The 57,779-nt window shown below is 38.0% G+C and overlaps 1 protein-coding gene across 1 annotated transcript; it reads right to left on the bottom strand.

Annotated features, from left to right (window-relative positions):
• Positions 1-13,209: 13,209 nt before the first annotated feature.
• Positions 13,210-50,074, bottom strand: LOC127625951 (junction plakoglobin-like). Its single transcript, XM_052101450.1, has 16 exons — positions 49,928-50,074; positions 33,035-33,089; positions 31,829-31,996; positions 31,077-31,330; positions 30,456-30,694; positions 29,789-29,990; positions 29,554-29,698; positions 29,058-29,161; positions 25,291-25,629; positions 24,656-24,808; positions 24,436-24,555; positions 16,818-16,968; positions 16,591-16,712; positions 14,929-14,968; positions 14,659-14,810; positions 13,210-14,225 (listed from the first exon to the last, which is right to left on the bottom strand). The coding sequence occupies exons 2-15, from the start codon at positions 33,045-33,047 to the stop codon at positions 14,662-14,664; spliced, it is 2,199 nt and encodes a 732-aa protein (XP_051957410.1). The 5' UTR covers positions 33,048-33,089; positions 49,928-50,074; the 3' UTR covers positions 13,210-14,225; positions 14,659-14,661.
• Positions 50,075-57,779: the final 7,705 nt, after the last annotated feature.

The raw sequence follows: 57,779 nt of genomic DNA on the forward strand, positions 1-57,779 counted from the left end.
CAAACGCCGTTTTAACGGCAACACACAGAAATCACAAAAGAGTCATTTTCTGCCTGTGTCACTAAGGGTCACGTGTCCACACTAAAGTCGCGATTCCCACGTATCAATACTGTCCAAACAGTGCCGAATACTTCCCCAGATCCAGCTGGGCGCACCATATATGTAGATCGTGTGCCTATTGTCATGTATGCACCACTACACGCTAAGCAGTGTTCCCACAGTTATAAACACTTCCCCAGTAAAAGCGGAAATACTATAAAGGTAGCGGCGTGCCTGCTGTCCTGCATGCACCCCTACACACAAACACTGTATGCATAGCCAAAACCCCCGCCCATGGCGGAGGCTTTATGAAAGTGGCGGCGTGCCTACTACGGTATATGCACCCCCACCCATAAGCACTGCCCATACAGTTTCAAACAGTTCTCTGTCTCATGCCGCAAGCATCACAGATGCGACGCGCGAGCCAAGAAACTCCCCGCTAAGAGCGGGAAGCTTTATGAAAGTGGCGTGCGTGCCTATTACAATGTATGCACCCCCACCCGAAAATACTGTCCATACAGTTTCAAACATTTCTCCAGCTCATGCTGCGAGCATTTCGGAAATAGCGCGCGTGCCTGTAATCTCACACGCACCCCTGCACTCGGCACTCAACAAGGCTGCTCAGCGCGTGCCCGCGCCTCTGACAGCTGTAAGCTCAGTGTTAGCACAAGGCAATTTGCCGGTGGGGCCCATACGTCACTGCGACGCCCCCAGCCAGCATTCAGTCCATATCTGTGCGAGCAAAAGCCTGGGAAAAAATCCCCGACATGCCGAAATGGGTTTTGAACATAATAAAACACGGTTACTCGCTTCAATTCTCTGCGAGACCACCCCGCTTTTCAGCGGTGGTCGAGACGAAAGTGAGGAGAGATGTGTCACATGTTCTCACGCGCGAGGTGCTCAAACTAATAGAGAAGGGCTATAGAAACTGTTCCTCCCTCTATGAGCGAGGCAGGTTTTTACAGCCGCTATTTTCTCGTCCTGAAAAGGACGGTGGCCTCCGCCCCATCCTAGATCTCAGACATCTGAACAAAGCTTTAATGATTCAGCTCGTTCAGAATGTTAACGACCAAACATATCCTCGCGCAAGTTCAGCCCGGAGATTGGTTTCTATCAGTGGATTTGAAAGATGCTTACTTTCACATTCCGATAGCGCCTCATCACAGGCCTTTTCTGAGATTCGCTTTCGAGGGACAGTCATACCAGTACACAGTACTACCATTCGGCCAATTTGGCCCCCTGTACATTCACGAAATGTATGGACGCAGCACTTTCCCCCCTGAGACAACGGGGAGTGCGAATACTGAATTACCTCGACGATTGGCTAATCATAGCACAATCAGATAGTCAGTTAACGACGCACAGATCTTGGATTATCAGCCATCTAGAATGCCTGGGTCTGAGAATCAATTTTGCAAAGAGCATGCTATCCCCCAGCCAGAATATCTCCTTTCTGGGAATAGTGCTAGACTCAGTGCAGATGACAGCGCGCCTCTCATCAGAGCGCGCGCTCTCTATTCGACGCCTTGCAACATCATTCAGAGCGGTAGCGCTACGTCAAACGATTTCAAAGGATGCTCGGTCTCATGGCCTCGGCATCAGCTGTACTCCAGCTAGGATTGTTGCACATGCGTCCTCTCCAACGCTGGCTCAAGAGCCGTGTCCCCACTCCGCAGCGTGGCGCTCGGGCCACTTTTTAATCAGAGCAAATCACGGCTGTATAAAAGCCCTGACGCCCTGGAAAGCCGTCGACTGGTATCGAACCGGCGTGAGTCTGGGCGTGAACACACGGAGAAAAATGATCACGACAGATGCCTCCAAAATAGGATGGGGGGCCCTTTACGAGGGCAGGCCTGTCTCCGGCTTTTGGTCAAACCCGGAAAAGCGCCTACATATAAACTGTCTGGAAATGAAAGCGGTCGCCTTGGCTCTCAGAGCCCTGCTTCCGTACCTGAAAAACGAACACGTCCTGGTCCGAACGGACAACATGACGGTAGTATCATATATAAATCGCCAGGGTGCACCTGCACTCTATGGCCAGGGAGCTCATCTCATGGTCACAGCACCACTTGCGCTCGCTGAGAGCAGCGCATGTGCCAGGCGTCCTGAACCAGGGAGCGGACATGCTGTCCAGAGACAAGGTTCTCCCAGGAGAATGGTCTCTCCACCCCCTGACGGTTCAGTGGTTATGGCAAACCTTTGGCAAGGCGGAGGTCGACCTCTTCGTCTCCAGGGAAAATGAGCACTGCCCCCTTTTGTTCTCAAAGAGCACGGACGCGCTCGCCCAATTCTGGCCGAGCTGCCCCTTGTATGCTTTTCCCCCGATCGCGATGCTACCTCAGGTCATCAGTCGGATCAGGGAAGTGAAATGTGCAGTGCTCCTGGTAGCCCCTCTCTGGAAAAACCAGACGTGGTTTCCAGAACTGATGCAGATGATGCAATCTGCCCCATGGCCGATTCCGCTGAGGCAAGACCTCCTCAGGCAGGCCAACGGGATGATTCTTCATCCCCGCCCCGATCTGTGGGCCCTCCATGCATGGCCCCTCAACGGGTTTCCCAAGAACCTCCCCAGTGGAGTTTTGAGAACCATCACGGAGGCGTGAGCGCCCTCTACGAGACGCTTATATGCCCAAAAGTGGAAAGTGTTCAGTGACTGGTGTGATACCAAGAGCTTGAACCCCAAATCGTGCAAGATACCAAGTGTACTCGCCTGGAGCTGCTGGAGGCGGGCCGCACACCCTCCATGCTCAAAGTCTATGTCGCGACCTGCACGCGCTGTCATCAATTTGGACCTAACGACTGCAGAGTTGTCCTTAGGCCAAAGCACGGGTATATTCCTAAAGTGCTCTCCACACCCTTCAGAGTACAGGTGATATCTCTGGCAGCGCTATCGTCCCCACCGGACTAAAGCGACGCTTAATTTACTCTGCCCGGTCAGGGCTCAGAGTATATGTGGAACGTTCTGCCCCGTTCAGACAGACGGAACAATTATTCGTATGCTTTGGCGGCGCACTAAAGGTCTCGCAGTTTCAAAGCAAAGAATATCGCGCTGGATAGTGGATGCTATAGCGCTGGTTTATGAAGCCAAGGGCCTTCAATGCCCCTTAGGCGTCAGAGCTCACTCTACGAGGAGCATGGCCTCCTCGTGGGCGTGGTCGAGTGGGATACCCATTGAAGATATTTGTGCGGCGGCAGGCTGGGACATTTATCAGGTTTTATAACCTACAGGTCCCCTCATTGCATTCCAACATTCTATCAGCCTGACTGTAGAATGGACTGGAGTATGTATATGCTGAGCATTATCTCCTCCCTTATAGGTCCGTCTCTAACTGACTTAGAGGATTTTTTATGCATATCAATACATAGAAAAATCAGTACATAAGTTATGTGCTTGTGTTTTTACAATGAGCGCCCCACCATGGACCTCCTTGGGGCAAAGGCTCTGTATTTTCCCATTATATAGCTTCGCCGTTGGCGGCTTGTTGGATAATCACTTTGCTTTAAGGCTCAGGCATCCGCCTCTGGCTTTATAGAGCGAAGTCAGCACGCCTGGCGTTTTGCATGGTGTTCCCATAGCGTAAGCTACTTACGCAATAGGAGAGACCTCTCGAGAGGAGCGACTTCGGTTACTAACGTAACCTCGGTTCCCTGAGAGGAGGGAGCGAGTATTGCGTAAACTGCCGTGCTTGTGCTTGGTCAGTTCAGCTTCGGTCGATTGAACCTAAAGAACTCTCATGGCCGGAGCCTAATATATAGCCCTAGCCATGCCCATCTTGGCGTGCTCTGAGCCTGTAGCGCCGCTGCCATTGGTCGCGCTGTTCAGAGTCGCCCGTCATTGGTTCGAGCAAGTTGCGCAGCACAGCCAATGACCGAGCTGCCTCAGCTCATTGCTGTATGCTGTGCAGCTGCAATGCGTTTTACATAAAGACTTCAATATTTCTCGAGAAACTGAGTTTTCCCATAGCGTAAGCTACTTACGCAATACTCGTTCCCTCCTCTCAGGGAACCGAAGTTACGTTAGTAACCGAGTCGTTTTGCTGCTAGTTTGACAGCCTACGAGAAACCTGCTACTTGTGTTTACAACGATAATCAATAAAAAATAAACACCAAACAAACTAGTTTAAGTTAGGTAAGTCAGGTAATACATCAAATAGTCTCATAATATTCATATTTTTAGGAAGTTGTCGGGCAGTGTCGTTAGAAGGAGGTTGTTTTTATTCAGTGTTGTTCTTATCTTTTCCAGGGGTGGTAAGAAATAGCTGATAGGAAGTAGTTAATTTCTATGCTCTACCTGTCACTACTCGATCCATACCGGAAACACGATTGGTACTGCGCATGTGCGAAAATATGAGTTTTCGCACATGCGCAGTACCAATCGTGTTTCCGGTACGGATCGAGTAGTGACACTACCAAATTATGTCATGACAAGATATATGGGAGGAGAGAAACTTCCTTTGACTTTCATTCATTGATTGATAAATTCCATATGGTATCTTTCCAAAACCTCTATAAACTAGTCTTAAGGTTACTGATTTAATACAAGTAAACTTAACGTACATTCAAACTAGTCGGGTTTTGTGAATTGTATAATTCCGCAATAACACATAGGAAAAGTAGCTTCATGTATTACAGCGATCCTTTTTATTATCATTATTATAGAAATACAAAAACAGTACTGTCAATACAGACGATAAAAATGGAAGGCTCTGTATAAGATAAATCGGGTTTTTTTATATAATGATACAGAAGGGGTATCTCCAGAGTTTTTACAACAAACAAACTTTTTAGATATGTAGCCTATTTATTTTTGTAAATCTTTTACACTCAATCGTCCAATAAGCTAAGCTAAACCTTCTTTACCAACATATCAAATTACACAGGCAGCAAAAGTGCGCACTGAAATGCAGGTAGCGAAAATAATGAGCATGGTGTGTAGCCTAATTGTAAGACGTCTCCGATTTGGGAGATGTCTCAAGAAATGCTGTTAGACACACAGACACGTGCTTGAAAAATCACATTATTATATTTTTAAGAACAGAAGACCGAAAAGCCGTCTGCGCATGTCTGATGTGCTGTTTGCAATTTGAATTTAGAAATGTCTTTGGTTTAAATTTTCATATTTTTTTTAAATAAGTGAATTTAACTTTCAATGCAAAATCATTAAAGCTTGATGATGTTGTGATATTCTTTTTTTTTTTTTCATATTGTGAACATATTTCTTGCATATCACCCAGCCCTAGGATGGAACAAAATGAATTTATTCAAACACATTCAAAGTCATTACCCTTCCGAACAGCTAAACTGGGTCCTGGGATGAAAGGTAATAAAACATAAACATTAAACCCGCAACAACCCACAATAAGTGATGTATTTGCCTGGACAACGAAATACCCGACCGGTAGCCCATGATGGAGAGAATGCACAAATGAGGTAGGTTAGTTGCCAAAGATATGTTGCCCTTCACAACTGTTGAAACACCATGTTTCAAAAAGTTTAATTTGCATAAAAAAAAATAATAAAAAAATCTGTTTCATTAGAATTTTTTGTTAAAATAAATAAAATAAAGTTAAAAGTTTGAAATCAAGCTGCCTCGTGTTATTGTGTAGGCTATTGCTTAACTAAAATTACCCCATAGTACCACTTGGCGTCCAACCAGCAATAATACCAGTGTTGTGCTGCGTTCACATACAACGCAAAGAAAAATTTCGCCTTCATTGCTCGCTTGAGTTTGACTACTGGATTATAAATTTGTGTTTAAACTTGCGTTTGCCTGAGTAACGTGAACCTGTGAGTATTTCCCCTCCTTTTTGGAAAAGGACAGGAGGAGGGGCTTCTACGACTTGGTTCATAGTAAAGTACAACCATTAGCTGGAATCAAGTAGATGTAGTAGACATATTTTCAGAATTTTGTTAGACCAACTTCCTTGCTCACTTTCCTCTTTCTGTCTTTTTTTCGTCTGGTCTCTGTACATGTATGATGTTGTGTCACAATTCCAGGTGCCCACACACATTTGTTGAGCAAACCGTTCAGTCAGTATGTTCAGATGGACACCAAAAAAGCGGGTTATTGTGAGAATATGGCTTACTTTGAGAAAGCTGGGTTCCTGTTTAAATGTACTGGATAGGCTGTGAACACTACTCTTGTATATGTGCAGCTCATCAGAAAGCAATATCCTGTTGCAACGTAATCCCTGCGATGCTTCTGTAAACAACCAACATGGCATCCAAGAAAGACTATTCTAGCTGAGGTAAGGGACATTCCAAGATATATACTGGTGTGCATAAATGAGTATAGTTTACTGAGCACGTGGATATGCTTGTTTTTTTTCATCAAAAACATGACATGAGATACAATATAAACATGATAACTATTATATGCCGCATATTTATACTCAACCTGTATGTTACTGCATCAGTCTACTTCATTAGCGGTTTCTTTTTCTTAGCTTTGCACAAGTTTAAATGCTTTCATTCATTAAATATATATTTAAAAAAACTTAAGACATGATATAATCTTTTTTATTATAATAAGAAGCTTGTTTTTATTTAATGATGATACAATCTTTGACTAAAACATATTTTACAATGTCTCTTTCTCATTAATTGCCTTCATTTAAATAATAGAATATTAGAATATTCTATTTTTATGAGCTTAAATATTCGAATACCAAATTATTGGTGAATGCCCATCTCTAGCCCTGACTGACCAGTTGATAGCCTCCCACTGGTCCAATAGTAGAAAACCGGCTAAGGTTGTGTGCAGACCTTAAACACGTAAGCATGCATTAAATGTTTTCATTATTGGCCTTGATAACAGTGGATTTTTATTCTCTAGTTGTGTGAAACTTACAGTAAGCTGTGTAAACAGAGGCAAGTGGGTGGAGTCGGGCAGACAGAGTGTTTGTCTCTCTGCAGTCTGCTGGAGAGTAGATGAATCTTCACTCTCAAATAGGCCAAGGATGCTCAAATGACTAAAGTAAGAGATTTTATGGGCTTTTGTAAATATTTAGTCTGCTTTTACCAGCATGGGTTTAATACTATACCAGTTGATACTTGATGCTAATTCAGTACAATTCAATTAAAGGTCTAAAATAAAAAATTTGACCTTTTCTAGATCTCCCTGAAGATTGAAGAGAGAGATGTGGAGACTTCTCTGAAGGATCAAACTCTCTTGGTTAGCACATTAGGATGGTCCGCCATGATGCTGCCAACACTTATTCATTCATTGTTCCACCTGACATGTTCTGGGAAAGATATTTATTATTATTATTATTATTTAATTTATGTCTGCTCCAAAGTTTTACTACTCCACTATAAAAGTAATTTTTATGAGATAATGTGCTAGTTTGGAGAGGGATGAATTGATCCAAAAGGGTTAATGTAATTATATTGTTCGTGTGAAACATTTTGCCTGCCTTTTAATTGCAATTTTTTTTTTCTTTTAATTTGTATTAATTCTTTGATGCTTCAAAGCAAAATAAAGTGCCTCATTTTTTTTTGTAATTGAGTTGTTTATGGGGTACATTTTAATAAAAAGCAGAATGTGCACATGTTCTGTTCTCTCTTTTTTTCACCTTCAAAGGGCTGTTTTCCCCCCTGAAAGTCTATAAAAAAAGGGCAAATGTTTACTCAACGCAATACCCAAAATAAGTTATGACCATTCTCCACCTTTCTTACCCTAAATTGGTTGTTTTTTGTTTAGTTTTTTTTACTAATATAGCTTCTGTATAAGACTGTGTAATGAGTAATACCAATGGTTTGCAGTCAGATTTAGTATGGTTGTTAATGTCCCATCTTTCAATAACTTCCTCTTTGCAAAGCCTGTGTTAAATTTGTACAAAAACATTGCAAAGTTTGGTGACAGATTTTCTCTGACTCACATTAGTTTACCAAATAAAATAATATTTTCTAGTGTTAAGTAGGGCTGCCCCTGATAGTCGACCAAACGTTAGTCGATGAGAAGAGTCTTGGTCGATCAAGTTTTGATTGGTCGGTTGGTCACAGAAAAAAAAGACTGCACAGGAAACGAGACATATCCAGCTGCAGACCCGCAGCACCACCAGTTTCAGAACCCCAGTTTCAGAACCCCAGCCAGAACCTGAATTGAGGGGCGGAGTTATTGACAATGAGACAAGCATGGCGGAGAGCATGGTGAGTTGTGTAACGTTTTTGACATCATGTTGTGAAAAATTATCGCATATATTAAGTTCAGCGTTTATCTGCTAAAAATGTAATTTGTGCATAACTTTATCATCTTAATGAAGCTTGAATATGTTGTCATACTTTACTGTATTAAAAAAAAAATTCTACGGATGGTTCGATACATTTTTGCGTGTTGTAAATGAGCCTTGCGGTGACGTTTTGAAGACATCTTGTTAAGGTGTTAAAGTGTTTGTTCCACGTTCGTCTGTTATATGCATTGTTTGTGAGTTAATGTTACCTAGTTGAGGGGTTTTTTTTACGTTGAGATTATTGTGTGGTGCTTTCATCTCTTGTAGAGACATTTCGAATGAATGAAGACCACAAGGAAAAGGCCCGCAACAATCTCCTGGAACAGTCAGAAGCTTCCAGAGAGCCCTTTCTATTTCATTTTGTGTTCAGGGATGACATGGAGTTATTTAACAAGAATGTAAGGACAAAATGGGCCTGAGAGTGAATTCCTCATTTGATACATTTTAAGTTTAATTTATACAGGATTGTCATGATAAAATGGGCCTAGGGGTGAATTGGTCATTTGTTGTATATATTTTTATTGTTTCTTTAAAATTATGCTGAATTTTCTCTCTTTTTTAGTTTTTTGACATGTTTTATTTTACATAAAGAAAAATGCATGCTGCACATGTTCTTGTGAAATAAAGTATATTTTATATAAAATGCCCATAAGTTTCAAGCATTTTTTTTCACCATCATGATCAGGAAGTAACTCTCATAATACAATGAAACGGATAACTATGTACAATTATAATACACAAGATCAATGTTTTAAGATGCTTATTGTACTGTACCTTAAAGAATCATTATAACATACGTATAAAGTATGATGTTTCGTTTGTAATAAAAGCAAAGTACTCTCCAAAACGTTAGGTGGCGCTACTCGGTTTCGAACGTAAGCTCCGCCCCTCACTTCAGGTTCTGGCGCTGGGGTTCTGAAACTGGTGGTGCTGCGGGTCTGCAGCTGGATACTATTGCAGGAAACCGATGATCAACGGTATTACCGCTGGTTGGACTAGATGGTACTATGGGGTCATTTTCGTTAAGCAGGGTAATGGTTAAGCCTATACAATAAAGCAAGACACATTGATTTCAAAATTTTTTATTTATTTTAACTAAAATTTAACAAATACCTTTCCATTTACCGTCAGCCAAGTATCCATCTAAACATACAGGCAGAAACATTTCTTACAGACATAAGACATGATATGATAATAATCACTGAAATATAAATCATGGTTAGAGGTGAAAGTTTTTTTTAATTATTTATATAGTTTTAATCACAGATGTATGGGCTGCAGAGTTGTGGTCACAATTAACTGCTCAGTGGAAATAAAGCAAACTGAACTCAAAGCACCTCCTGAGCTGAGATGTCTGAAGTCATTTGCAGCACTCAGATTCATAGTCCGGGAACTTGCAAGTGCCTTGGTGGAAGCAGAGCCATATAGAGAGAGAGAGTTGCGACAACTCCATTGACTCTAATGGAATGTTTTTTTTACAGCAATGGCGGCTCGTGGAGCCTCTCAATAGTTCCCGGAAGTAGCAGCAAACACATGCCGCGCCGTTGAGATGCAGCAGAACAAACCGTTTGCGACGCACTTTTAAAAGGTGAGACGTTTAAAGAATAATATTAACTTATTCTGTATATTATCAGTACATCTAAATAAAAATAACTTGTAAATTAAAACCTTATAGTTGAGTATTACTCATTAAATTAGGAGATAAGGGATGTTATCGGATAACTAACAGATTAGGCAAGGATTGGAGCTGGATAAAGTTAGTAACGAACACCCTATTAATTGTAAAATCTGTCCTCTTAATTCAGTTTCATCCATCGTTTAAAAAAAAAAAAAGTAATATTGTAATATATTATTACAATTTAAAATAACTGTTTTCTATTTTAATGTATTTTAAAATGTAATTTACTCCTATGATGCCAAGCTAAATTTTCAGCCTCATTACTTTTGAACGGCAGTTTATATACGAGTATGCTTAAGTTGTTTTAAAGCTGAATATATTGTGTATATGAATAAGTATTGTAAGAATTATACATTAGATATATATTATTTATAATACATAAATAATTATATTACTATATATAGAATTGTAAACAATAAGCTTCATTTCACTAAATTTTACATTTCCGTAACTGCTGCTAATAGTTAATAGTTCATTGACCCATTGTGCGGTGCGAGCTGGAAATCACCTGTCACCAGCCTGTCTCTGTACTATCTGAAAAGTCATAAATATGACATTAGTTACCATGAGATTAGTGAAAACAATGAACGTGAGGTAACAAAAAGGCAACAGAAACCCTAGCCTGAAATAAGTTGAGGCAAATAACGGTAGCTGAACACTAATCCTCAAATATTAGCTGATTTGATCTTTAAAAAACAACATCGCTGTAACAACATACTCATGCTACATACATATGTCGGTGTGTTACATATATATATAAAATAAATGCATTTATTGACTACTAATTACCAGAAATCGCAGTTCTGTCACTCTACTCTAACAGTTTGAAATGCCCGCCAAAGCACTTCCTGGAACTATCTTAAGTCTACGTGAATCACGTGACGATCAAGCATTTAGAACTTCCGTTGTCGCAACTCTCTCTCTGTATGGCTCTGGGTGGACGGGGTAACATCTCACAGCAAGAACTGGAAAATCTGATGCAGTCCATGAGGAGGAGATGCATTACAGTACTTAATGCAGCTGGTGGCCACACCAGATACTGACTGTCACTTTGAATGTTGAGTTTGAGCCCAAGGGAATGAATAGTTCACGTGTGCATTCACGTGAATGAAGCGAACGGCCAATCGCTTGCGAGAAAGCGCGAGTCCCATCTCGCGAGATAGTCAGCGAGATTTACAGTTTTAAACAGAATTTAAACAGCACAAGAGAACGTTAAATAAATATGATAAAATCACATTTACACAACACGAATGATGATGAAATCATAAATAATTAGAATATATTCACACAGCACAGAAGATCACTAGTTAATGATAAATAATTTAAAGGCATTTACACAGGAAGAAGAAACATTGCTGCTGCTGGAGCACGAAAAAACCCCAAAAACGAATGTGATACAAATATTAAAATAGATAATATATTGATGTGAAAGTAACTTTATATAGGTCCACAACAAGATCATTCATGCTTGTAATTGTAAAAGTTAAAAAAATAAATAAATTACATTTAAAGGTTTAGTATTAATTTAACTTACTAAATATAATTTAATACTATTAGACTCCCAAGGATGAGACTTGTGGATGTCATCTGCGTCAATTCGGTGACATTCCGGCTTTTGAACTTTTGAAAAAGAAAACAAACGTTTACATGTTTCATCATTACAGGGACATATTAAAGATTGAATTAGTCATACTGGTCAAGCTAAATAAAAAAAATAAATAAAAAAAAAAAAAAAAAATGGGCAGCATCAGGGTATGTAGGAAACATATTTGTAAAGTAATATTTACAATAAATACATTTCTGTTAACATAAATTCTGTATATTGACATTTTAAATTACATTAATTTCCCATATATATTCCCATAACAGGGTGGACATGTTTGACCACATATGACTAACACCACAAAATAAAGGAAAAATAAATAAAACAATAGAGTTATAAACTTCAAATACTGTAACTCAAAATCATTGTGCAGAATGGCTTATTTACACCTCCAGTGTGTGTGTGAGATATCATTTCCTAATAAACAGGATATTTTCAATGAAAGGTCATGGTATCATAACAGTATGTGCAATAAATCAAAAGACACACACACACACACACACACAAAAAAAACTCCACAGTGTTAAAATTACACATTTACCAAAAATTAATATATGTTAGTGAAAGAATGTAGTACTGAACTCTTAATTTGTTTGCGGGGAAAAAACAGCAATCCAATGATTTAGCACTTTTTTTTGTCAAAGATGTTTGACGTGCAGTTTGCTACATGACACAGTCGAATAGAAAAGTCTTTCAAATATTTAAGCCCACAGAAGTGTGTAACATTATAAAAATCCTTTATTCTTTTTAATAAGCCTATCAAAATTGTAATCGGGTGAAATTAAACAATGTAAATACCACACACACTTGTAATGGGGACTTAAATGTCACATAATTTTAGGATGACCCATATTTACAGGCGTTCCTGCATAAGACGCTACTTTACATTGAAAAACAGTGCAGGCGGATGCAAAAACACGTTCAGTGTGAACATCCCCAACTAAACTTAAAATGAAAAACACGAAAACAATGACCAGGAAGAAGAGAGAAAGGGAGACAACAGGCAAAACATGAAAATACTGTATTTCTCCTTGGATTAGTGTTGTTGTTTTGGCAGAAAATTGTGTTTATCATAAAGGAAAAGTAACAAAAAATCATGTTAAGTGTTTTAACTAAATCTGCAACACTATACTGTTATTTTGAATTAATGCAATTTGTCTGATATGTGTGTGTGTCGTTTTATATTTATTAGTTTGATCTGTAAAGCACTTTGGGTCAACTTCTATTTTTAAATGTGCTCTATAAATAAAGGTTGACGTGACTAGTCCCCCCATAAGTGGCAACCAGTATTGTTGCTTAATATGCTTTATTAACAGTAAATGTGTTGATTACAATATAAAAAATTAATGCGTAATTTTTCTTTATTAATTGCACGCGTTTACGCGTTAATTTTGAAAGCTATAATTTTTAATGATGAAATTTGGTGCAAAATTATTTAAATTGAAATACATGCAGCATAAATATTCAACCATATGAAATTGCATCCTCCAAAAATACAAGCACTGTTAATGTAAAGTGTTTATTTTTCAATTAATGCAATTTTGCGTGCTTATTTCAAGACATTTGTCATTAAAATACTTCCATATGAAAGTTAAACATGTCTACATGGTATCAAACCGGTCCACAAACCTTGTTGAAATGAATAACATCACAGAGCATTAGATATAAGACTTTATTTGTTGGACAAAGTAAAAAAAAAAAACACTACAAAGATGGTAATCCCTTTGTTCATCTTGAGTTAATATTTTTTTAACACAAATGTAATGCATATTTTTTGACTATTAAGGGTTAATTGTTTAGTTACATGTTAATCCCTTTTAATCAGCACATCATTTATTAAGTAAATAAAAACACTCCATACACTTACTTGCAGGAAAAATAAAATCAGTATTCCTTTATCTATATTAAGACAATTTCAGCATAACAAAAGGACAGATATGGAGTGATTATAAAGAGTGAAAAACACTTACACATGAAAAAACACTTCCATGAAAGTCTCTGTAAAAGAAGAGCTATGGAGCTGCATTTACATTTAGCAATTACCTTTCACAATATTTGTTATCGCCAAGGATTTTTTGTTTTGTTTTTGTTCAGAGATCAAAAATATCACTGTAGTGAGTTCTGTTGCGCTTATAGGAAATCAACATGGCAGACATTTCCATTCACTAAAACTGATTACATATCAGCTCTGATCAACCTTGTCTGACTAAAACCATTATGAACAAAGTTATAAAGCTGACCTTTAGTCCGTAATTGTGAGAACACAATAACCAATATCTTTGATAGCATTTGTAAAAATCTTAAAACTATAAAAATGAATGTGATTATCATTATAAAATATTATAATAAAATCTCTTTGGCTTAGTTAACCAGTCCTTTTACCAACAATGTATTAATGCACCCATAATAAAAGCTAAAATATAACATTTTCTAAAAAAAAAAAAAAAAAAAAAAAAAGGTGTAAAATTCAGCATACGGTCATCCTTGTATAGTTAGTGTAAAGCTAAATTCTGCCTCACCCAGCACAGTGGAAAAATTGCATATATTACAGAAGTGTCAGTGTGTATGCTTTCAGAAAAAGAGACCACAGCCATCCAGCGATGAAAAACTAGGATTTTTTCCCTTTTCTGTATTTTCATATTCCTCTTCCAGTGGAGCTCAATTCATCATCAAGCTATGAAATAAAAAAAATTAAAAAATTCACTGACTATATTAACATTTTGAAAAATTGATGACCTGATGCAAATCAATCTTAAACAGCTTTTTGCAACAATTCTTTAAAACACATTATCCATTAAGCTTTTATGTCTCCTAAAGAGACTGCATGATACCTTTTGTGCTTTTAAAAATTAATTAGTCACACCTCAGGACCATTTAAAATTAACTAGTGAAGGCAAAAAGGTGATATAAATTTGTGAAAAGCAAAAGACATGATGACCAGAGACCCTACATAAGATATACACTTTTCTTCAAATATTTATATCAGTTTTAACCTACGATGTTGATAAAAAAAAAAAAAAAAAAAAGAGACATTGGACACAGACTACCCCAGTACAGATAAGGTGTCAGATCTTCTTCAAATGTTTAAGTATTTCAGTTGCAGTAACCTGTTAGTAGTGTTCAGGATAGTTTCTGGACATGGAATCGTAAGGCATGCCTGGCCCATAATCTTCTTGCATGTCTTGATCTAGAGGCATGTTTTCCAAATGCATGCCATCATTATATCCTTGATATGCTCCTGGACCATAGCCATCAAGCTCTGTAAGAGACAAGACACATAAGGAAGAAACTCTAATGGCTTCCATGAGTCGTTTATAACATTAGTAACGGTCATCATGTATGGTTGCAAACCAGGACAAGAAATAGGATATATTTACCATCACCAGGTAATTGCTCCATCATGATACTATCGTGTGCCTGAAAAAAATATAACAAGACTAAAATCAAAACCTGATGTCTAGTGTATAAACATTGTAATAAACTTGTAATCCACTTCATCATATTATAATTAGATCGGTCAAAATTAATGAGTTAGCACATGCGATTCATGAAAAAAAAAAAAAAAAAAAAAATCATGCAGGGCCTGGGTAGCTCCGTGAGTAAAGACGCTGACTACCACCTCTGGAGCCACGAGTTCGAATCCAGGGTGTGCTGAGTGACTCTGGCCAGGTCTCCTAAGAAACCAAATTGGCCCAGTTGTTAGGGACGGTAGAGTCACCTGGGGTAACCTCCTTGTGTTCGTTATAATGTGATTCGCTCTCAGTGGGGTGAGTTATGCATGGATGCCGCGGAGAATAGCGTGAAGCCTCCACACGCGCTATTTCTCTGCGGTAACGCGCTAAGCAAGCCACGTGATCAGATGCGCGGATTGACGTCTCAGATGCGGCGGCAGCTGCGATTCGTCCTCCGCCACCCAGATTCAGGTGAGTCACTACACCACCACGAGGAGGCAATGGGAATTGGGTACTCATAATTTTAATGTGAAAAAGTTTAATGTGTAAATGTTTCTTAATCATAAGTAAAACATTTATTGTAAATACAGTATAAATCAGCATAAACACTTGTTGGAAGGGTGGAACCTTTGTGATATCTTCACATTACACTGACGCACACACCACTAACATGCACACAACAGCGATTCCGTGTCAGTGATAAAATAATGTGGAAAGGACCTCTTAATGCGATTTGAGGTATATAAAAAATAAAAAAAAAAAGAGATGGGACTTGATAGGAATAGTGTTTTTCAGCCTATGTGAGGCACATTTTAATAGAAACACGTACAGTCTTAACTCTCACCAAAACGCAGAATGAGATGTTTGTGTCTACAAGCGCTTTTCATGTGGAGTTCAAAGCATGAAGCTGGTGCTGACTTCCTGACACGAATCATGAACACGGCTTCACGATTGCTGTAACAAAGTTGATAGCCACCGTCTACCAGCAGATTAATATTGTGGAGGATGAGAATTTTAGAGAATTGATGCCCATTGCAATGAATATGCAACCTAATTGGGTACTAGTTCTTTCAATTACTCAAACTCCCACTTAGACTTTGGGAAGCGTTTAGCATTACTTGATTTACTGCTATTTTAGTGCATTTCTATCTTTATACTGTGGAAGGCTTTGTTTAGAAAATGTTTTATAAAGCATTAGAATACATATATGTTTGTTTGTTTTTCCTAAGAAGGAAATAAATGCAATGTTTGTCTTTGTAACTTGTTCCGCCAATGTTGTTTAAGTTTTAACCAATGGGTGACGATGGTGTTTCAGGAGGAGAGTCCTCTAAAATTGACTGCAAATTCTGATATGGAACACCCACTATTCACAATCTAATAAATTCCCAATGGATAAAAACAAGTTCCACCCTACATTTGTTACTTGTTGAATATCCCAATTCCCTTGAAAATACGCCACAATATGAAAGTAAAATGGGTTGCGAACACCATGTCATGTTGACATTTAACCAATGTCATGTTTAAATAGGCCGCAGAAATGTGATGGCTTTTCTATGGCACATCCTCACATCCAGGGGGCAAACTCACCATCTCCCATGCAGCAGGGTCGTGTTTGAAGAGCGAGTGTGTGAGTTCCACTGATACTCGCTTCTTATAGTCAGGGTTTTTGTCCTCAGAAATTCGGAAGAGTACAGCGGCAGCATAGGTGGCTGACGAAGAGAAAACACCAAAATTACACTCACATACCTAGCTCATATTCTTCTGTTCTTGAATATTCTGTTCTTGCTTGCGGTATCCATCTCTCTCTTACTCACCGATCCCTTCATTGCTGGAGTGAAGGAGCTCCATGAGAGGAGCACAGGCGCCCTCTGCATCAATGATCTCAGCTGACTGTTTATCAAGAGCCAGTTCACACAGAAGACCAGCTGCCACACGCTTGACATTATCCAATGGAGAATACAACAACTGCAAGAAGAGAAAACGGACTTAAATTAAACAAAGCTTAAAAAAAAAAAAAAAAAAAGTTTTGGGAGGGAGGAAAAAACCACAAAACTTTCAAACATGTTCCATATAAGAGAGAAAATGTGAAATTCACCAAATTTAATAATTATATATATATATATTTATTAGATTTTTTTTACATAAAATAAAACTATGAAGATATTTTGCATTGTAAGATTTTAATGATAACAATGGTGATACTTATTAAATTCTCATTACTGTAATACATAAAAAAATATATATATAATAAATACTGTAATAGTTATTTTTATTAGTAATTTCAGTAAAAACAAATACTGTAATATAATAATTTTTTTACTTTAAACCAACATAAATTTAGGGCAGTACAAAAAAACTACATTTATGTATAAATACTTAATTCACACATAATTTTTTTTTGGTATTACTGTACCGAGAACTGGGAGGGAAATATGCTGAAAGGAATATTCCAGATTCAATACAAGTTACTAAACTAAACTTATTAAAAAAAAATTACAATTCTTGTTGCACTTAAATCTGTTTTGTATACTATTCTGATGCATTTTCGTACCACTGTCTCCTTAAGATGATTCGCTTATGGTTTCCTCTTTTGTAAGTTGCTTTGGATAAAAGCGTCTGCCAAAGGAATAAATGTAAATGTAAAGTTAAGCTCAATCGACAGCATTTGTGGCACAATGTTGATAACTCCAAAAACTAATTTCAACTCGTCCCTGCTTTTTTTTTTTTAAAAAAAAAAAAAAGGTTACAGTGAGGCACTTAAAATGGAGGTGAATTGAGACAATTTTTTTAGGGTTTAAAAAGGATAAAAGCAGACAAATTTTTCTGTTAAAACACATGTACTATTTGAGCTGTAAAGTTGTTTAAATCATAATTTGTACAGTCATTTTAGGGTTTGTTGACATTTGTAATCGACCGATGTGTTTTTTTTTTTTTTTTTAAATGGCAGATGCCAATATTCAAAAAAACAGTGTGGCTAATACAATGCCGATACAGATCACACAATTTAATATAGTAAATAACATGAATATAAAAATGCTAAAAAATTAATTAACTCTTATTTAGCACTATATTGACTCAATTTCACACTAAACTTTAACATTGTAAAAGAAAAAAATCTAAAAAACATTATTGTATTTTAAAATGGTAGATATCAGTTTCTTCTAATTTCTGTTTAGTCATCAAATTTCAGTCATTTATTTGCACAAGAAGAAATTGTTAATATATTAGGAAGGAAATAACAGTACACGCAGTAGTCCAGCAACCATGGATGAAAGGTCCACGTAAGCAATCGCTTTTTAAAAAAAAAAATACAGAATCAAACCAATTGTACATACAGTATATATTTAAGCACTTTGAAGTTGCACTCACGTGCGCACATGCGTTTTATTTATATTCATTTATTATTATTGTTGTTATTGTGTATTGTTGTCACTGTAACTAGTTGTGGACATTGTCTATTGTGATTTGAGTTACTGTGGTGTGTATTTTCTGTGTGTTTTATCCCTCTTTTTCCTCTGAGACTTGTACTCCACCACCCGGATTGAGGTGAGTAACCGTGCCACCATGAGGACCTACTAAGTAGTGGGAATTGGGCATTCTGAATTGGGGAGAAAAGGGGATAAAAAAAAAAAAAAAAAAAAAAGAATAAAGAGAATGTTTTTGCTCAGTCGTCAGATTAGGAAGTTCTAATGGTTTCACAAAGTTTATAATATCCTCTTCAGTAGGCGAAGATGTGGATCTATAAAGATCAAGATAGAATTCTTTAAAAGCATTAATATCAATGGCAGAGGTAAATATTTCACCACCAGCAGATTTCACTGTGGGAATGGTAGAAAAAGACTATCCCTGTTTTATATATATATAGCCAGATGTTTTCCTGTTTAAAGTCTCCTCCCAATATTATATCATGAGGGGTGCCAGTGGCTTGCAACATCCCTTCAAGATCTATAAAAAAAAATCTTCATCAATGTCAGGTGAATAAATATTATAAAATAAGACTTAGTCCCTGAATTTGAGCTAAAACATAATCTGTTTGAGACATTTGAATGTTAGATGTTTACTTATCAGCGTAATGACTCTTACTCAAGCCAGCAGTATAAAAAAAAAAAAAATGCCAACCCCATATCTTTCCAAAATTTTCAGCTTCTTGTGGAAAAGATGCATTTCTTGAAGAAATACTATATCATATTTCTTATGCGTAAGAAGAGAAATAACCTTCCTTCTTTTTATGGGGTGCTCCAACCGATTCACATTCCACGTGGAGAGACGATCCACTCATATTAACATTTGACATTTTGACATAAGAGAAAATAGGTAGTGTGTCAAAAACAAGATTATAAAGACCACATTCCAACATTAGTGCAACAATCAAAACCGGAACATCCCCAGAACCAAAAGAAAAAAAACGTGCATTAACCCTGTGCACGACAGCGCCAACTGGTGTCTATCCCTCCAAACTCAAACAGTTCATGTACGCCTTACGAGAACTCCCGCAACAATTTTGCTGTCAGATTGCTAAAGTCCTGTGTTTCTATAAAAATTGAGGGACAGAATTACGCAGCAAGAGATAATCTATAAAACAAACTCCAGCCAATAGACGGAATAAGCACAAAGAGCATGTAGCTTCATCCATAAAACTGTCCTGAAGGTGTGACACTCAACAAAATAAACTCCAGCCACTAGGAGGAACCAGCACAAAAAACAAAAACACACACACACACACACACACACACACACACACACACACACACACACACACACACACACACACACACACACACACACACACACACACACACACACACACACACACACACACACACACACACACACACACACACACACACACACACACACGCACACACACGCACACACACGCACACACACGCGAATGTTCAGTGAGCCGGTCCACTCGGCTGCAACGCAAGTACAATGAGATGACTTGCTCACTCCATTGACTTTATGAAGGACAACTGTTGCTGAGGGCATGTGAATGTTTAACGGCCATTCTTAGCATCTATTCTCAATTTGTCTGGGAATATCAGTGCAAAAGCAACCTTCCGTTGGTGTAAATGTTTCTTGCATTCCTTAAATCGATCACGCTTGTCAAATTCGCAAAGTCTGCGAATAAGAAAATGCTGTGGTTCTTCCACGAAAGCCTTTCTTTACTCCTCGCCTCGTGTAATACAAGATCTTGAACAGATGACCTCAGAAATTTGGCCAGAACTGATCAGGCCCGTCTCCCTCTGCGTATCGACAAGGAACCCTGTGATCTTGCTATGTCGAGCAGATTCGGAAAGAGCCCATCCAGGAATGTCACCATATTCTATCCCTCTGCTCCCTCAGGGATTCCAACTATACTGAGTTTTTCCGCTGGATACGGTGCTCCATGTCCTCCAACTTCTCCCAGACACACTCCAAATCCACCTTGGTCGCTAGCGAATTAGCTGATAATTCCCTCTCCAATGACTCCAGGTAATCAATCCGTTCCTCGACGTCCCCCACTCTTGTAACCACATCAGTGAACTTCGCCTCTATGGCAGTGATAAATTGACATATCACAGCAAGGTCCTCCAAGACAGCAACGACCTTTGTCAGCATTGCCAACATGTTCAGTATCTCTCGCCACATTTCCAGCACTTTTCCAACTAAATCGACTCCCAGGCTTATGGCCTGCTCAGGGGCATCAGCTTGAATACGAAAGTGTCTTTCAATGTCTCCAGTGCCTGAGGACTTCTAAATTCTTTGACATCTTGTTCTCCTAGAACAGTTACGGAACAGAGTGTTTCGAATCTCACCAGTTTATATCATAAAAAGTATTAAAATTAAAAAGTGTAAAAAGCTCGCCATTCATCAGTCCAAGCCTCATATGGTATCATGTGACCGGGTTCTGAGTTCTTAAGCAGCTGTGATGTGATCAACAAGGGGTCTGAGACCACATTAATTGTGAAGGACCAAAAAAAAGAAACTGTCCACTTAGATTGTGAACACCAAAAGCACTGAGGTCATTTGCGGCTGGGCTGGGTTTGGTTAACTTAAAAACGTACTATATGTGAAACCACCCTAATACTTTTTTCTTTTCTTCCATTTTTCTCCTAATTTGGAATATCCAATTCCCTATTTTTGCTCCAAGTCCTCATGGTGGTGTAGTGACTCGCCTCAATCTAGGTAGCGGAGGACAAATCTCAACTGCCTCCATGTCTGAGACAGTCAACCCGGCGCATCTTATCACGTGGCTTGTAGGGCATATTACCACGGAGACATAGCGCATGTGGAGGCCCACGCCATCCACCACGGCATCTACGCACAACACACCACGTGCCCCACTGAGAGGTAACCACATTATAGCGGTCACAAGGAGGTTACCCCATGTGACTCTACCCTCCCTAGCAACCGGGCCTTAGGGACCTGGTGGGAGTCACTCAGCACACCTTGGGAACTCCAGAGGTGGTAGCCAGCATCTTTACCACTGAGCTACCCAGGTCCCCTCACCCTAATACTTTACTTCTATTTTCTGAGACAAATAAAGGTTTATAAATAACTATATTGTCTGTGCTGCTTGGGCAGGGTGCTGATCATTGCTCTTAAAACCACAATCATGTTACTCCTCTAAAACCCCTAGATATAGCGCTGAGGACTTAACAATATATACAGGTGCTGGTCATATAATTAAAATATCATCAAAAAGTTGATTTATTTCATTCAAAAAGTGAAACTTGGATATTATATTCATTCATTACACACAGACTGATATATTTCAAATGTTCATTTCATTTAATTGTGATGATTAAAACTGACAACTAATGAAAATCCCAAATTCAGTATCTAAGAAAATTAGAATATTACTTAAGACCAATACAAAAAAAGGATTTTTAGAAATGTTGGCCAACTGAAAAGTATGAACATGAAAAGTATGAGCATGTACAGCACTCAATACTTAGTTGGGGATCCTTTTGCCTGAATTACTGCAGCAGTGCGGCATGGCATGGAGTCGATCAGTCTGTGGCACTGCTCGGGTGTTATGAGAGCCCAGGTTGCTCTGATAGTGGCCTTCAGCTCTTCTGCATTGTTGGGTCTGGCGTATCGCATCTTCCTCTTCACAATACCCCATAGATTTTCTATAGGGTTAAGGTCAGGCGAGTTTGCTGGCCAATTAAGAACAGGGATACCATGGTCCTTAAACCAGGTACTGGTAGCTTTGGCACTGTGTGCAGGTGCCAAGTCCTGTTGGAAAATGAAATCTGCATCTCCATAAAGTTGGTCAGCAGCAGGAAGCATGAAGTGCTCTAAAACTTCCTGGTAGATGGCTGCATTGACCTTGGACCTCAGAAAACACAGTGGACCAACACCAGCAGATGACATGGCACCCCAAACCATCACTGACTGTGGAAACTTTACACTGGACTTCAAGCAACGTGGATTCTGTGCCTCTCCTCTCATCCTCCAGCCTCTGGGACCTTGATTTCCAAAGGAAATGCAAAATTTACTTTCATCAGAGAACATAACTTTGGACCACTCAGCAGCAGTCCAGTCCTTTTTGTCTTTAGCCCAGGCGAGACGCTTCTGACGCTGTGTCTTGTTCAAGGGTGGCTTGACACAAGGAATGCGACAGCTGAAACCCATGTCTTGCATACGTCTGTGCGTGGTGGTTCTTGAAGCACTGACTCCAGCTGCAGTCCACTCTTTGTGAATCTCCCCCCACATTTTTGAATGGGTTTTGTTTCACAATCCTCTCCAGGGTGCGGTTATCGCTATTGCTTGTACACTTTTTTCTACCACATCTTTTCCTTCCCTTCGCCTCTCTATTAATGTGCTTGGACACAGAGCTCTGTGAACAGCCAGCCTCTTTAGCAATTACCTTTATGTCTTGCCCTCCTAGTGCAAGGTGTCAATGGTCGTCTTTTGGACAGCTGTCAAGTCAGCAGTCTTCCCCATGATTGTGTAGCCTACAGAACTAGACTGAGAGACCATTTAAAGACGTTTGCAGGTGTTTTGAGTTAATTAGCTGATTAGAGTGTGGCACCCGGTGTCTTCAATATTGAACCTTTTCACAATATTCTTATTTTCTGAGATACCGATTTTGGGGTTTTTCATTAGTTGTCAGTTATAATCATCAAAATTAAAAGGAATGAACAAATATATCAGTCTGTGTGGAATGAATGTATACATTATCCAAGTTTCACTTTTTGAATGGAATTATTGAAATAAATAAACTTTTTGATGATCTTCTAATTATATGACCAGCACCTGTATATATTAGTGTGGAATACGTGCTTCAGGAGGAAGATATTAGATGAGCACTTGACGGGAAAAACACTGGATTACATATTTTTAAACTAGATATCTGCATATTTGCAGACAGTATATAATTGAAGTTTTATTAATTAGAGTTTTATTAATTATATACTTTTTTATCATTAGAAAAGTTACATGGAACTGTTGAGGAGAGACTTTTAGACTACGGTACATGCTTCTGAGGAAGGTTTAGGAGTGCTCCACAGGAGGCTGGATCTGCTGAAGTTGTGTGAGATTGGTTTATTACATCTGTTTAAACGAGATATGTGCATATTTGCAGACGGTATACGATTTTAGTTTTATTGATATTAGCCTTTTTATCAAATCGGCCAAAGGGAAAATTTTATCGGCCGATGCAAAAGAACAACAACATTTAAATTCAGAATATCGGTCAATTTATCGGTTGCTGCGATATATCGGTCGACCACTAGTTGACATTACATCATCATGGCAACAAAGTTGTAAAATTAGCTATAACAGAAAAGGTAAGCGGTTTTATCACACTAAAATCATGTTACCGTGCATTGTTTAAGTCTTGTGGCTATATTTTTGAAATAGTGATTATTTTAACATTTACAGACTGGCACCATTCTCTTGAAATCGTAAGTGCCTCACTTTAACACATATTTTCTATTTTTTTAAGAAAAGGTAGTGCAAGACAAAATAAATTTTTGTGGCATTCAATAATATGCCACAAATGCTGTCAATTGAGCTTATCTTATACTGAACCCGGAATATTCCTTTAATTGTTATGATGAAAAAAATATTTTATTTAAAAAATTTCCTTAGACAAAATATGTTTTCTTATTTTTTCTGTTATGTGAAATTTGACCCACACCTGTTCTTAACAGGTTTAATGAGTTTCGCCGAAATCAGATGTAACAAGGTTAAAAATGGGAAAGGAGGAGACAGGAACCGGCAGAATGGTCAAAATAATATTGAATTAAACAAAAAGACAACACAAATGCACACAAGGCAGCTGAATGTGGCCCTCTCTCGCTCGAACTGCTGCATCCCGCTGCACTTATCCCACTCCCCGGCTGATTAGCCCGATTGGGGGCCGGGCGTGCATAGTCATGGCCCGCCCTGCCCTCCTCGTCACAACAGAGTAAACTGATAACATAAGTCAAACATTACCTGCACAAACAAAGGAATGGCGTCCATGTTGGCAATGATGACCTTGTTCATAGGATCTCTGGCCATGATATGCAGAGCTCCAGTGCAGCCCTCCACAATCTCCTCCATTTTCACACCGTCCTGAGAGAGAAGACAATCAAGGGATGTCAAGTTACTAAATTGTAGTTTACAGTTTGTACATTGTGTGTCAGGGTTACAGTGACAGATCAGGAAGTCATACCTGGTATGTTTGCTGAGCAGATGAACCATGTTTCTGTGCATCCTGGTGAGCTTTCAGAAGCAGGTTGACCAGTTTGTGAATAGCTTCAGCATCTCTCAAATGAGCTTGATTGGCTTGACATAGAGCCAGGTTGCGGATCAGACCAACCACAGCCTGTAATAAAGAGAACACATGGGGTCAAGACATTTAATATACAAAAGAAATTTAATTATTTAAAAAAATTATATATTTTTATGTAGAGACACACAATAAAAATGTTTGATAAACACCATTTTTTCCCTTCTTTTTTTTTTACACATTTCCTATTGAAACAGGAAGTTGGTACTGGATATGTCAAAGGGCTTGCCCTTCTTTTAAAAAAATAACTAACAGTCTCCAGTTTGTGTTCCAGCCATGAACTATGCTACTTGCAATTGCCAGCCTGTTTCAGAAAGTATTGGTGAGACTATACATTTTAATTGCATATATCTTCAAAATTTTTAGATTATACAAGCATATTGAAGGGCTCAAAGCTTAGAGTCATGAACAAAAAGCCACAAAAATTTATTTCTTCTGTCGCTGTTAATAAAGTAACCGATTGCTTTCTATCTGCAAGGTACTCTGTTGTCAGTTCTCTCTATTACGTTCTCACTTACCTTAACAACTGGCCAGTAGTAGGGCTGATTGAGCAATTTGACAATAGCAGGGATGCCATAATGGATTCGTACAGCATTCTGTGCGGTTTCAGACTCTGGATGTCGGCTGGTAAGGTGCCGCAGGGCACAGACAGCTGGCTCGACCACGTCCTGTTTCGAACCAGCCCTCAGGATGGCGTGAATCAGTGACTCCACACCATTAATCTGGGTCACCTGCGTTTTGTTGTGCATGTTATTGCAGGTGAGGTTGGACAGGATGCCTGTGGCACAGGTAAGCATGTCGCTGTCATCTGAGGACAGCAGACTGACCAGAACTTGCAGCAGATTTTCCAATCCGTCCTGCAGGGCCAAGAGAGAGCATGAGTTGGCACCAATACATGCAGTATGTGCCCTTAAATTGAAGTCAGAAATATCGTAATTACAAGTTCTGAGCACTTGAATAACCAAGCAAAGTCAGGTTTAACAATGGGAAAATTGAAGGGGGCCCGAGTAGCACAGCGAGTAAAGATACTGACTACCACCCCCTGAGTTGCGAGTCCGAATCCAGGGCAGGCTGAGTGACTCAAGCCAGGTCACCTAAGCAACCAAATTGTCCGGTTGCTAATGAGGGTAGAGTCACATGGGGTAACCTCCTCGTGGTCGCTATAATGTGGTTCCCGCTCTCTGTGGGGTGCGTGGCGAGTTGTGCGTGTATGCCGTGGAGAATAGCGTGAAGCCTCCACATGCGCTATGTCAACAAGCCACGTGATAAAGATGCGCAGATTGAAATCTCAGACGCGGAGGCAGCTGAGATTTGTCCTCTGCCACTCGGATTGAGGCGGGTGACTACACCACCACGAGAACTTCGAGCACATTGGGATTGGGCATTCCAAATTGTGGAGAAAAAGGAGAGGACCGCCCTCCTATGGTAAACTCAGAATTCTAGATGATACCAGAGTTGCCGAGATGTGACGTTGGAAGTGGCATGTTATTTGGTCCCACTTTGGTCCCAGGTGTCTTTAACTACTATGCACTAACATTAAAATACATACAAGACAATGTACTTATTCACAGGATTCATATTTGTTGCTACTGAGGATAGTAGAGCGGCTAAGTGATATAATCGTTCAGTTTATGATACAAGCGTGAAAATTGGCATGAGCAGTCTCCATGGGTCACTTGACAAGAAAATTGTCCGAGCCACTTGAAATTTCAAGATGGCGGCCATTTTTCAAGATGGCCGACACCTGGATCCTCAAAAGATCAATTTTCCGATAGAAATGTATTGTTTTTTTTTCCATTAAGGACGATTTGGTGTCATTTTATTTTATATGTTTTAGATTATTCTAAAGAACAACTTTTAACGCATCAAAATACAGTTGTGTTGATTTGTTGATTATAGATAGATTAGACAAGAGTGAATATCTGCACTACCAAGGCACACTGGTGATATATCACTGCTGTTAAACTCAGAGTGGGGTTCAATGTCAGCTAATTGTAAAGTTAGTATCCCATATGCCGTCTAATCTACCCCAAAACAGTTAGATAGCTGCACCTGAATTGACAGGTTGTGCCAGTGCGGGAGAGCCGAGCCAAGGTTAATGGGGTTTTAGTTAACCGGATGGTGTACAGATCGCACGGCATATAAATGGCATTGGATGAATGATTGGACTAAGTGTAGGGTTAAGGCATGAACTTAGTTGTATCCCATACATCAAAGTGCTTGGTAAAAGGTGGTAAAAGGATAAACCCTCGGCCTCTGCCTAAACATTTGCTGCAGACATGGCAGAAGCCATCATAACAGTTGAGAAAACTAACTGGGACAGATGTTTCATTTGTCAGCAGGACACCAAGGAAAAACTCATTCATCCGAGTTTATTCAACAGAGAGCACGATTGTACTGGTTATGATACCACTGCAAGAAATGTTCCATTATTTCATAAGATCAATGCTCTGCCTATCTTACTTAGTCCAACCCGACTAGATGAAGGTGATGGCATAGAAAACACATTGACAAGAAACAAGCAAAATATAATTCAAGCTGTAAACTTCTGTTCAATAACACAAAGCTGGAAAGGGCCCAAAAGAGAGCATCTACTGCTGCTAAAGACACTGAAGATACCAAAGATATCCATGTCAAGAGGCCAAGAGGATCCCAGCCCTCGAAAGCTTTGTGCTTTATATGTGAAGATGAGAGTGCAATGTCCCCCTTACGAGAAGCAATGACAATGAAACTTAATGAAAGAGTCAATGAATGTGCCCATCAGAGACTGCTCATGCCAATTTTCATGCTTGTATCACCAAATAAACCACTATATCACTTAACTGCTCCACTAAGGTGTCGGCCATCTTGAAAAATGGCAGCCATCTTGAAATTTCAAGTGGCTCGGACAATTTTCTTGTCAAGTGACCCATGGAGACTGCTCATGCCAATTTTCACGCTTGTATCATAAACTGAACGATTCTGCCAAACATAAGCACTTAGCCGCTCCACTAGGATGGTAGGTTTAGGTGTTGGGATAGGGTTAGGGTTTAGGGTAAGGATTTGGGTAAGTTTAACAGTGTAACTACAGATGTAATTAAAATGCAGGAAATTTTAAAGTACAATACAACAACACGTGTACATAAGAAATTGTATCAAATGCTTAATTACGTAGTACTTTAAGACACCAAATATAAAGTGGGTTCAGTTATTTCAATTTCAGTACTTCATTTCAATAATATTAATTTGTTATATATGACAATCATCTTAATGACCCACGCTTCGCAGTTTGTTTGAAGCAAATTAATTCATAATTCCATACATTAATAAATCATATAGGTTGTGTAAAAATAGTGCAGGTATATTCAGTTATACTTATTAAACAGTACAACCGAAAATTAGTTTTTTTTCCATTGTTCATCTTCCGTATTTTGTTTCCCACTTGTATGCGTGTAATGTCGTAATAACGAATGCCCATCTCGGAGGTAGGAGCTTCCCAGGTCCACTTAAAGGCAGCAATATTCCTGATAGTGATCAAGTTCAGTTCAAGTAGCAGGGGAATGATATTTTATTTACGAATACAATTTGTATAAAGGTATTGAAAATTTAAAGTTTAAAGTGATAAGCATAAGATTTCGTTCATGTAAATGTTTGTGTCTAGATAAAAAAAAAAAAATCTACATTGTAGGGACACGATGACAATAGGTATTTATGTTTATTAAATAAATACTAAATGTATTAATGACAATGTAAACATGTGAAAAGGTTTGCATAAGGGTTAGGATTAGTGGTGGAGGTGTAGTGGTCTAAGCACATAACTGGTAATCTGGTTATCAGAAGGACACTGGTTCAAACCCCACAGCCACCACCATTGTGTCCTTGAGCAAGGCACTTAACTCCATGTTGCTCCGGGGGGATTGTCCCTTTAATAAGGGCTCTGTAAGTCGCTTTGGATAAAAGCGTCTGCCAAATGCATAAATGTAAATGTAAATGTAAATGTTGTAGGTTTAGGCGATTGAAAATATCACTCGCATGGTCATAGCAACTGAAGTCAAAGAAAGTTCCCACCATGAAAGAAAAACAATGTTTTTGTATTATTATTATAAAATGCAAATAATAATATTTTGTTTAGGGGAGGGTTTAGGGTGTGGATTAGGGTTAGTCTATAAAGCATTTATAATTAGCTTATGAAACCAATATATAATTAACTTTTGAAAACAAAACAAGTCTATGGTTCGTTATTATTTAGATAGCCAAGTAAATGTGTCTGTGTAAGATGGTATGGTATTAGATGTAAAAAATAGACCTGTTTGGTTGCAGCATCTGACAAGTTTCTCAAGGTCCACAGGCAGTTCTGCGTCAGGCGTTGACTAGAGCCAGTCAGATGTTTACCAAGGGCTTGCATTCCACCTGAGAGAGGGAACATGTGAAGTACAGTTCTTTAAGGATTGGTTAAGCAAATACCATAATAAATACATTTTTACATTTTCTGCAGAAAATGTGTGTGGTGATCGAGCGTGCGAAGTCGTTGTCACAATGCTAGGGTGTTCTAGATGATACTGGCCAAGTCAAATGTGTCCACCCCGAAGTCTCTAGTCATGGTTCAAGTCCCCCCATTTTATCATCTGTTAGGCCAAAATCATGTCCAATTGCTTAGAAATGATGTGAGCCGCATGATGTGAGATAGCATCACATATGTAGTGCAAACAGTGTACGACAAGTAACGCATAAAAAAAGGGTCATAGCAAGTGCAACTAATTAAACAGTTTATAATATATTTTACATCTTCCAATTTGACTTACCAGCATCTACAATAGCAGGCTTGTTACTAGGACAGACAGAGAGCACTTTGAGAACACGACTGGTGGTCCAGAGCAGCTTCTCATAGTTGTAGGTCCTCATGATGCTAACAAGACCCTCAGGACCCCCATTAGCCAAGATAATCAGCTGAGAGAAAGTAAGACTAACATTATCAAACCTTTTTATTTATAAATATTTATTGTATTTATACATAAAAAACAGGCATATTATAAACACCTTGCTCTCCTGGTTGCCATAGGAAAGTAGCTGTAGGCAGTCTGTGGTGATGGCTAGGAACTTGGTGTTGCTCTTTTTTAGCAGAGGCACCATCCTCTGCAACCCATCAGCCAGACGCACTGCCATCTTGGCTCCCTCCTGGTGCAGTAGCAGGTTATGCAGGGTGGTGATGGCATAGAAAAGAACTGAATCCATTGGAGAGCTGAAAAAGAGATGACCGGTTGCATGAACATGAATCAAACTTAGTGCTGAAGTAATTTCCTAACAATCAGGAAGTTCCTAATAATTCCTAAATTATTACTAATTATTAGTAAAAAACCAAAATGATTAAAAATAATAGAAATAAACAATTCTTCCACCAGTTAATATTTTTATTAGCCTAGCTGTGGACTAGCTATGTGGCAATTTAGCACTTATCCAAATAGAATTTAGTGTTAAAACTATGGGTTTACTTTGCAATAAAATGTGTGCTATTGAACGAGATAGCGAAAATGCATTTGTCTAAGTAACGCCTGATGTATCGGTTGTTCCGTGGAATTAATTCATAAATATTTTTATTTTTTTTTAAGGTCCAATCATCAACAAACAATATATGGAGCCTAAATAAATTACGTTTTTATTTTTTATTGAGTATTAAAAGTAGCATTGCACTTTGTCTCTTTCATACCTCAACATGCGCACCAGAGCTGGAATGCCCCCTGATTTGAAGATGGCGAGCAGTCCCTCGCGATGGTGTGAGAGGTTGTGCAGGATGCTGGCTGTGGCACGGGTCGTCTCCATGTCTGACGTGTTCTGCATGGCTCTCACTACTGCTGCCACCATCTGCGGGGACTGCATCAGAGCCCGCCGCGATGCCTCCTTACGGGTCAGCTGGTTCACAATCATAGCGGCTTTATTAACCACAACCTGAGGTCAAGAGAAGAGGGTTAAAGGTCTGGAGAATCATCATCTGTGCTTTAAATAACATTTCTCGTCTTTTGTAATAAACAAATATGGGCCATGTTCCAGGAAATAATGGGGAGAAAACTGAGACATGATTTTTTTCTACACTTCTAATGAAACACTGAAACGTTCCTAATACTCAAAAGGCAAAATAAATAAATATTGAATTTGAACTAAACCAGCTGAGGAAAAGCTTGGCCAGGTTGGGATAACCTGGCCAAGCTTTCTTAAATCAGCTTAGGCTGGTATAAGCTGGCTTTTCAGCAAAGTTGAAGGAGCATAAAATTAAAAGCGTGGAGTTACAGTGTATAATATCATCAGATGATGAATATGAGCAGTGAGGCACCTGGTCATCATCGTTGAGGAGTTTGGTGAGCTCTGGAATGGCACGAGTGGCAAGCTCGGCATCGTCCTGGTAGTTGATAAGGTGAATGATGGCAGCTTTGAGCTGCTGAGAGGGTTCAGCCAGCTTCTGTACGTTGGTCTGCTTGGACTGATCGATCTGTGTGGACAGGATAGATGTTCCCTCTGCCACTGTCTCTGGAAACATGGCAGTCCTCACACGCTGGGCACGGGTCATCGTGTACTGAGATTCCACCTCTACAGGAGAGAGTGAGTGATAAAGAGAAATATTACTAACTACAACATAGTTTATACAACGAACATACAGTGTACCAAGACCTTTTTGTATTTTCTGTGCCGATTTTGAGAAAGTCTGCAGAATTTTTTTTTTTAACATAGCACAATGTGTTTGGTAGAGCTGAAATTACTACAATCTTATTGGTAGCTGAGAGCATAATTAACCAAAACATTTAATAAACAATGTGTAGATCTTTGAATACAGGCGTTCAAACGAAGACCATTCTGTGGAGTTCTGTGTGTGCAGTTTCCATGTACTGCACTAATCTAATTACAGTGATATAACTCACGCATGTAGATCAATCATTGAGCGTGTCAGACATCAGAAAAGCAATTTAATAATACATTGTGTTTCTTGTCGGGCACAAAGCTAGTTTGTGCACAACCAAGGGGGTTGGTAAACTAACATAGGAAAAATGTTACATAATTAATAAATCTTTTATGAATGATGTCGCTCACCTGCAGGGTTCTCTGTAAATGTGCTGGTGTAAGTGAAGTTCTTGGTGTTGTACTCTTTTCCAACATCGTCTGAGCGAACTGTAGTTGCTCCTGACTGGATGCCTGAATCTGTCCCATAATACGACTGTTGCCACTCCGCCACCTTCGTCATCCCTGCGGGCTCTGTCACTGATACGCAGAAACATTATTTTGAGGTCCTGATCTTTCATCATTCAAAAATCCTTTACTATTAACAGTTATATAACAAATAAAAAAAATAAGTTTTTCAAGAAAGAAGTAGTAAAAAAAAATAAAACTACACTTATCTAAAAAATAATTTTAAGTAAATATAGCATAAAAGACTGAGTACTACCTACATCGAAAAGTTCTGGGTTATTTTTAAGTTCACGCTTAAACTATTAAGTAAATTCTAAAATTCTACTAAATTGAAACATGTAAAACTAAATGCTCTAGCCTACAAGTAAATATTATTTATGATTGTTTGTCATCTTTACAATACATCATCATGTATCAATCCTAAAGTAGAAAACCTACCCAAGCAAATTTCATAGGTAAATGAAATAAGTACATTTTTACTAAACTTTTCGAATCTGGTGTGTTTGCAGGTTGATTTACACAGTTTATATTATTGATTTTGTTGTTACGTTTAGGAACTTGATGTTTTGTGAAGTCTGAAGTTCTCCAAAACTCAAAATTAACCGTTTATGACATTATATATATATATATATATATATATATATAAAAACGTGTTTCTTGGTTCTACTGCCATTAATGCAAGGTGATGTTGTCTAATAGACTACATAGCATGCATTAAGCAACCATGTGGAAGGCTTTCATGTGTGGTACATGACTAAGTATGTTAAATAAGCATTGAAATACTAGTAACCCTTTAAAAGCATGACTTAATTCAGTGCTACATTGCTTAAGTAAAAAGAACAAAGAGTGAGTAAACTTTACTTGAGAATTTCTAATGAAAGCCACAATGAATTGGGTGTAGTCTTTACTTGGAAAAATTGTGTGTTAAATTAAAATGGTTCTCTTTAAAAGAGTTTGTCTAGAGTTAAAAACAAAAAAACAAACATTTTATGTACAACAACGATGGGGCTTTTTATTTCTTGTTTTGTTATTGTTTATTAACAATGTCATTTCTTTATTATAATTAGTACTACTAGTATTATGTATTAATTAATAATTCTGTTTACTTACTGTGCATTTCCATTTTGGCCTCCTAGGCTCAAGCCAAATAGTCCAAAAGTAAAACCTGTATAAAAAAAAAAAAAAATAATAAAAACATGCATGGAATACTTGTATACTAAAATGCGGCTTTTTTTCAAAATCTAATGAAGTCCTGTAAAATTTGTTCTAGATCAGTTTAAGAAAAAAGCCCACGAAACAGGGAGGGGGTGCCAGTAACTGACTAATTACTACTCAAACAAGGCGTGAGAGCTAAATGGTCGACTAGAACAAGAACAACCTCAAGAAACCGGCTCTGCATGTTTCGACATTCACACACACCTATAAATGCCAAACCCCTCCTCTTGCTCTCTCTCAAACACACACATAGAGTACATGCTTGTACACTGAAACAAACCAACAAACCAAAAATCAATTCGTAATGCAAAATATTTGAGTACTGGCAACAATAAAACCTCATTCTGAAAACAAGCAGGGAACAGACAAGATGGACCTGTTTTTGGTTATGACTCTCCTTTATCTCTTTTCTTCCCGTTTTATCTGCACCTTGTATAGTGTGGTTTTTCTGTCTCTCTCCTGTCCTAATCGGAATTCTTCCTCTTTCCATCTTCATAAGTTATTAATTATATCTCGCCTGCCTTCATCCAGGTATTTTACATCCTCAATCCTTCTATCTCCCTCCCTCTTTAACACCACATTCTGATTGCAACTTTCCACATTCATTGAATTTCAGGGGACAAGAAAAAGGTTTATCAGAAAATACAGATCAACACATACTATATTGCAAATCAGTGAATAATAAGAAATCTGAGCATCCCAGCACCCGTGAAGCTGTTCTGGTTTTATTCCTAAAAGAGGTGGGACTGAACGGGGATTGCCTCAGGGAATAAGAAGTACATGATTAGTTTATTAGGGTGGCCCATGAAGACTTGCATTTGTGCAAACAATGCAATGGATGAATTCTTTGTAGAACATTAGTACATATCATAGCACCTGAATGCACAGTAAAGTGGTTTGATGGATTTGATCCAATGAAGTTTTCAAAAGGCACTGCAGACAAAGTACTAGTATGTAATCAGAGGGTTGAAAACATGTTCTAACCAGTAGGAATTTGACAGAGGGCTACAATCTTTATAAACCCTAAAAGAAAAAAAGTAACAGAATTCACTTTTTAGATTCAAAAAGATCATATGTTCACTTGAGATGTGCTGCATGTACTTTATAGAAATACTGAACTTAGAACATCATGAGTACAGTTTGAAGACATACTTTGAATGCCTTGCATGTTGACACTTGAAAAAACTGAACACACGCACACACGCATGTGGCGTGTGTGGTTGGGGTGGCGTGACCAATAAAAACAGAGTTTCTTTGCTAACATTATTCTCTAAACAACACATTGGACAAGGCAAAGAAGATGTTTGCAAGATTGTGACTGTTGTGGGTGTTTATTCATGCCAAGGCTTGTGACATGCTGACAAAAAACAGTGATTGTTGCGTGTAGCTGATCGAAACTAGTGGTGTTTTATGAATTTTTAGAGTTAATTTACTAATATAAGTTTGAGTTAATCGATCTAATCTACAAGCTATCGTTAGATTTGCATATTAAGATCCTGTGAGTGGGATCTCCTTTAACCATCACATTATCATCAGAGCATACTTAGCTGGGTGTAGCCAAGCAACAGACATGTAAAAACACGCAACACGCAGGGACTCACGCTGTCAGCCCTGCAGGTGAACGATTGCAAGCGTCTGTGTGAACATTGAGGTGTGGCTATTTTCTCAAGCTCCTAGTCTAGGGAACTAAAGAATTGCATTTACACACCCACTATTTAAACCACTTTAATTTGCAAAAACATTAATAAAACATGGCTAATTATGTCTGATAGGGAAAATTAGGCTACTTCATCATTCAAGATTTCTTTCTGAATTTGATCACAGTCCAAACAGTTTGTAAGTCTTATTACAAGCAACATACTTGCTTGCAATTGTATCAGAGGTCTGATTTAAAAGTTGAGATCAGTGACACACCCAAAAAAAAAAAAAAAATAAGATTGAATATGGACTCCACAATATCCAGAATACAATCTCTATGAGGGGGAGGTGAATCACAGTTTCTTTGCTGTTAGCGATACTGTATGGCATGCACTGCTGTCTCTACTTTGGACTTTACACAAAGCTGTGATGAGGATTAGTTAATGAGTAATAGTTTATTACTGTACATTCAATTTCACACTGAGAAAACTGAGCAATAGAATGTAACATACCCTGCAGAATCATCTCCCACCCCCACCTGAAAAACTCTACCTACCCTTCCCTGCCCCATGGATCTGGGCCCTTTATCAGTGTGGATGTGTCTAAAATGAGGTTTAGATTAGTTTGACTCACAAAAAATAGGCTGTGCACATGACCCATCCCATGGTGTATTCCCAAAACTCTAATCCTGGTGTGACATTCCACACTACACCACGGTGTGCTACCACTCACTCTCCCACCCATTTTTTCTCATGCACACACCCTGTCAATGTCTTTGTCATTTACTGGCATATACACAATAATGTGCTCATACACTCATTTACTCGTAATGAAGCTCAACACTGACTGCTCACTTTTTCAGCATGCTTGGTTTCTAAGTATTTTCCCATTAATTTTATTCATAAGCGTTTCAATTAATTCTTCAGTTAAGAATTCGAAACCATTAACCAAACCAACCATCTCCAATATGAATCACAACATTACAACATTTGATTTAAAAAAATTAACTATTTGAAATTTGAAGGAAAGAAAAGACAAAAAGGTAAAAAAACAATGTACTTAAATTACTTTACAAGTGTTTCACTTTCACATAACAAATCAGGAATGGTGGAACAATATATAATTAATAGCTGCATCTGAAATCGCATACTGTCAGATTATGTATAAACGATACACTTCTTGGCTGGAAAAACACTTCTTTAGGTATGCATGCAATTAGATTTAGGACCTACTTTATCCGGGAACGTGGGCATTGTCCATGACCTCAATTTATGATGTAATAACAACAACCTCTAACATAAATAACTCCGGTTTTGATAAACAAGCATATTTAAGCACAAGCATCCATTTTCTAGGTAAATATACTCACTGTTAAAAAGAGCCATCAGACTTGAGGTTCTCCACCATAACTTTAAAAAAAATAAATCCAGCGTTTTGAATGTGACGTCTCCTGGATAGTAAAGTGATGAGTCGATCCACACTTCTTTTGGTGGAATTTTTGATTCCTTGTTAACAACAAATTCTCGGATTGGTGACCTCTTGTCAGGATAATGCCCAGTACAGTTCTTCACCAAGAATCAAGCAAATAAAACATGATTATTTAAAAATTAAGTTGAAATCACACTGATTTGATTCTACAGAAGCAAACACTGCCAATAGCCTTAAAGCATGACAAGTCAGTCTAGAATGGTTTATATATGAATTGCTAAAAATAGATAAATAAATTAATTGGATTTTTACCAACGGAACCCAACTGTTGCTCTCTACTAATTTTTAAATCGCCTTTTCCTCCCAATTTGGGATGCCCAATCCCACTACATACTTAGGTCCTCATGGTGGCCCGGTTACTCACCTCAACTGGGTGGCAGAGGACAAGTCTCAGTTGCCTCCGATTCAGAGACCATCAATCATGTGTCATGTGGCTTGTTGTGCATGACACCGTGGAGACTCTTAACATGGAGGCTCATGCTACTCTCCGTGATGCACGCACAACATACCCACTGAGAGCGAGAGCCACTATTCGTGACCATAAGGAGGTTACCCAATGTGACTCTACCCTCCCTAGCAACCAGGCCAATTTGGTTGCTTAGGAGGACCTGGCTGGAGTCAATAAAACTATTCTTTTAAAACTAGAATTTCTCTCAATCATTCTCTTTTCCTGTTTCTCAACCTCACGTGACCTGACGGCTAAACAAATGTCTGAATCAGATGTGCTGATGGTGCTAATTTATAGGACAATACTGATCACTGACACCATGTGCAGTCACTATAATAACTGCCGCACACTGCACAGCCCTTTGGGACAGACAGGGAGTGCCACTGATATGACTCAAGTGTAAATTAGTGTGTGTGTGGTCTTACAGTATGCTCCGACACGACCACTTTAAGGTCAAACGCACACTATAAGCCTGAAGCCTGTTGCCTTATGCACATTTAAGAACTCACAGTTTCTTGTTTTCTGTCGTGTTGCACGCTTGACAACTAATCACAGACTATGTAAGTCCATTACAAGATTATTCTCCTTCCCAACTGTAGCTGTGAACCCGAAATTAGTACATACAAACTCATGAACAACTCATGAGTTGATCCTTGACAATTTTCATCAAACAACATAGAAGAGAAAAAAATAGAGCCCAAAAATATGTATAAGTCAGTAGTTGTGAAGACGTGGGCATAAAACTGAGGTTGTTATTTTGGTTCCCTCCTTGGGTTTTTGAGAGAAAAAACTTTTGCTTGCTATGATAAACACATATCATAGAACCTCACATACCATATTCAGGCTGTGGCTTGTCTGCATTTTTACAGCCACCATAATGGGCCATTACACATATACTTCTGAATTGCAAACAAAAAGTAGCGATTTTGATTTCAATCTGTCTCCAGAGATTATACAGCTGCTATGCCTCATAGCTTTCCTTCAGTAGTATGAAATACAAAGACACACACACACACACACACACACACACACACACACACACACACACACACACACACACACACACACACACACACACACACACACACACACACACACACACACACACACACACACACACACACTTAAGAGCCTACTGTGTCTGAGGGCTACCAGACGATCTGCTTGCTTCCACTAGAGACAGCGAGTGGGTGAGTGGTCTGCCCCGATTCGGGTATACAGGTTTCTTTAACCCCAGGCAAAATGCACACAGAGGCCTCTTAACACGGGGATCCATCAATGGCACATCCAATTACAGTTACCACAGTATGACATTGTCATGAGCACTCTGCAAGCTAGACAACATGGCTAACTTGAGGTGCACAGTCCAAGAAAAATGGATTGGTGAAGAGCAGTAACTACCACAGACATTTAGGGGGAAACAACCTCTTCAAAATGCAGATTATTGGTCAACCAGTATGGGTTTTTCAACTTAAACTATTTCATTTTGTTCCCCCAATCCTGAATATGTTATTATGATCTTGTGTAGTTGCCTATGAATTCAGCTGACTACCTGAATGTACTAAATGACCAGGATTTCCCATCAATGTATTTTTTTCCTTCCCTGATGGCACGGGAATGTTGACAATGCCAAGATTCATCAGGCTCAAATTTTGAAAGAGTGGTTCAGGGAGCATGAGGAATCATTTTCACACATGAATTGGCCACCACAGAGTCCTGACTTTAACACTATTGATAGTCTTTGGGATGTGCTGGAGAAGACTTTACAGAGTGGTTTGAGACTCTTGTCATCAATACAAGATCTCAACCAAAACTTAATGGAACTCTGGATGGAAATAAATGTGGTGGCATTGCATAAGGTTGTCGAAACAATGACATGAATGTATGCAACTTTTTTTTGGGCCAAGCAGTGTATAGTACCAGGGTAAATCTTTCATCAGCCCAACAAATGGCTGGTTTACTGTATGCTGGCGGACCAGCATGGCCTCTGATGAAACTGGTTCAACTAGTTTAAAAGCCTTCTGGGGATACCAGCATCCCATGTTGGGGGACCAGCACACCAAAACACAACATAAGTTGGTGAACAGCACTGCTGTTTTTTTCAGCAGGGCAGCAAGATCTCTAGGCATGTACAGAAAGGCTGCGTTATTTCACCCAAACTTAACATTAATACTATTAAATAACAAGTCTAGAAACAGAGCGTGAATAGTCAGAACTGATGACAACATTAGTGCATATAAATAGATGCATATAATGCTTAAAGCAAATGCAAGGACAGCTTGCGCATTTAAACAAAACAATTTTGACACAGATAATCTGTGAATCTGTGTTAAGGACTTATTAGGGTACACGATCCATTGTAATTCACTTAAATGTTTTTTAAAACCTTACTGAAGCAAAGCTATGGGAATTTGGTCATGGGTGTCACTTGCAGGAAGTGCTTAGATGAACAAAGACAGGAATAGACAGAGCATTAGCAAATGTTGTCTGCCTGCTCACCATGTGATAGATTTGCATTTCTGTGATAAGAGAGAGTCCGGACAGTGGGCAAATTCAGTTTTCAGTATCATGTAAATTTTCAAACATTCATCCCATAAACCCTCTTCTTTTTTAGGCCAGTTGAATTGAGAGATGTTGTTTTGTATGAATGGAGCACTTGACTTATGTAGTCAGCTGTGTCTGGCTATGGCTTAATGGACTGTCAGTCACAATTCATGTTGTAGGACATTTCTCGTCATTTGGAAAGCCACTTAATGGTAAGTGGGCGTTATCTGATAGCCCTGTTCCACAGAAACTGCAATGTTCTCATGCCAAGCCTGTGCTCCACTGGTTCAAGGCAAGGTCAATCTTAAACTGGCCATGCTTTTCCATTGACCTGAGAGCACAACATTGACGTAACGCGTTACTGTCTACGTGGTAGTTTCAAATGACATAATAAACAAACAAACATGGAGCATCACAGTGTCTTTGTATACAGCTTTAACTCTTGTTTTTTGAGGATATATTTAAACATACAGACAGAGACACATCTACGCTAAAGACGACAGGTAATTACATTATATTGTATGAACTACGGTTTAACTTGCCAAGTTTTGTAAATGGTTACAATGGAATCATTATTAACATTGGAGTAGCAGATGGTTGTATTTGGATTTTTGCCATAGCATATAATATTATTGATTGAGAATCCCACCATTTTACTTAACAGATAGCCGCAATCTTCCAGACTTTGTGAGTAGCTGGTCCAAAATCCCCTTTTGGAACAAAACAATTCATAAAATAAAGATAACAACAGTGTAAGAAAAGCTAACAAAGTTGGCAAATACAATAACTTCCTGAGATCAGCTGCAGAGGACACCTTCAATTTACTGTTTATCACAAGCATTACTGTCTGAATTCAATGCCCTGGTTAGTTAGCAGGTTGGTCGATGTCGGAGTCAAAAACATCATTGCGCCGTCCACTGCCACTTTTTAATTATGTCTTTCTTATTGTCCCGGTACTTCCCTTAAGTCTTTGTCAGTTTGTTTATGATTTGGTCAATTGAAGGTGGCCTGCATCATTTTGTGCTGTATCTTCATTCTAGTAGAGTATTTTCTTCCTTTGCGATCCCTCTAGTTTATCTCAGATCTTCGTAAATACCATATTGCAATTAGAGCACTCGTTTGGTCGTATTACCCGAATGCTTTTGATGTCTGATAATTTTGTGGTTTTTTTATTGCTGTTATAGAGCGAAGTACTTGCTGCAGACGGTAGATACGGTGTTTGTTTGGAAAAACTTTAACATCGTGACAAAACATTATCCTGCCCTCCGTCCCCTGATATAATCGGTTCCTGCGTTGAAATCAAAAAGCTTTTGAGGCAGGTGCAGGACTAGGTTTTTGGCCCCAGGTTTTTTCTGCGGTGGAAATATGCGGAAGAGTTCAAGAATTTTCACCAGCCCAGGAAAACGCACCCGAACCATGTTGGTGGAAAAGGGTTACAAGACAGATTTTGACATGTTACCAGCATCAATAAGTGTCAATATTTCAGGAAACATGTTTATCATGGATGTCTTGGTCTCTGTGGTGCACATAAATGTCATGAGATTAGTCCACTGTGCCTGGTCGTTTCAAGGAAGCTGCTTCATCATAGGTATGCATGAGTTTGTAGAGAAATACTGAGGCAATGTGACAGTTGTTGAATATTTCATCGGCCTAAAACATCCAGAGGGAAACTTCACTGGCACTGCATAAATCTGAAGGGATATGGAAGAAAACTACACTATTCTAGACCAAGTTCAATTGGAAAAACATTTTGGTTAATGTTTCATAGGAGAAGAGATTGAATTGGGCTTTTGCCGTATGAAGAGCTGGAGTAAAACTGGACCAGGCACTTGAAAGAGTTCATGAAAGGAAACAGAAACTAGATAATATAGTTTAATTTGTTTATGTTACACACTGTAAACAAAATTCTTATGTTCTCTCTTGGTGTTGTGACTCACTGGTACAGTGATATCTGCTGATACTTTATCTACAGAGATCTAGTGAACAAGCATTTGGTTTTGGCCCTGAAAAGCCAGTAGTAGCTTTCATAATGGTTCTTTCTAAAACCTAATAGGGGTTAACAGTGAATAAATCCTCTATGAATTACCAGGATATTTAGAGCAGGGGATCTAAAACTTTCTCAGCCCAGGACCCAAATATGAAATTTTGGGTTTACCCTAGACAAACACTTACATAATCATGCAGTATTCCATGTGTACTATATCTGTTGATTTAAACACTTTATGAATAAACAACTGTGATATAGACAGACTCTTACATAAATCATTTTTATTACGTCACAGACCAAAAAAAAAAAAAAAAACACATTTTTTTTTACTGTAATACATTTTTTTTAACATGCACTCTCTCAATAGAAATAAGCAAAAAAAAAAAAAAAAGTGAAACAAACTCAAAAAATTGGGGGAAAGAAAAAAAAACAAAAACATCTTCCCAATGCATTATTAAATCCTGGAAGGATAGTGTTGAACAGTCAGGTTTGTCATCCATCCATCCATCGTCAACCGCTTATCCTGTGTACAGGGTCGCGGGGGGCTGGAGCCTATCCCAGCTAACATTGGGCAAAAGGCGGGGGACACCCTGGACAGGTCGCCAGTCCATCGCAGGAGTCAGGTTTGCGTTTAGAATTAAAAAAAAAAAAAAAAAAAAATCTTGAATGATCGTGATATCACTAAAAGATCACTAAAATGCTTGAAGTTACGTCATAAACAAAATCGACAGTAGAATTCACAGCTATGTTCAACAGTGAAAGTAAGAGCATTTCCACATGTACAATGAGATGAGAACTTAAAGGATTGGGACTGAACAGAAGTGTGGCCACAAGAAAGCCACTTGTTAGTGAGGCTTATTGGAAAAAATGACTTACATGTTCTAGGGAGCATAAAGTTTGGAATGTGGAACAATGGAGAAAGGTCATGTGGTCTGTAGCTGAGTGCAGTTTTACCCTATTCCAAAGCGATGAACGCATCAGGGTAAGAAGGGAAGTGTACAAAGCGATGTACCCGTCATGCATAGTACCACCGTACAAGCTTCTGGAGGCAGTGTTATGATCTGGGTTTGCTTCAGTTGCTCAGGTCTAAGCTCAGCAATGTTATGTGGCAATAAAATTAAGTTTAATTAAGACTAACTGAATGCTTTTTCATATCAAATTTGATTTTAAAACACTATCGGTTAGGTTTAGAAATAGGTTAAGGGTAAGGATGTCTGTTTTGTTCAGCTCTCATTTATCTTTTAAGAAATTATTGGTTAGGTTTAGGTTCAAGTTTTAGGTTAAGGAGGTATATTTTACTCATTAAAACATCCATCTAATATTCACCTTAATTACAACATTTCACTCGATTTTGGCACCCCCAACTGGACATTTCACTGGAAAACTGCAGCCAAACGTGCAAAAAAGTATTCGAAAATCAGACGTAAAGATTAAGGTACAAGGCTGTGTACTTACCGTCCTTCATGAGGGCAAAAAATACAATTCCACGAATCATTGCCAATGATGTTACTGATTTAAAAACAATGGGAATATATAAAACTATAGATGCCAGGTTGTTGATTATAAGTATAGAAACAAAACATTTCTGTTTATTGCTAAATATATTTGTAAATATCAGAATATAAGGAGTTTAAGTGTGAAAGGAGACCAACTCCATTACGTCATTCACAGTTCGTCATGGGAGTGGGTGATCACTCCGAGGCACGTTTTGCAGGTTTCACAACAGTTGTGAAGGGCAACATCTCTTTGGAAACTAACCTAATTCATCCATGCATTCTCTACCGGTCGGGTATTTTGCGGTCCGAGAAAATACATCATGTGTGTGAATCAATTTGTTTTGATACCTCCATGATTAATCGTGCAGCACTAGTGATATATATATATATATATACACACACATACACACACACACACACACACACACACACATACACACACACTAGTGCTGCACGATAAATCATATCGCAATCGCGATGTCAGCCTGTGTGATTATATGATGGCAAATGCTGCGATTTTATTAAATAAATAAGTGCATGTGTGGACGTGACTGCCCATTCTCTATGAGAGCTGTTTGCCCATTTTATACACCACAAATAAAAAAATGACCAGTCAGTCTCAGTTTAGGGAGTGGCATGTGCGGACCAGAGCCATATAGAGAGAGAGTTGCGACAACGGAAGTTCTAAATGCTTGATCGTCATGTGATTCACGTAGACTTAAGATAGTTCCAGGACGTGCTTTGGCGGGCATTTCAAACTGTTAGAGTAGAGTGACAGAACTGCGATTTCTGGTAATTAGTAGTCAATAAATGCATTTATTTTATATATTTATGTAACACACCGACATATGTATGTAGCATGAGTATGTTGTTACAGCGATGTTGTTTTTTTAAAGATCAAATCAGCTAATATTTGAGGATTAGTGTTCGCTACCGCTATTTGCCTCAACTTATTTCAGGCTAGGGTTTCTGTTGCCTTTTTATGTTACCTCATGTTCATTGTTTTCACTAATCTCATGGTAGCTAATGTCATATTTATGACTTTTCAGATAATACAGAGACAGGCTGGTGACAGGTGATTTCCAGCTCGCACCGCACAATGGGTCAATGAACTATTAACTATTAGCAGCAGTTACGGAAATGTAAAATTTAGTGAAATGAAGCTTATTGTTTACAATTCTATATATAGTAATATAATTATTTATGTATTATAAATATTATATATCTAATGTATAATTCTTACAATACTTATTCATATACGCAATATATTCAGCTCTAAAACAACTTAAGCATACTCGTATATAAACTGCCGTTCAAAAGTAATGAGGCTGAAAATTTAGCTTGGCATCACAGGAGTAAATTACATTTTAAAATACATTAAAATAGAAAACAGTTATTTTAAATTGTAATAATATATTACGATTTACTTTTTTTTTTAAACGATGGATGAAACTGAATCAAGAGAACAGATTTTACAATTAATAGGGTGTTCATTACTAACTTTATCCAGCTCCAATCCTTGCCTAATCTGTTAGTTATCCGATAACATCCCTTATCTCCTAATTTAATGAGTAATACTCAACTATAAGGTTTTAATTTACAATTTATTTTTATTTAGATGTACTGATAATATACAGAATAAGATAATATTATTCTTTAAACGTCTCACCTTTTAAAAGTGCATCGCAAACGGTTTGTTCGGCTGCATCTCTACGGCGCGGCATGTGTTTGCTGCTACTTCCGGGAACTATTGAGAGGCTCCACGAGCCGCCATTGCTGTAAAAAAAACGTTCCATTGGAGTCAATGGAGTTGTCGCAACTCTCTCTCTATATATGGCTCTGGTGCGGACATGTCATGTGAGTTTCCGGTGTTCAGCGTGGAAATCAGGTGAAGATCGATGCAGAGCAGACCGACATTGAACTGTTAAAGTTAATATAATACGGGAGCATGGCATGCAAATAAGCTCAAACTCCAAAACTGTCATTCTCTGTGCGGTCAGAGCTGCTTCAAACAGTCGCGGAAGAGACCCAATCTGAGCAGGAGTCAAAACCAGGAGAGATTTAAAGTTCCACCGGCTGATGCGCACTCTTAACACGGAGACGCTCGTCTCTCACCCCCAAAGTCTGCAGCTCGAGTGTCTGATAGAAACACAGATCACAGCTTTGTGATATATCTTTATTTTATCCTTAATTAAAGTTCATATAATATGGGAGCGTGGCACGTAAATAAACACAAACTCCAAAACTGTCATTCTCGGTGCAGTCAGAGCAACCAGTCGCGGAAGAGACCCAATCTGACCGGGAGTCGAGATTTAAAGTTCCGCCGGCTGATACGCACACCAACAAGGAGACGCTCGTCTCTCACCCCCACTGTCTGCAACTTGCAACGTGTTGCATCATTGATGAGATCATCATAAGACCAATCTTATGTGAAAAATAACATTCAAATTACAACAACAATAAAATGTGTTTGTGTATATATTATATTATATAACGCACACCCCAACAACAACAATTTTAGAGGTTTGAGTGAACCACACTTTTATATCCAGTTTCCTTTTCAAAAGAGTTTATACAAAGTACATGTTACATCCTGCTTAAATGTCCCTGTCTGTTTGGACAATCTTATTTTCTTGAAAATTTGTATGTTCTTATTTATTGTTCGATTTTATTTAGGTGTAATATTGACAAAATAACACGTCTGCAGTAATGCAAAGATATTTAATTTTGTAAAAATATTTAAATGTGAAAACACTGCATTTATAGTTGTTGTTGTTAGTTTGTATGTTTGAGTTGAAAAATACACATTTCAGCATTATCAGTAATCTATTTGTGCAATTTACCTTGATAACCAAGCAAGTTGGCTCAAGTTACCATTTGTTTATTATATTGAAAAACACAATATTAACCCCAATAAATCGCAAAATAACTTTTTTCCCAAATCGTGAAGCCCTAATACACACACAATTACATTGGCAGTGCCCAGGCTGAGGGATCAGCGAATATTCTTGCTTTAGTGATTTTGCTTCGAAATTTTTATTAATTTATTTTAAAAACTAAAAACTTAAAATCAAATACATTTCTACAGCACCTCCTGAACGGAGATGTCCGAGGTCATTTGCAGCATTCATAGACGATACTGTTCTTGAAAAAAACAAAAATAATAATTCAGAAGACCAAAACAAAGAAAAAGTTAGAACCTTTAACATGCACGTGTTCCAGAAGATTGCACGCCTCCGAAAAAATGCGTGTCATACAGGTGCATAGATGGCTTTTCTGTCATCTGTTCTTAATATAATAAAGTGTGTGTTCAAGTGCGTGTCTGTGTCTCTACAGGCAAATTATTTGTAATATTAATTTGATAATAATAATAATAATAATAGCCTAAAAATTATTTAATACATTCATGGGAAAAGGAGCCAAATATCTTCTTGTTAGCAATGTTACTTATAACATTCTTTCTCAGCCCTGGAACTCAAACCATTTTCTGATGCCCCCCAAAATATATATATGTAATTAAATTAATATTATAAATGTTTGACTAATTGACTAATGGCTTAAACTAAGGACTACTAGTAGACTAGGAAAATCTTTGGTCAGGGGCAGCCCTATAAGTTATAGTTGAACATCAATTAATCTACTGGATAAATGAATGGGATTTTTTTTTCCAGAACCAGACTGTTGTGCTATATTTAGGTCAGACGCATAGCTTCAGGAAAACTGATCAAGAGAGATGCTTAAAACAAATGTTTGGTTTTGGACTTGAAAAGCAAGTAGTTAGTTAGTTCAACTAACTCACAGTGGTCAACAGAGAACTATATTACAAATGACAAAGGGAATGTTTTTTGTACCAATAGGATTTAAAAGGAGGCCTCTTTAGAATTATTATTCACTTCCCTGAATAGCCCCTTTATCCACCTCTCTCTGGTTACTCTGCACCTCCCGGTACAGCTGAATTATGGAGTTGAGATGTTCTGTCTTGCCCAAACCCTCCCACAACTTTTGACTCATGTTGTGTGAAGCTGCTCCCTTGGCTGTATCTCAAAGGGACAGTGGTCCTGATAGAGAACCTTACAACACGTATAACACTAATTTTGATATCGCACCTAAAACTTCACCAATATGCTTTGTTAAACAGACTGAAACTAGCAAACCCAATGCTGAAAAAGTCCAAGTCTTCAGACTTCCAAGTCAGAAGTCTGTTGTAGGTGTGTCCGTTTTAGGCAAACTACTCCTTTAAGCTCATTTACAATTTTACATTTAAAGTAATACTGGGGATTGCAACAAAGAATCGTCCCTCTATGGAGCTACTAGCCCACAGAAGTATTGATTCAATTATTCATGTTAAGGGCTGTCAAATTATTTTCACACTTTTCCTCATAGGATATGAGGACTTGAGATTAGTTTTATACTGAAAATGACATTTGAGGAGACAAGGGGGTGGGGGTCTCCATATGGGGATATTCTGTTTTCCTTTGTGATTCCTCTGTGTTAATTCATGGGCAGGTGTTGGAGCTGTTTATTGACACCTGAGGAGGGCTTTGTTAATATTTAATGAGAGCAGAACTGACCAAATGTCGGAAGCACTGACTACGTAAGTAGGTAGGAAAATACACAAGTGTAGAAGAAGATCCAAGATAGGTTAAACTAATTAATAGCGGTCGACCAATATGCATGGCTGATGGCAAGTCAAAAGAAAGACAAGTTATATGCAATATTTACAAAAATGTGCATAAACTTGGAAAGAAAAACCCTTGAAAACAGAAAGTGTTGACTACCAATTGACAAATCTATTTTTGGAACTGACACAAGGGAAAGTTAACATTGTTAATCGGCCCAGTGAACACGGTTACTGGCCAATGCTAAAAAATTGCTAAATGGCCAAATATCGGCCAGTTTATCAGTCTATCAAAACTAATTCAGTTATGTCTACACAGTTAAAGTGATTATTATCTGTTTAGACATAACTTAATTAGTAGTGATAGATTCACCCTACCCCAAGAAACACAAACATGGTTAACACACTTATCTAAAAAAACCCAACAACCATTGGAATTTGGTGTATGGGGGCGCTTGTTTGGGCATAGTGAACAAGCCTTTAGATTTTCATTGGTTCAGGAAGGGTATTACAGGAAGATATTTGTTTCAGGTTTATTAAATGATCTGTAGAAAAGTGAAGCAATTGGATTCACCCTGCACAGATTATGAAGCTATCAGACCATTTTATACTTCTCAGAGCCATCTGGGCTCTCACTATAGATTTAATATACAGTTATGGATCTTATGCCATAGACTATTCATTAAGGACATATGGCACATTTGGAATTCTAGATATGGAATGAGTAGATTAAAGTCAGTGCTGGGACCATCCTTTGTTGGGACACTGTCAACTGAAAGAACTAAAGAAAGAAAGAGAAGCTAACTGATCTTAAAGTTGTAAAATCGCTGTAAGACTGACAGATATTCTGAGCAAATGGTGCTGATGGGTAATCTCCTTTGCCCCCTCTGAAAGTGTATTTATGAAGTGGGGATCACGCTACCCCCTTGCTGTCCAAATGTAGGACAATATCAGGGATTTGTGCCTGTAGGGGGATTAACGGCTATGTGTGAGCCCACATGCAGTAAATCTCAGCCTAAAACAACACCAGTCAGTCGGTAAAGGAACCAGCCGACCCTGACAGCACTACTAATCACAATATGCTCAGGAACTCCCACAAAGAGCAAACAGCACATCCTGTCCGTGTCATTATCTACTGCAACTGACCCATATAAATATAGAAATAGAATGTCATATTGTACTTCAGCTACCCCTATTATATTTTGCAACCAAAAAAAGAGAGCATTTGCTTACAATTATCTGTGTCAAACTCTACGTGCCAGTATGGCATGCTGATGCTGTCCAAAATCTCGCTTTGAAGAACATCTGGCCAAAAATGTTAAGACTTGGTAATGCACGCTAAGTCCGTGTCATTAAAGTTTGCAGAATTTAGTTGCTTCTATAAGAGATAAATCACTGACATAGGACATATCTTTTGGCTTCCTTGCTAACCAGACAAACAGGAAAGGGTGTATCACAAGGAACGTTATTTCCTCTGAGGCAGATTGATGAAATGATTTCTTTGGCACATTTAGAAACACTCAACAACTACTGAACTGTGAGAAAAATCTGATTGTATCATATCTCTTTAAAATCAAAGCCCACAGATGATGAGTCAGCTTGTAAACTATGTTCTCAGAACCCCACCTAGAGTCTCATGCACAACATTAAACCCAGTAACAATGTAAATACTTGACAATTTTTTATTTAAAGTAATACTGGGGTTTGCAACAAAGAATCAAGAAAAGAGATGCACAATGTTAAGTTAACATGCGCTTCATACATTCATTATACTTTGAACACAACATGGTCCACAACAAATTGTAGTCTCGACCCACAGTAAACAAATAAGTTAAATTCAACAGGACTTTCTGTGAACGGACAACCTGCAAGGTGTTACAGGTAAGGCAACACTCACATGTGTTTATATGTCAACAGTCCACAACAACATCAGCCATTTCCAACAAAACTATACAAAATATGCTAGGCCACTATAAACTACTCAACTATAGCAAACAACAAAAAAAAAAAATCACTTTTATGTGTAGGCTACTAGTTATTTGTAATTACATAAGGGCATTACTTATGATTCATGTCAACGATTTAAAGTGACATTTGAAAAATGTGGGGAGGCTATTGCTTGTGTCCGAAACAGGGAAAGATCAGCAGTCTCTTTGTATTCACGATTCGCTTTTCCTTTGTGTATAAACACAACCGCCTAAGTTACATACAAGTGAATGTTCTTCTAAGCCAACCAAATATTGCGTTATACTGCGCTTAAATAGCCATTGTTTAGAGAAGTAAATGGTTTTAAAGTTTGTATCAGCTGTAACCCGACACACGGAAGTGGGAGCGAATGTCGCACAGGTAGGTAAACCAACACCGACAACCCAGATCACCACAATAAGAGAAATTCCTAAAAGATCTGAATACGAATTAAAGGCTGATTTAGAAGTATTAGCAATACGGACTTCATATTAAAGAACAGATAAAGTTTAAAACTCCCAACGACAGCATAAAAACGCAACCGTGCAGCCTTCGCCCTTGTTAAATAAAAATATATATATATATAAAAAATATTTGTATTTACCTTTAAACACTCGTCTCCAAACACTGCTGCTGACAGTGATCCAATAGTTTTAGTTTCCCCTCAGCGCAGAGTTCCAGTGAGCGCGACACTTTCTCTTGCATTCAAATGAGGCTAAACAATGTGCGCTGAGCAGAGAGCAAAGTCTCCTTTATAGCTCCGCCTCCCGATACTATACGAGCCCTGCACCACACCCAAACCCACACCCCAGCACTCTCTTCAGCAGCACGTTAGGGAAAAACACACATGGATACTTTTTATCGTTTATACAATTACATAGAAAATCTGATTGATTTGTGTGCTCGAAATGTTAATATAATTAGGATGCATGGACATACAAATGTTATGAATGTAAGCACTGAGATCTCTACCTGTAAGAAATATTCCCACTTCAGCGACCGCACCTTGACGTTTCGACATAGAAGGCGCTGCGTCATGAGTCATGTTAGTCTCAGACAAGGGATTATGACGACATCTGCTTCATCAACTTCTATACAAGCCTCCATTGAAATTTGTTTTTTCGTTCTGAGGGTTCAATAAATTGAAAATGTAGCCTTTAACATCATATAGAAAGCTACAAATAATATATTTTCTTAATCATTCCATGAACAGAATCCACATACTATCAGAAAATGATGTCTTTGTGTACAAAAAAAAAAAAAGTTTATACATAAAAAGTTTATACCTAAAGACATGCATTGCAATTTTGGAATATATGTAGGAAATCATGACCTGTCACATTAAAATGAAGACTCCAGTCATACAAATAACATTATAAAAGCTGTTTCTACATGGAGAGGGTCTGCACATGGGGGCTGCCATGTTAGAATCACATGACCAGCCGAATACTACTCGCTTAATCTAACGGTCCTGTTATATGACACTTTCACTTATTGATTAAAGTTATCATGGCTGACTGTGCATACTAAATGTCTACAATTGCATCTGAATCTGAAAACTATTGATTTTAAATGATGCTGCATCCAAGCCACTAAGCGTCAGAGTAAGTCCAAGATGACACAAAGACAAAAGTTACTGAGTGCACCTTCTTTAACTTTGTGTAAATTGCCATGTGAACATTTAGCTTTATGCTAAGCTAAAATGCTATTTCTTGACTTTACATTAATCTGTTACCGGGCACTATATATTTTATAATGAATTAAATGAAGAAAATTAATGTTAGAGCATAATGTTTTGTCTTTAGTTTGACCTTTGATATTAGGGCAAAGATGTACTGCAAAACTCACTTAATGAGAATTTAAATGTTGTTGTCCTCTAAATAAAATATACAAAAATCCTTAAAACAAGATACGTTTACTTGAGTAGCAAAACTGCTACTAAGATTTTTAGGCTTTTTTCAGAGAATGTATTTTTTTACAGTGAAGTGCATTTTCTTACTTTAATACTTGTTTATATTAAAAACCATTGCAAAAATCTACCAGTGCTGAAGAAGTAATCCAAAGTATTTAGATTATGTTACTGACCTTGAGTACATTAAACATTAAATTTTACAGCATGTATTCTGTAATCTGTAGTGGTATACTTTTAAAAAATAACATTCTCAACCATGTGTATGGAATTAAGTAATCAGATTACAAAATAAAGTAATTATAATTAGATTACATTATGTTTTTTTAAATGTGTGTAATCAGATTACAGTTACTTTTTATCTTTATTTTTTCATAAAAAAATGTGAGGGAGCAATTTGATTTTATGTATAATAAAGTATAATGAAAGTAGTGCAAACTTTTACTTACTGCACTAAAAACTTGATTTTCATCAAAACATGCAATATGTAATCCAAAAGTAATCAAATTAGAAAAAATAAAATGTGTAATCTAAAAGATTATGTTACTGATAAAATTTTTGTTGTGTAATTTGTAATCAGTATACCAGGTTACATTTCATATCTACCCAGCAATGATTATTTTTTTCCTTTTATTAACCTTTAGTTTATTTGTTTGTTTAGTGATTACTTGTCAGAGTAATAAGAATCTGCAACATAATCCAAAGTATGTATTAGCATTTATGCATATGAACTGCTGACCGAGATCATAAAAGACTAAATTGATTTACCTGTAGATGTAGTAGATCTAATAATGCTTTTAAAGACAATGACCATAACTCGTTTTAAATAGCCCAGCAACTCATGTTGAAGCTACACTGTAAAAAAATGTCTATAATTTTAACATTAAAATAGTGTAAAAATGCTACAGAAATAAAATGTTAATAGATTAACAAATATTAACTGTAAAATATACAGTAAAATGTTTTAATATATTTTAAAAGACAATAAAATGAATGTAAAAATGTAATTATTTAAATGTAAAAAGTAAGATTTTCCAGTATAATTCATGGTAAAAAGAACAAGAGAGTACATGTACTTTTTACAGTAAATTATTGTTAAAATTACAGTAAAACACAGTAATTGGGCATTCCCACAATTCCCTGCGTTACCCATTACATTTAATTATATTTTATGGGAATAGTTATGTTTCATCATATATTTAATATCAGTTATTATGTTTGATGTAATTTAGTTAATGTTTACTGCATTATTTAAATCTCACATGCGTTACCATGATGGTGTTTAGTGTTTGTGTGAGTGATACTGAGCACTGTCTCAATACATTTATAGGTCATTGCTTATGGAAGAGCCACTATTAATGAACTTCATTTCATCATGCGCTCTTCTGTAGTTACTATGAGATAACCAAATACCTCATAAAATAAACAACAGAAACTACAGTTTCCGAAGGCATGTTAATGAATTTTTTTTACTGTAAATTTAACAGAATTTTATTTTATTTTTTACAGTGCCAGCGTGTAAATTACAACCATTTTAAACTGTAAAATATACAGGTTGTTCTGTAAAGTGGTTTACATGTTAACTGTATTTTTTACAGAATTATTCTGGCAACCATAGCAGCCAATTTTTTTTGGTAAAAACAACAGGATTTGTTTTACAGTGTAGTGTTGGCTTTGCAATTGGCAGGGATTTAATTGCTGTGACTGAGTGAGTGAGTGAGTGAGTGAGTGAGTGAGAGTTAAGTGAGTGATTCAGATTATTGTTTACCAATGTAAAAACATAGTTCCGAGGGAAAGGAGTGAGAAGGGTGTGGCTGGGCCATGGCTTTGTGTTGAAAGCATGACATTTGCAACAAAGAAGTAAAAAATACTGGTCAAAATTCAGGAATTTAACCAAAGATAAAGAAGAACTGCAGAACTGTCAGTTAGATTAATGTACATTTATTTGGATATAAAAAACAAAGACAAACAAACAAAGACCTCAAAAAAGACCTGGTTCAATACTACAATCAAAACTGATACTTATCTGATCAATCCTGATCTATATATAATGACTCTGATTTAAACCGTGTCAAATGCATAAAACAATTAGGTTGTTGTGTATATGACTAATAAAAAGAACCCACAGTTATCTGGAGATTTTGTATTTTGCTCCATTAGTTGCATATTGTAAATATAGTTACAATGTAACAACAAAATTCAACTGACACAACATCTTCAGTTTGTGGACAATATATATATATATATATATATATATATATATATATATATATATATATATATATATATATATATATATATATAAAACTTAGTCTGAATGGAGGTCAGAGGCCAACATTCCCAGGCTGCCTTTCATGCTGAGCTAAGAGAGCCAAAATAGCTCAACATGTGCAGCATACACAGACATGTGTTTCCGCAACCACATAGCTGCACTGAAAAGACACTTTTGTTTGGATTTCGCTGATACGCCTCAACAAGCTAGACATTGTTTAATAAACAGCACTTACTGTATTATAAGAGAAAGATGACAAAAAGACATGCTTCTTACAGGTAAATGCATGTCCAAATCAATGTAATTCATGTAAATGAAAGCAGTACAAGTAGGAATACAATGTCTTTGAAGATATATTAAGCTATATAAGTTTTGTTTTTGCTGAATGCTCATGATGCCAAAGATGTCTTAATATGAATTCAAATTTCACATTTTTGTTTTGTTTAATATAGCCATCATTACTTTAATCCAAGCATTAAATATGAGGTTAAAAGGGGTGTTATTGCAACTACCACAAAAATGCTGGGAAATCCAGACAATCTCTTCTTTGCTAAGCATCAAAATCAGTGGTTCTCAACTGGTTTTGCTTCGGGGCCCAGATTTTATTTTGGACATCAAACGGTGACCCAACATGGTAAAAACGTAGCCTATACACATTTAAAAACTTAAAATGGTATAGTTGTAATAAAAATTAGGTCCAATAGATTCCACCCAATTTATTATTAACCATAACATTTTTGTGAAAATACCAAAGTTACTGTTACTATATCGTAAAATCGAGATTAATTTTAGTAAGGGTGTTGATGTGTACATTTTGAAATAACTTTATTTTGGAATATAAACAGTGTTGTCTTCTTTCTTCGTTAGTACTGTTTTAATGTCAGGGCTGCCTAACAGGGCTTGACTTCCTCCATAGCACTTTAAAATATTTAATTCTCACAAGAATTAAAATGGGCCACATCAGTGTTGTGGTCTGTGCCATGATATTGAGAGAGACACGGTTGATGAGCATGCGCATGCGAGATACAGTTAGATCAGAGTAGATTATTGGCACAAGCTGTTCTGTGATGGCTTGCACCACATTCTTGAAAAAAACAGGCTTCAATTGCATCGTGTTTTCAGATGAGAAGTATGATGCTCCTGTTCTACCCGCTCCGTACGGGACTCGAACTGGCATCTCTGGCATGGCAGGTGGGTGCACTAACAAGGAGACTAAAGGCCACAGCCTTCTAGTGTCAGTCGCTAGTGCACCTCTTGAGGTCAGGAGAGTGAGGTTTATACACATTGCACAGCTATCTATCATCTGGCTCCCGCTTCACTCACCCCCCTAAACCTCACTCCGATCTGGGTCACGGCACCATTGAGAGGCTCCTGTTCTAACCGCTCCATACCAGACTCGAACCGGCGTCTCCAGCATGGGAGGCGGTACACTAACAAGGAGGGTAAAGGCTACTGCCTCTGCCTCAGTCACTAATGCACTTCTTGATGACAGGAGAGTGAGGTTTATACACATTGCACAACTATCTATCAGCTGGCTCCCATTACATAAGCATATTTAAAGTGTATAAAGCTACGAACGCAACAGTGGCCCGAAATATCACTTGGGGCATGGAAAAATTGAGTGGAGGAAAAACTCTGGCATTGTTTTTCCTCTGCTGTCTGTGACCCAATCTGAACAGACCAGCCACCCATTTTTGGGTCATGACCCACCAGTTGAGAAACACTGGTCTAAATGACTTCTCTCATTTCTACTGGCATGAGTGGAAATGCTTCAATCTAGCCACTTTAATGGGGAAAATGGTGGCCTTCTAATTGCAAACAATGTTTCCATGTTCAAACGTTTTCTATTTTTTTATTTAGCATATTTGTCAACCATGTATTTGTCACTATATACATACAAGACATTAAAGATACAGTTTACTGAACAAAAAAATATATATTAATTTAAAAAATAATACGTATGCCACAATTTCAGGCAAAATTGGCCCAATTTACCTGAATTCAGCCTACTTTTAATCTCTAAAACTTTTACTTCCTCACTTAATCTTTTGACAAGCACATCTGAGGTATTTTGATAAGTGGTTCTAATTTTTTCACGTCACGCCCCCTTTTGAGATAACGGCGCGCCCAACTGAGAACTGCTGACTTAGATGAACAGCTGAGCATTCTTCAGTGATGGAGCGACCTCTAACGGACCGCGCACACCTGAATTCTGCGTAGCCTACTCACAGCAGCCGAGAAATAAGATCTCACCAGTGTGACCCTTGACAGCCCGAGGCACTGCCGACATCAACTTTACCCGGGGAAAACTTTAGCGACACATATGCAAAACAGGAAAAACGAGATAAAGTAAGTGTCACACGTTCATAAATGAATTGTCAAAAGAATGACCTGATTGCCTGATGGTCCGTGAAAGCGAAAACGTTGGATAGAAAGAGTACTGTTCCCTTTGTTTGGTTAGAGGCTTTTTAAATGTACTCATGCATGGCACAAACATCTAACACCATCAGTCTTTGCGTGTATTTTCTATTATAATTTTTAACGGTATTAAATGCACATATTCTGATTTTAACACAAGGATGGGATAGCGTGAGATTTATTTACTCTTTTCTTTCTCTAGTGCACTTCCTCACTACCAAATGAGGTTTAGTTAAGTCATGTACTGTTTTACCATATACATTTATTGTTTTTTGATTCTGCCGTACATTTTATTTAATGATGTTAAATACTGAATAGACCCACCGCATGTGTCTGGTGCCTTCCGGTATGACAGCATGCATTAAATGTGCCGGTGTCCACGTTCCCCATACAGTGCTGAACACTCTTACAATAATACATTTACTATTTGTGTTTGGAATATTTTTGGTAGCTACGTCACAGTAATTGTATGGTGTTTGTGGACATTTCGATGCATTAGAGGGCATGAATTCAACGTTTAAAAAACTATTTGCTTTGTAAAGCTCCATACTCAAGCTACAGGAAACAATAATAAGTGGAATTCATAACATGAAAGTGGACGGAATATTTTTGTCTGGCATACATTAATCGGCTGAAGGTCTTTTTAATCTCTTAATGCAGTGTGCTTTGTTTGGAATGGACTTTAACCTGCGTTTAGGACAGGCTCCTCTGTTTTTTCCCCATGAAAAGGCACACAGCAACCCTAGACTACATGTATCAGACACACCTTGACTGAGTGTGCATTTCTAACGCAATCACAAGGCTTAAAGGGAAAGTTCACCAAACAATGAAAATTCTCTCATCATTTACTCACCATCATACCATGCCAGAAGTGTATGACTTTCATTCTCCTGCTGAATACAAACAAAGATTTTTAGGGTGCTTTCACACTAGTTCTTTTGGTGCGCACTCTTGTTCGAATGACGTCAAAGTTTGGTTTGTTGGGTGATGTGAACGCTGTTTATTGAACCGCACCCGGGTCCGCTTGAAAAGGTGGTCTGTGGTAACGTTCTTGTGAATTCTGGTACGGTTCGCTGCTGATATGACTTCGTGCGAAATCGCTGAAGTTTACCACTTGTGATGATGTATAATTTTCATCTTTGCAGGCTCGCGATCACATTTATTATGCTATAATGCATTTCCTGCATACCTGCATGTCTCCAAATAAATCCCCCTCAGAGAGCAGCTCACATTCTTCATCTTCACATCACTTGCAACGCATCCGCAGGCTCGCGGTAGACAAATGCTAACATTCATCAATGCAAGTGTTTTCTGTGCATGTAAAGTTTTGGTGGAAAATCAAAGAGACAAACTTTAATACTTCTCAACTCAGTGACGTCTTCTCGAGTTGTTACCTAGTAACAATGGTAAACAGCTGCTGCTTGCATTCATGTGTAGAGGATGTAATCGTACTGCGTTTCAGACCCAAATAATGTGATGTGAACAGAGACCAGCGGGGGCAGTGGGAGGGGTGAGGAAACAAGTTCGAGTTCGGTCCAGGCAATCGAACCAAGTGTGAAAGCACCCTTTGAAGTATATCTCAGCTCTGTAGGTCCATATAATGCAAGTGAATGTTGACCAATACTTTGAAGTAACAAAAAGCACATAAAGGCAGCATAAAAGTAATCCATTCAACTCCAGTGGTTACATCCATGTTTACTGAAGCGATATGATATGTGTCGGTGAGAAACAGATCAATATTTAAGTTCTTTGTTACTATAAATTCATCCCCCTGCTCAGTAGGTGGTGAAATGGATGAAGAATGAGAATTTTCAAAAGTAAAAGAAGGAAAATGTGAAAGTGAAGATTAGTGGTGAT

The sequence above is a fragment of the Xyrauchen texanus genome, chromosome 32 (assembly GCF_025860055.1).
Source record: "Xyrauchen texanus isolate HMW12.3.18 chromosome 32, RBS_HiC_50CHRs, whole genome shotgun sequence".
Taxonomy (NCBI): Eukaryota; Metazoa; Chordata; class Actinopteri; order Cypriniformes; family Catostomidae; genus Xyrauchen; species Xyrauchen texanus.

Coding starts and splice junctions, on each gene's coding strand:
- LOC127625951 (XM_052101450.1), bottom strand. Junction 31,331..31,828: donor ATTTACAGAGAACCCTGCAG/GTGAGCGACATC, acceptor TCTCTCCTGTAG/AGGTGGAATCTCAGTACACG. Junction 14,811..14,928: donor GGAGCAATTACCTGGTGATG/GTAAATATATCC, acceptor TGTCTCTTACAG/AGCTTGATGGCTATGGTCCA.